General features: G+C 38.3%; 1 protein-coding gene across 2 annotated transcripts; it reads left to right on the forward strand.

Annotated features, from left to right (window-relative positions):
* Positions 1-30983: 30983 nt before the first annotated feature.
* Positions 30984-36131, forward strand: LOC141707793 (putative glycosyltransferase STELLO2). 2 transcript variants are annotated; one of them, XM_074511156.1, is made up of 3 exons: positions 30984-33017; positions 34922-35048; positions 35321-35601. In XM_074511156.1, exons 1-3 carry the CDS (start codon positions 31333-31335, stop codon positions 35456-35458), a joined length of 1950 nt encoding a protein of 649 aa, XP_074367257.1. In that variant the 5' UTR covers positions 30984-31332; the 3' UTR covers positions 35459-35601. The 2 variants fall into 2 exon arrangements, with proteins under 2 accessions (XP_074367257.1, XP_074367256.1); XM_074511155.1 differs by having other exon boundaries at positions 30997-33017; positions 35386-36131.
* The last annotated feature ends 35958 nt before the right edge of the window (positions 36132-72089 follow it).

Below are 72089 nucleotides of genomic sequence, written 5' to 3' on the forward strand. Positions count from 1 at the left end.
GGGTTTATGCAAATTAAATTATTAGATTAGAGGTGTGTGAGTCCTCATTTCCTAACCCCGAGATTGAGGGCGTCACAAGTTTGTATCAGAGCTACAGGATCTAGTCCCTGAGACAAGTTAGGATTTAAAAAGGGGTATTATGTATATCGCGAGAGAGTTCAACTCATATAGAGTTGAGTTAGACTATTAGGTATAGTCTAAGGAAAGTGTTTATTGGTGAAGTGGAAACTAGAGTTAGGGTGTGAGTTAGCTGGAAGCTTTATTTAACCCTGACATTATTTCTTGGTTGCTGTTTTGTGTTTTCTCTCAGGATCCTAGTAGTGGTAGTGACTCAGACTCAGAGATTAGTTTGTCTGGTACCCCTGTGGACCCCATTCCACCCTCTCCAGAGGAGCCTGTGTATGTTAGTTTAGACCTAGAGGATGACCCTTTTGAGAGTAGTGAGATCCCCATGCAGATTTCACCCTTGAGGCCGGATTCAGAGACCCCTGCCCCTGAGCCAGAGTCCGAGATGCCTAAGACTGTTCCTGTCAGTGTTGGTGGCAAGTTAGCCCAGGATCGAGACTTTGTGTACTCCCGCATTCCTGAGTTGGGAGCTTTGGTGGATAGGCTAGCCAGAGAGTCTAGGCGGAGTGCTTCTGTTATGGATGATGAGTGGCGAGTTCGGTTGAAGTTGGTGGAGTAGGTTGCTAGGAGGAGATTGGATGAGGGACCATCCACCAGTGATGCTGATGCTGAGGCCCGGAGGCTGCATAAGATCATTCGCTGGATGTTGGTCGTGTTGAGAGAGATTCTAGATGATTAGACGGGACTGTTGGTTGAGCCCGTAGATTGTTGTTTTCAGCGCCGGTAGGCTTTGGGTTACTTGGTCAGATGCCGGGATCCCTTTTCATTTATCTTGTTGTATTTCAGATCAGTGTTGTAGTAGTAGTAGTTGGAAGTTAGGGGTAGATAGGGGGATGTTTTCCAGTTTTTCCTCTGTTTAACCCTGCTATTTATTGTACCTTATTTCAGAATCTGTGATATCCTTATGAACCCTTTGTTTAAATAAATCCATTATCTTGCTTTCCATTGTGCACCTTGAATATCTTATAAACTGTTCTCGATACCATGTTTTGATATAACCATGTTTTCGTATAACCATGTTTAAGGATCATAAAACCCTATTCTGTGCCATGATAAAATAACACTGATATGAGAAATATGTAGTAATAGGATTGCATGTGCAAATTGGGTAAAACTTAAAACCCACAAAAGAGATTTCATAGAAACTGTTGTTATATATATATATGCCATGCCATCGTATTGCTAAATAATTGCTCAATCAGGTTTGTAAGAAATGGCCAACTCACCAGATCATCAAGAAGAAGAAATTCCCACCCAAGACCCAGAAATAAACCCAGAAACCACCATGATGAGCAGACTTGCTCATCTTTTGCAACAACCCGTGGCCCCTAAAGTATGAAACTTTAAGCACTTTCAATCTATTCATCCCCCAGAGTTCTTAGGTTTGCTAGACCCGATTAAAGCGCAGTCGTAGTTGAGAGAAATGGAAAAAGCTTTTGAGTTAGCAGAAGTTAAGGACGATAAGAAAGCTCAGTATGCAAGTTATAATCTGAAAGATGAAGCAAGTTTCTGGTGGGAGTCTTCTAAGGCATTGTTGGAAGGCAAAGACTTGACATGGGAGAAGTTCACCGAGATGTTTCTGGAGAAGTATTTGCCAAGCTATATGCAAGATCAGTTAGAGATGAAATTTCTGGATCTTAGACAGGAGGAAATGTCAGTAGCAGAATATGAAGTGAAGTTTTCGGAATTGTCTAGATTCGTACCTGAGTACGTGAATACAGAGGCGAAGAAGGCTAACAGGTTCCAGCAGGGAATTAAGTCGTGGATTAGGAGTCAAATAGCAATGTTGGAAATTAAGAATTATGCTGCTTTGGTTCAAAAAGCAATGATAGTGGAAGGTCAGCGGGAAGATGCCAGAAGAGAAAACGAAGGAAGAAAGAGGAAGTTTGAAAGCTCTGAGCAAGAACAAGGAAGCTCAAAGTTCAGAGGGAAGTTTGGGAAGAATGGTGGAGGTCAGAACCAAGAGTTCCAGAAGTTTAGACCCGGTAATGGAGCTTAGAAGAACCGTTTCCAGAAAGCTGGACAACCGGGGAAGGATAGCAGACCCCAGATTCAAGAATGCAGGAATTGTGGAAAGAGACACCCAGGGAGGTGTAATAAGCTGGATATAACGTGTTTTAAGTGCAACCAGAAGGGGCATTATTCTTCAGAATGCCCAAGTGGAGTAAGGAAGCCTGATTCGGCATGTTTCAAGTGTGGCAAAGTGGGCCATATGGCCAGGAATTGCAAGGAGCCTGTTCAGAAGGCTAATGTTCTCAGAATTGCTGGACCGCCGTCTCTTCCAGCACCATCAGCTCAACCCAGAGCTAGAACCTTTAGCATGACAATGAAAGACGCGGTGCAAGATGTGGACGTGGTAGCAGGTATGCTTGTTATAAACTCAGTAGAAGTAAAAGTTTTAATGGATTCTGGAGCAACTAGATCTTTCATCTCTGAAAGTATTCTTGATAAGTTAAATTGTGTTGCGTACCCTCTAGAGCCTAATTTGATTATAGAGGTAGCAAATCAAGAGAAAGTTGGTGTTAGTAAGATTTGTCCTGATTGTGATGTGTCTATAGAAGGTCGGCACTTTTCTGCTGACTTAATTCCTTTTAAGTTAGGAGAATTTGAGGTCATACTAGGAATGGATTGGTTGTCAAACTATGAAGTGCAAATAGAATGTAAAAGTAAAAAGGTGAAGTTAAGAACCAAGGATGGTGAAGAAGTGATATTTAAAGGAAAGAGGCAAGAGAAGAAATTTCTAACGGCTATTGAGGAAAAAAGATTAATACGTCAAGGATGCGAAGTTTATTTGGCTCATGTCGTGGACGTGGAGAAAGAATCTGTGAAGAACGAGGATATTCCGGTAGTAAGAGATTTCCCGGATGTGTTTCTTGATGAATTGCCTGGACTACCTCCAGACAGAGAGATCGAGTTTTCGATTGATTTGACTCCTGGTACGGAAACAGTGTCAAAAGCTCCCTATCGCATGGCACCGATCGAGATGAAAGAATTGGCAGCTCAGTTGCAAGAATTATTGGACAAAGAAGTAATCCGACCGAGTGCATCCCCGTGGGGCGCACCAGTGTTATTTGTAAAGAAAAAGGATGGAAGTATGAGGTTGTGCATAGATTACCGCGGACTGAATAAGTTGACGATCAAGAATAATTACCCTTTACCGCGGATCGATGACTTGTTTGACCAGTTAAAAGGAGCTTCGTGTTTCACAAAGATTGATTTAAGATCTGGTATCATCAATTAAAGATCAATGCGGAAGATATACCCAAGACAGCGTTCCGAACGAGATACGGACATTATGAGTTTTTGGTAATGGCATTTGGCTTGACGAATGCGCCAGCTGTATTTATGGATCTTATGATTAGAGTATTCAATCAGTATTTGGATAAGTTCATGATTGTGTTTATCGACGATATACTGATTTACTCCAAAACGAAAGAAGATCATAAGGAGCATTTGAGGATTTGCTTGGAAATTCTGCGAAAAGAGAAGCTATATGCTAAGTCTTCAAAGTGCGAATTTTGGCTAAAGGAAGTACAATTTCTTGGTCATGTAGTTAATAAAGAAGGAATTAAAGTGGACCCAGCCAAGATAGAAGCTGTAATGAATTGGGAAAGACCCAAGAATCCAACGGAAGTCAGAAGTTTTCTGGGATTAGCCGGATATTATAGAAGATTTGTGCAAGATTTCTCTAAGATTGCCGTTCCGTTGACAAAATTGACGAGAAAGAACGAGAAGTTTGATTGGACAGAAAAGTGCGAGGAAAGTTTTCAAGAGTTAAAGAAGAGATTGGTAACTGTAACACCCCCAGATCCGGGGTCGGGGATCCGGGTTGTCACGAGTTCCATTTCCCTTAATAACACCCAATCTTAATAAATAATCAACTACTCTGTACTGTGACCCCACAATAAACACACACACCACAAGTTATAGTCTCAGAGATGAATATCCAAAAATAATCACAAGTCGTTTTATTCCACAATTATATGTCAATACACCTTGAAAAGGTTTCTGAACAAATTTACATTTCTTTGCCATTATTACAATTCATAAATATACATAAATCTGGTACATCAAAAGTTGAAAGCCTAGCCTATTGGTAGTTCCTACCTCAGCTACCGCGACATCAACGCCTATAGGAAACTGCGGAATGTTTCCTATCCGCTCGCGAATTGGGAGCTTGGTCCTGTTTATCTTGTCTATCTGATGTTGTGTGATGAAAGAAGAAAGCAAGGGTGAGCAGCAAGCCCACCAAAATAATATATATAATGATTAACAATATATGAGCCTTCTCATAGTACTCATGAAAGTCTTGGTCAAAAGGAATGAACCAAGTTTATATCTTAATGCGATGAAGTCGCAAAATATTCAGTATATATACATATATACTTTTCAAAATCTTGGAAGTCCTCTTCCATGTATAATATACACAAAATTCCAGTTTATAACTGTATAAAAATATCGTTGCAAGGTGATCTCATATATCTAACCTTGTCTCAACGTTTTTCTGAAAATCTTTGTCATGCATAAGATAATCATTTACTAGATATAAGTTTAAAAGATGGAGTTACCAGATACTCCAATATACTTATATCTTTTCCAAATACTACTTGAACTACCTCCGTTCAAGTTATAATTAGTTTCAAAAGTTCATCACATAGATTAGACTACAAGACAAGATTTGAATAGATTAAATCTTTGAAATATTATTAAAGGAAATGAAGTTATGATATACTTCATTAAGTCCCGATATATATATATACACCTATATATATACATACGTTTCCTGAAAACCTCTGTCATGTAAAGTATGAACAGAATTGCAATATCCAATAAATTTGGAAAGGAAAGAATTTTGGCATAAACCTGATATCTTGCTAATCAGGCAAAGATACCAATAAGTAACCTTTTCTACTAGTAGATGGACGAATTCCCCACTGGTCATCACCCTGGTCGTAATAGGACCTTATGCTGGACTGCCACTCAGCCACTTATGCATTTGATGGACTCCCACTGAGCCACTTACACTATCATGGACGCCCACTGAGCCCATGTTGCTTATGCCGACTCGATAGATGGACTTACTTCCCGAGTGTTGGGTAAGTAATCAATTCATTTACCAAAACTGCAACCTTGTTGCGAATATAAAATACACCACAGAGCCGGATCCCTCTGGTTTTGAGCGAGTATTTAAATCCCCTTTAAAAAGGAAGATCATTAAATATAAAAATGAGTTTTGGGATCCGCTCTAACTTTTAAAAATCATTTTGAAGACTCGAAAACACTTTAAAGAGTGTTTGGAGTAATGCTGATTTAATGAAGTAAATTAGTCCCAATATATTTAGAAAATGCCTGAATATTATTATTTAAATAATATTCTCATAAAGATAATCTTTATAAAAATAATTGAAGTAGAAGTTGTAAGACTTATACTTGAAATGAGTATTAAATAACCGAAGATATACTTATGTGAAAATACTATCTTTATTTGAATAATCGAAAATAAGTTTGATTATTGACACCTTATTCTTTAATAAAATAAAGAACATATCTCAGCAAATAATCGGAGTCATAGATCCTCAAATGAATATTCAAATAATATTCATTAAATAATATAAACTGAGTCATAAGCCCTCGAATGAATATTCAAATAATATTCAATAAATAATATAAAAGAGTCATAAGCCCTCGAATGAATATTCAAATAATATTCAAATAATAAAATAAAAGGAGTCATAAGTCCTCGAATGAATATTCAAAATAATATTCATTTAATAAAATAAAGAAGTCATAAGCCCTTGAATGAATATTCAAATAATATTCAAATAATAAAATAAAAGGAGTCATAAGTCCTCGGATGAATATTCAAGTAATATTCAATTAAGTAAAATAAAGGTATCGAATAAACCTTATTCGATCAATAGTTTTGAAAACCATATCCATATATATATAAATATATATATATAATATACTCGGGAACATCGACTCCCGGTTTAGAAATATATTCACCTTTGGGTCCCCTATACTAAGGGTATACGCAACTACTGCTTATTTCTAGCATAGGTATTATGCAACTATAAGCATTGAAATCAACAGATAGATAACCAGATTACGAAACAGACATGCATATATACCATATCAGCATGCTCCAATATATCGCAAAATTCGCTAATAACAATCATGCACTATCACAAGATAATGCATATACATATATTTACATCACAACAACAGTATATCGGGTAGAAAACTTGCCTGAGCGACTTGGGGTGATAAAAGGCTCGGGACGAGTCTTGTAACCTATAAACAACAAGTAAGTTAGAATTAAACCAAAGTCACTTGTAAATCTATACTTTAACTAACTTAGACTCTAACGCTTGTTTTGCGCTTATTGATTCTCTTAAGTCACTCGGGTACCCTCGGCTCCACCATTTTTAATAATTTAACCTTAACGAGTTTTAAGGTGATTCCTTCGCGAGTGTCTTACCAACTGCCTAACACACTTACCATAAATGTTTCTTACCCCAATTAGTCATTTAAGGTCCTTAACCAAGGTTTCAAAGTAAGGCGAGGAGAAAAGTTTCGTTCGCGAAACGCCGTTACTTGAAACGGTCGTTTTTCCTAAACCGTGCATCGGAATCGAACGAACTTCATATCAAAACGAAGCTCGTAACACGAGATATCTAGACATGGCAATGGTCATAATATAGCAGGGGGTTCTCGGGTCCTAATGTTATGCACAAAAACAGTCTAAAGAAAATCGGACGTTACGACGGCTATGTTTACGCGATTTCCCAATTTTAAACCATTCAAAAATGAACCACAATTCAACCTCAAATCAAACACACAACCAACATCCATCCTTATCACATCATAACAGCCCCAATCAATTCAATTCCAAAATTTATACTTATGCCTAAGCTTAACTTTAACTATACTTAAGTTCTTTTAATCAAAACAACAAGATTTACCATTCCATTTCAATACCACTTCAACCCAAACTCTAAACCACAAACATTAAGCTACAATATCTCCATAATAATCAAAATCATCTTATTAAACATAGGAATCTAGGGTTTGGAGATGATATACCTTCCTTGAAGTGGTGGGAGGAGCTAGGAAGCCTTAAGAAGCTTTGAGAAGTCTTAGGAATGCTTGGATCTTAAAGGAAAACAAGAAAAATTTCAAGTTAAAAACTTGAAAACACTATTCATTGTCTTCTTCATTGATTTAATGAAGAAGATTGAGAAAGAATTGATGGCTTAAACTCATGATATAGCCCTAACTATGCATAAGGATGATTAGGGAATTAACTCACCAATTTAGGAAGCTTGGATCTTGAGTTTTGAATTTCTCCTCCCTTTGCAATAGTAAAAGCCGAGAGCAAGCTTTGCTTGAATGAGAGGAATGATTTTTGTGTTTTGATGAAAATGATTTGCTTGGCTTGGTTGATTTGATTTTGTTTTTGTTTTAGTAAATTACCTATTTGCCCTTGATTTTGTGTGGTTAAAAATCCACCACATCTCCTTCCTTCCCATGTCATGCCTATGTCATGTTGTGATGTCATCTTTCCCTCCTTGTCCTCTTCTCATTGGTTGGGTGACATCACTCTCTCTAATCCCTTTGATTAACTTCCTAATTATTTGCCTAATGACCGCTGATCTGTTATACGGTTCGCTTAACTTTCGTTTTTGTTTATCGTTTGAAGGATCATACCCGGGATCTTATTACTTAGGTTCCCTTAACCTTTCTCAATACATTATATTCCTTTTTATGATCCTCTATTATAATCCTTTAATTTAAATCCTTTTCATCCTGTTACTTTATACTCAATTCTCTCCGTATCTAGTGGATTTCCAGGAAAAAAACAAAGTGTTCAGAATTGGATTCTGACGATCTTTACATACACTTATATACCATATAGAGTACTAATAAAATCTCAGAATATCCATATCAGAACCCCTACATAGTGTGGCATGAAAAGTTTTCTCATTCAGCAAAAACACTATTTATAAGGGTTTCAAAAATTTCCAAAAATTGGGGTTATTACAGTCTCCCCTCCTTAAAAGGATTCCGTCCCGGAATCAGATAGAAAATGAATAGGGATACCCTCTTAGCATTGCACTTTGTAACTCTCGAGTAAATTTTCCCACATTGTGGTCCTACCACCAAACTCTGCCTAGTTTCATAACCCTTCTCCTAGCACTTGTTCCTTTTCACTCTATAACCCTTCCTGGTTGCTCCATATAGGTTACGTCGGGTTGCATGTCTATGCGCTCATATGCCCCTATTTATCTGGCATCAGAATTACACTTTCTTAACATTGATACGTGGAACACGTTATGAACTTGCTACGGGTTCGGGGGTAGGGCTAGCTCGTATGCTAACTTCCCAATATGTTTTAGTATAACCAAGGGTCCGCCAAATTGTGGACTTAGCTTTCCTTTCTTTCCGAATTTCATCAATCCTTTCCAAGGGAATACCTATAACAACACTAGGTCCCCTACTTCCCATTCCTTGTCCTTTCGTGTCAAATCAACATACTTCGTGTTCCCATCTTGGGCTACTACCAGCCGTCCTCTGATTAAAATCTATTATATCCTTGATCCTTTGGACTACTGCGGGTCTGAGCATCTTGCGCTCTACAACTTCATCCTAACATAAGGGAGATCGACATTGTCTTCCCTCAAGGATCTCATAAGGCGATACCTCAATATTGACATATGATCTATTATCGTAAGAAAACTCAACCCGTGTTAAGTGATCATTCCAATTTCTTTCAAGTCTATTGCACAGACTCTCATTATAGCTTTTAGCATTAGAGCTTTTGCTTCTCAATATCCATTCTTTTCCAGTTCGTAATCGCTATCACCTTCCGTTCCTAATATTATACTGGTTATACCTTTGCTCGTTAGCATTCTATAACCTTTTAATACACGCGTCAACCTTAGTATCACGAATGTGTTTCCATTCCGAATACCACCATAACTTTACTACTCCTTTTTCAGTTGTTTCTATTTTCCAAAGTTTGATCCATCATGTAAAAGTAAAAGAATTTATTGAGAGATCACTATGATCATGAACACTTGTTATATCGCATAGTTAGTACAGAAGGTGGCCAGCCTTTAGTACTTGACAAGCAATTAAACAATAGATGGTATCCTACTAGGCTTCTATCACACAGATAAATAGTCATTCGGCAATACCTCCCCTTCTGGAAGGGTTGTTCTTCTCAGTTTATATGAAATGAAAAGAAGAGAAAAGAACGAACTGAAGAGAATTGTATATATGAAAAAAATATACTGCCACAAAATATCTGGCTTGGAACCTACCTCTGAACTATAGAGATTTGTCATAGGAGAACAAAACATATAAGTATTATAGCATCGTATTTCACATGCCTAAATATTTTTGCTATTCCGTCCATCATTCTATGGACCCATGCTCTTCCTCGAGCTTATACACAATCACCTTTGAAACTTCCTCGATATCGAAAATCGAATCTGGGATCTCATTCGAGACATCATCGTCACTAGAATTCTATGCTTGCACCGCAACCTTCCTCGTATAATAATACGACTCTCTTTTCATAAGAGGGAAATAAATATTCAATAGGTAGATACTCTACTTAATTAGTCTATCAATGATAACTTATACACTACCACGACCCGATTAGTGGTACTCAATCTCAACATCCATTCCAATACAACTCTCACGGTTGTAATCAGCTCATTACTCGCAGAATCATTGCTGCATTACTATGGTCCACCACTGACCTACTGTCATCATTCACTTTCCATGAAATCTTAATATCTAACCATACGGAGTCCATACATCTCGTATCTAATTCTCCTAAGGAGGTAACATGATCACCGTTCATGATTCATGAAGAACACTCCTGAACTTGACGTACTTTCATGACATGAAGTAGATAAAATTACAGAAGAGTTTCAGTCAAAGCAACGATAGCAGGTTAATACCATTCTAAATCATATGCCTTAAATAGAAGACTTAACTCAAAGGTTCGTCTAGTCCTTTTTGAAACATGGTCCTGGCTTATCTCAAGATAGGACCTTCTAAGATAGATAGCCCGCTCCTGGCGATTACACGAATTAAACCTTTACCGAACTACTATTACGGTTGGGTATTGTACAGTCATCAGAAGGAATGTCAATCTTCCAAACCATAATACAACCTTCATAGCTTTAACCATCATCACTGTATTCCTTTGGCACAAGCGCCTATAATTATCCTCTTACCTTTAAAGTGTCGGCCACCTCTTTGGCCTTTCCTGATAGTAAAATTTCCTTACAGTCAATGTCATTTTAACCACTTCCAAATAAATTTTCTACCTTATTTCAATCACAGCTTATGTGAAGATGTTTTCCTTAAAATCTGATGAGTAAAAAAAAAATTACCATTTTTCCATAAGTTATTGCCTCAGTCTTTAGAGGTTAATCACTGTCATGACTGACTCTCAATCATAATTAGAACATCTTTTATCTTAAGTCCTAATTGTCCTGAACAATTTCGACCATTATTGGTTCGATCCATACCTTCTCGTGGTTTAACACGTGCCTCACTTGGCATCAATATAATTACGTCATATTTCCTTTATCAACATTTCTATTCTTGAAAATTTTGAATTTTACCTTTCTCCTTGTAAAACCTCTAAGGTTATCCTTGAATCGTTCCTCCTGTATTCCCTAAATATAGGGCATATCAAAATACCATTTACTAATACTAAAACCATTGTCTATATACTTCTGAAAAATTTCTCCACTGATTCTTAAAGGTTGTTGTTACTTTAACCCTTTCCAAATCATACTGTCAAAACTCATATTGTCCCTATTAAGGGTGGAATGCCAACCTTCATGCATTCACCTAGGATTCATTTTAAGTTACCGATGTTCTATCCTTAATTCCACCTTTAAAAGGTACCTGCATCCATCCATGGATAAATCAAGTCATATATCCTTGACAGATTATCTTATTCATCATTTCCACCTCGATAGTCTATACCTAATTTCATAATAGCATCCTTATTCAAATTGAGGTCAATCCATATGGCCTCCAAAAGATAACAATGGTCATCCGCTTTTCTTGCCTAATTTGGTAACGATAACAAGGATGACCTGGAAGATATTGGTCATATTCAACGTGAACTTCTTCTTAATAATTCCTTATTTACTTTTGCTGTTTATCTCAACAGTCATCTCAATGTTGGAATATCTTTCATACCTGGCGTCTCCCTTTCTGGGTAACAAGCCACCGGTCTTACACTTCACATTCTTGAAGGTCACTTCCTTCATTCAATTTTCCTAATTTCTTACTTCCTTGTCTCCTCAGTCTATCCGTGTCTCATTATTTATCCTTCGAACTATCTCTAGGTTTTCCTCGAATCCTCCCAACTTACAGGGGATAAAATATATGTATCTCTTATGCCCTCAACCATCAATTTTAACTCATAGTGAATCACCCTCATCCTGACGATTACATACTCTTCTATTTCTATTTCTACGAGTCTTTAGGGTTTCCTCATACCCAACTCCCTTATCATTCCTCAAACTCTATTGCCGTTATATTCCTTTCTCTTATCATTATTTCATGAACCAACACAACATAAGCATTGATTTCAAACATCCCGTCATTCTGGATTCGTGTCTTCAGAATGAATCTTGACAACTTTTACATCTTAGATTCATAATTCATCATACTCGTCTGCCTTTGTTCTGGCTCTAAAGCTTTTACACTATCTCCTTATCTTTGGGAATTACTTTCCCGAAAACAATTGACTGAACTTAAATCAGTTTATTATAATCTCTTGCTCCGTGCCTTCCTTGGCCTTTCACCAGCGGGTGGTCTCTCTCTTAGGAAGGTAAGTGACAAAAACAGTCTTTTGTGGTTCATCAATCATTTTGAATCTCAAATGATTCCTATATTTCCTTTAGCCAGGCTCTTGCCTCGGCTGGGTCAGCTTGTTCCTTGGAACTCTGAGAGCTTAGCGACTTAAAGGTCATGAAAGAATTTCCTACCGCATTGTTTCCTCAAGGTGGTGGTTGGGGATAATAGTCTAAGTTCTTTTTAGACAGGTCCATGAATTTCCATATAGGAGTACCGTCTCGGGTCTCCTTATCTTGCTCGACTTCTATTTTCTCAGTATGAAATGTTTCATCCTTCTCCCATACTTGGGGTTATCTTATACGTTAAAATCCTCATTTTCCACTTCATTATGTTATGGGTTCCTTCTATCTTGATGGCGTCCTCCCTGACTATCACATTCAGGGTTTGCCCTAAATCTTATTCCTTGAACTATGACTTTCATCTAGGATCTCATCTTTAAGCTCTTAAACATTTGGAACCCAAATTCTATAGGAATACCTCATTATTCCCTTATCATCTTTCTCGGTATTAATCTCATATCTATTTGTTGGCTCTCTGCCATCATTCATCACTTTTTCTGGCACAATATGTTCTTTTCCAATAATTCGGTCTGTCTTGCAATCTCAAACAGCTTTTCGGTACCGGCTCCGGTTACCTTCACTTCTATTTCCATTTTCTCAAAATCTCTTATAAACTCTCTCAAAGACATTATCATCTTGAGTCTCTCCTTTTTACTAAGGGCATCAGCCACCGCATTGGCTTTCCCCGAATGATAAAGAATCTCATAATCGTAATCCTTGATTAGCTCTAACCGCCTCCTCTGGCGTATGTTGAGCTCTCTCTACGGGAAAATGTACTAGAGCACTTATGGCTTAGGTAAATCTCGCACTTCTCTCCATACAAGTAGTGCCTCCAATATTTAGGGCAAAACTATTTCCACGAGCCCAAGCTCATGGGTGGGGATATCGAATTTCATATTACCTTAATTGTCTTGACGTGTACGCGATTACCTTACCGTGCTGCATAAGCACGCACCCTAAGCCCTTGTGCGAAGCATCACTACACTTCACAAAATCTCCTTTTCCATCCGGCAACGCCAGCATAGGGGCCGTCACCAACCTTTGCTTCAGTTCTTGAAAGCTGTTCTCGTATTTCTCTGTCCATTCGAACTTCTCAGTCTTACGAGTAAGCCACGTTAAAGGGGGCTACTATCTTTACAAACTTGAACGAACCTCCGGTAGTGATCGACCAATCCTACCTCTGGTAGTCGACCTAACCATGGTCATCAATTCATCAGTGGTCCTTTATTCATTCTTGTCAGGATCCTCCATGGGATCCTCCTCAACAACTATCCCTTCTAGGACAACATCCTCAACCGCTACATCCTCAATATCAACATCATCCGGTCCTGTATTAGGACACTCTATCGGATCCACAATCCGATCTCCAATTAGAAATAAAACATCATCGCTCTGTTGCTCCTCAACCTCAGGGTTCGGAGTCCCGCTACCATGTACGATAACGAACTACGCTACTATCACGATATTTATAGGGGTTCCCATAAGGGTTTTAACTATCAGTACTACGTTAGGTAGTCCGACTATGAACTTGGCAAGAGTTCTTATTATCTTAGTGAACTTATTATCTTAACGTCACATCATCTCTGAGGTTTATAACGCTTAGCTCTGATACCATTTCTGTAACACCCCCAGATCCGGGGTCGGGGATCCGGTTGTCACGAGTTCCATTTCCGTTAATAACACCCAATCTTAATAAATAATCAACTACTCTGTACTGTGACCCCACAATAAATACACACACCACAAGTTATATCTCAGAGATGAATATCCAAAAATAATCACAAGTCGTTTTATTCCACAATTATATGTCAATACACCTTGAAAAGGTTTCTGAATAAATTTACATTTCTTTTCCATTATTACAATTCATAAATATACATAAATCTGGTACATCAAAAGTTGAAAGCCTAGCCTATTGGTAGTTCCTACCTCAGCTACCGCGACATCAACGCCTATAGGAAACTGCGGAATGTTTCCTATCCGCTCGCGAATTGGGAGCTTGGTCCTGTTCATCTTGTCTATCTGATGTTGTGTGATGAAAACAGAAAGCAAGGGTGAGCAGCAAGCCTACCAATATAATATATATAATGATTAACAATATATGAGCCTTCTCATAGTACTCATGAAAGTCTTGGTCAAAAGGAATGAACCAAGTTTATATCTTAATGCGATGAAGTCGCAAAATATTCAGTATATATACATATATACTTTTCAAAATCTTGGAAGTCCTCTTCCATGTATAATATACACAAAGTTCCAGTTTATACCTGTATAAAAATATCGTTGTAAGGTGATCTCATATATCTAACCTTGTCTCAACGTTTTTCTGAAAATCTTTGTCATGCATAAGATAATCATTTACTAGATATAAGTTTAAAAGATGGAGTTACCAGATAATCCAATATACTTATATCTTTTCCAAATACTACTTGAACTACCTCCGTTCAAGTTATAATTAGTTTCAAAAGTTCATCACATAGATGAGACTACAAGACAAGATTTGAATAGATTAAATCTTTGAAATATTATTAAAGGAAATGAAGTTATGATATACTTCATTAAGTCCCGATATATATATATACACCTATATATATACATACATTTCCTGAAAACCTCTGTCATGTAAAGTATGAACATAATTGCAATATCCAATAAATTTGGAAAGGAAAGAATTTTGGCATAAACCTGATATCTTGCTGATTAGGCAAAGATACCAATAAGTAACCTTTTCTACTAGTAGATGGACGAATTCCCCATTGGTCATCACCCTGGTCGTAATAGGACCTTATGCTGGACTGCCACTCAGCCACTTATGCATTTGATGGACTCTCACTGAGCCACTTACACTATCATGGACGCCCACTGAGCCCATGTTGCTTATGCCGACTCGATAGATGGACTTACTTCCCGAGTGTTGGGTAAGTAATCAATTCATTTACCAAAACTGCAACCTTGTTGCGAATATAAAATACACCACAGAACCGGATCCCTCTGGTTTTGAGCGAGTATTTAAATCCCCTTTAAAAAGGAAGATCATTAAATATAAAAATGAGTTTTGGGATCCGCTCTAACTTTTAAAAATCATTTTGAAGACTCGAAAACACTTTAAAGAGTGTTTGGAGTAATGCTGATTTAATGAAGTAAATCAGTCCCAATATATTTAGAAAATGCCTGAATATTATTATTTAAATAATATTCTCATAAAGATAATCTTTATAAAAATAATTGAAGTAGAAGTTGTAAGACTTATACTTGAAATGAGTATTAAATAACCGAAGATATACTTATGTGAAAGTACTATCTTTATTTGAATAATCGAAAATAAGTTTGATTATTGACACCTTATTCTTTAATAAAATAAAGAACATATCTCAGCAAATAATCGGAGTCATAGATCCTCAAATGAATATTCAAATAATATTCATTAAATAATATAAACTGAGTCATAAGCCCTCGAATGAATATTCAAATAATATTCAATAAATAATATAAAAGAGTCATAAGCCCTCGAATGAATATTCAAATAATATTCAAATAATAAAATAAAAGGAGTCATAAGTCCTCGAATGAATATTCAAAATAATATTCATTTAATAAAATAAAGAAGTCATAAGCCCTTGAATGAATATTCAAATAATATTCAAATAATAAAATAAAAGGAGTCATAAGTCCTCGGATGAATATTCAAGTAATATTCAATTAAGTAAAATAAAGGTATCGAATAAACCTTATTCGATCAATAGTTTTGAAAACCATATCCATATATATATAAATATATATATATAATATACTCGGGAACATCGACTCCCGGTTTAGAAATATATTCACCTTTGGGTCCCCTATACTAAGGGTATACGCAACTACTGCTTATTTCTAGCATAGGTATTATGCAACTATAAGCATTGAAATCAACAGATAGATAACCAGATTATGAAACAGACATGCATATATACCATATCAGCATGCTCCAATATATCGCAAAATTCGCTAATAACAATCATGCACTATCACAAGATAATGCATATACATATATTTACATCACAACAACAGTATATCGGGTAGAAAACTTGCCTGAGCGACTTGGGGTGATAAAAGGCTCGGGACGAGTCTTGTAACCTATAAACAACAAGTAAGTTGGAATTAAACCAAAGTCACTTGTAAATCTATACTTTAATTAACTTAGACTCTAACGCTTGTTTTGCGCTTATTGATTCTCTTAAGTCACTCGGGTACCCTCGGCTCCACCATTTTTAATAATTTAACCTTTACGAGTTTTAAGGCGATTCCTTCACGAGTATCTTACCAACTGCCTAACACACTTACCATAAATGTTTCTTACCCTAATTAGTCATTTAAGGTCCTTAACCAAGGTTTCAAAGTAAGGCGAGGGGAAAAGTTTTGTTCGCGAAACGCCGTTACTTGAAACGGTCGTTTCTCCTAAACCGTGCATCGGAATCGAACGAACTACATATCAAAACGAAGCTCGTAACACGAGATATCTAGACATGGCAATGGTCATAATCTAGCAGGGGGTTCTCGGGTCCTAATGTTATCCACAAAAACAGTCTAAAGAAAATCGGACGTTACGACGGCTATGTTTACGCGATTTCCCAATTTTAAACCATTCAAAAACCAACCACAATTCAACCTCAAATCAAACACACAACCAACATCCATCCTTATCACATCATAACAGCCCCAATCAATTCAATTCCAACATTTATACTTATGCCTAAGCTTAACTTTAACTATACTTAAGTTCTTTTAATCAAAACAACAAGATTTACCATTCCATTTCAATACCACTTCAACCCAAACTCTAAACCACAAACATTAAGCTACAATATCACTATAATAATCAAAATCATCTTATTAAACATAGGAATCTAGGGTTTGGAGATGATATACCTTCCTTGAAGTGGTGGGAGGAGCTAGGAAGCCTTAAGAAGCTTTGAGAAGTCTTAGGAATGCTTGGATCTTAAAGGAAAACAAGAAAAATTTCAAGTTAAAAACTTGAAAACACTATTCATTGTCTTCTTCATTGATTTAATGAAGAAGATTGAGAAAGAATTGATGGCTTAAACTCATGATATAGCCCTAACTATGCATAAGGATGATTAGGGAATTAACTCACCAATTTAGGAAGCTTGGATCTTGAGTTTTGAATTTCTCCTCCCTTTACAATAGTAAAAGCCGAGAGCAAGCTTTGCTTGAATGAGAGGAATGATTTTTGTGTTTTGATGAAAATGATTTGCTTGGCTTGGTTAATTTGATTTTGTTTTTGTTTTAGTAAATTACCTATTTGCCCTTGATTTTGTGTGGTTAAAAATCCACCACATCTCCTTCCTTCCCATGTCATGCCTATGTCATGTTATGATGTCATCTTTCCCTCCTTGTCCTCTTCTCATTGGTTGGGTGACATCACTCTCTCTAATCCCTTTGATTAACTTCCTAATTGTTTGCCTAATGACCGCTGATCTGTTATACGGTTCGCTTAACTTTCATTTTCGTTTATCGTTTGAAGGATCATACCCGGGATCTTATTACTTAGGTTCCCTTAACCTTTCTCAATACATTATATTCCTTTTTATGATCCTCTATTATAATCCTTTAATTTAAATCCTTTTCATCCTGTTACCTTATACTCAATTCTCTCCGTATCTAGTGGATTTCCGGGAAAAAAACAAAGTGTTCAGAATTGGATTCTGACGATCTTTACATACACTTATATACCATATAGAGTACTAATAAAATCTCAGAATATCCATATCAGAACCCCTACATAGTGTGGCATGAAAAGTTTTCTCATTCAGCAAAAACACTATTCATAAGGGTTTCAAAAATTTACAAAAATTGGGGTTATTACACTAACTGCCCCAGTGTTGGCATTACCAGATGATAAAGGGGAATTTGTGATATTCAGTGATGCTTCATATAAAGGACTTGGATGCGTGTTAATGCAACACGGGAAGGTAATAGCATACGCGTCAAGGCAACTCAAGCCGCACGAGCAAAAGTATCCAACGCATGATTTGGAATTGGCAGCAATTGTGTTTGCCCTTAAGATTTGGAGGCATTATTTGTACGGAGAAAAGTGTGAGATTTATACGGATCATAAAAGTTTAAAGTATATCTTTACTCAGAAAGAATTAAATATGCGACAAAGAAGGTGGTTGGAATTGATCAAAGATTATGATTGTGCCATAAACTATCATCCTGGAAAGGCAAATGTGGTAGCTGATGCTTTAAGTCGAAAAGAAAGGTTGAATATGTTAACGTCATCGGAAGAATTAATCAAGGACTTTGAAAAGATGGAAATAGAGGTGCAGACTCCAGAATATGGAGGTGAAGCTATATATGCAATGTTGTTTCAACCCGAGATTTTGGAAAAGATTCGATGCTGTCAAGAGCAAGTGATGAATCGCGAAAAGGATAAGTTGACGGGAGAAGAAATTAAAGCTCAAAAGGATAGAAAAGGGATATACCGTGTTAACTCACATATTAGGATACCTAATGTCGTGGAACTAAAGCACGAGATTTTGCAAGAAGCGCATAACTCGAGATTTTCAATTCACCCTGGAAGTACGAAGATGTACCAGGATTTAAAAGAAAATTTTTGGTGGCCAAACATGAAAAAGGAAATTGCGGAATGGATAAGTAAATGTTACACGTGCCAAAGAGTCAAAGCGAAATATCAAAGGCCAAGCGGATTGCTTCAGCCACTAGACATACCCGAATGGAAATGGGAGCATATAGCGATGAATTTCGTGGTAGGATTACCTAAAACCAAGTCAAATCATGATGCGATTTGGGTGGTAATCGATCGGTTGACGAAGTCAGCACATTTCTTGCCAATAAATGAAAGGTTTTCGTTGGAAAAGTTGGTCAAATTATATCTGGATGAGATCGTGATGCGTCATGGAGTTCCTGTATCTATCGTGTCTGATAGAGATCCAAGGTTTAATTCGAGATTTTGGCGACAATTCCATGATCATTTGGGAACGAAATTGAAAATGAGTACGGCATATCATCCGCAGACAGACGGACAAAGTGAAAGGACAATTCAGACGATCGAAGATATGTTGCGAACCTGTGCAATAGATTTCAAAGGAAATTGGGACGATCATTTGCCCTTAATTGAGTTTTCCTACAACAACAGTTATCACGCGAGTATTGGCATGCCGCCTTATGAAGCGTTGTATGGAAGGAAATGTAGATCCCCTACTTATTGGGACGAAGTTGGTGAGCGCAAATTAATTGGCCCAGAGCTAGTTCAGCAAACGAAGGAAAAGGTTGAAACATTCAAAAGAGATTAATTGCACCTCAAGATCGACAGGCAAAGTACGCAAATCAAGAACAGAAAGATGTGCAATTCGAAACTGGAGACAAAGTCTTGTTAAAGATATCTCCTTGGAAAGGTTTAACCCGCTTCGGAAAGAAAGGGAAGCTGAGTCCTAGGTACATTGGACCATTTGAAGTATTGCGACGAGTTGAAAAAGTGGCGTATGAATTGGCGCTACCTCCGCAAATGCAACATCTGCACAATGTGTTTCATGTATCTCTTCTGAAGAAGTATAATGCTGATGCGAGCCACGTGATCGAGTTGGAACCAGTGGAAATCCAACCAGATTTGTCCTATGTGGAACAGCTAGTACGAATTTTGGATCGAAAAGAAAGGACGCTTAGAAATAAAGTTGTACCTCTAGTTAGAGTGTTTTGGAGAAATCCATTAGTCGAATAATCGACTTGGGAATTAAAAAGCGAAATGAAAGAAAAGTATCCCCATCTATTTGCTTAGATTAGATTCTGGGGACAGAATCCTTTTAAGGAGGGTAGATTGTGACGATTGAGGATTTTGCGACGTAATTAGGTCAATAAAGTATATGTTATGAGATGTGATTATAATTATGTGACTAAGTGCTGATTAATTGTCTTTTCTGTATATTAGAATATAGGAGCGTAGATAAAAACGTTCCAATTTAAAGAGTCAGCTTAGAAGTTAAGCTGTGGTGTCGGGCCGTCAGGTAGAGCGGAACCCGTCCTAATAAGGAGTTAAAGAGTATAAAATGTGAATTATGTGTGATTAAATGAAATGAATGTGTAAATAAAGTATTTCGTCCTAAGTGACGTGTTGATTGGTAAAGATAATGAGAAGCGTAATCGAAATGCTGAGCGTCGGACCGTCAGGCTGAACGTGACCCGGTACGCGTAAAAGAGGATAAAGATTAAAGAGGGATAAATTCTATGATCGGACTTGAGTTGTTATGTGATTATATATGTGAGATTGTTGTCTGTGTGCATGGCTATGTGTTCTGTGACAGGTTTTGTGAATTTTAAAGGAATTTCGTGATTTAAAGAAAGGTTTAATTAACCTTCGCGCATTTTTATAAAATCATTCGAGTAAGATAAAAACATGGGATTTGTTCTGATATTTTCGTAGTAGTCCCAGAGACTTTTTAAAAATGATGAGTGGATTTATTTGTTGGTCTTTGCATTTTTAAATTGATTTTATGTGGAAAATGATATTATTAAAGCAAGCTTGCGAAATTCATATAAAATCAATCGTCTGCTCAAAAATCTATTATGAGTAATGGTTAAAAAGCTAATTTCGAGGCCTACGTATTAAAATTGTCATTTTCAATAATTCTCGACTTCCCGAGAGAGATATACTTTATATTTGATTTTTGTTACAATTGAGTAAAAAGAAAAGGAACAAAAGAGCTAGAAAGGGAATTAGTAGATTACAAATTTGCCCTTATTTTTAAGTGGTATATAAACCCACTTCCCTTTCTTTTTCTTTCTCTTCCTCCCGTGCACTCACTTTCTCTTCTCTCTTTTCTCTCTTTCTCTCTCTCGAACACTCTCACTCTCTTTCTCTCTCGGCTTTCTTCTATCTCTCTCGGTATACCTCTCTTTTCCTTGTTTAATCTCACCAGTCATCCCTAAATCTTCTTGATAAACACCTATATGTAGGTAGAAGAGTGTGCATGTGTGTATATCTACTTGCATGTAGATGTGTGTGTGTTGTGTGTGCTCGATGTGTGTGTGTTCACCCGATAACCACTTAAAAGCTCCATATTGTTCCTTCAAAAACCTTTCCTTAACCCAAAAGCTGGAAATCTGTCACCTAGATCAAATAAAGTAGAATGCCCTGAGTTTGGTAAAGCATATTGTGAATTGATATCATAGAACTGCTATATAGTTACTTGCTGAGTTTTATACTCATTTGTTTTGTTTTAATCTAACCATGGCAGTTAAGCAAGAAGATGGCCAGGCTTAGGCGCACTGCTCGTAAGAGCGTACCTGGTGGTCCCTACCGTGTTGAGGGCTTCCGGTTGCCAGAGCATGTAGTGGTAATTAAGAGTGAGCTCACGCCTAGAAGGAAATGTTTAAAGATACAATGGGTTATCTGTCGGTTCCCAGCCGGAATCGATATTGTTTATTTAATGATATTTTGGGTTTGTAAGTTATATTTTATGATTGGTAGTTGTAATCTTGTCTCATACTTTATCCTGTTGATCCTGTTAGTAGTTAATCGGGGTTTATGCATATTTAATTATTAGATTAGAGGCGTGTGAGTCCTCATTTCCTAACCCCGAGATTGAGGGCGTCACATTCATCCCAAGAATATCAATGGCGGATCGCGATCTAGCTCGGCTGGGAAAGATGAATTCTTCTAAGAGAGGTACTGCAATTCAAATCCAATCTCCCTATACTTCTCTCATTGATATGATAAACTCTAGAGGCGATGCATATCCCTCTTTATCTGATTTAGATTCATACAATTATGGCAATACTTTTCACGAGTTAGATGGTAGGATAGAAGCCTTCAACACCATTTATAAACTCCCTCCTCAACTTAGGATTATTCCGGCCGCCCCTGGGGATAGGACATGTAATTGGGAGGGGGATACGCTTTTTGTTTATCGAGGAGCCCTAACCGCAGGTCTTAGGTTCCCGTTCCATAAATTCATTCCTCTTCTGCTCGCAGATGTAAAAATAAACCCATGTCACCTCCCTCCTAACGCATGGAGAAATATTATTTGTTTTATGGTTTTATGCCTTAGGAATAAATTTCCCCTTTCCGTTGTTGTATTTAGAAAAAAAATCTAGTTTTATAACAGTGCTCTAACTCAACCGGGATGGGTTTTGATACGTCAAAGGCCCAAAATTCCCCATATTTTTTATGGTAACTCCATAGTTGAAAATAACCCCAATTGGAGGGATGAGTTTGTTGGGCTGACTTGGGATGGAGGTAATTGGGCCACTCCCTTCCATAGGCCTTTTTATAAAGTATCAAATGGTAGCCCCTCTAGCATTAGGTTAACTGATGAAGAGGAGGTGGCATATCAAGCCCTCATTTCAGATGACGGCAAAACAAATACCTGGACCCTATTAGAGGAGTTCTCCTTGAAGAAAGTTGGTCTCTCTCTCGGGCTAGTGATAAGGGTAACTTAAACTGTGTAACTATTTCATTCTTTCTTTTATTGAAATTCTGTTATTTCCAGATTTCTAACACTTTTCTTCTTTTTGTTTCAGCTTTTGAGGCTATTAACAACATCAATAGGCCTGAGGAGGGGGAATCTGGCCGCCAGAAGAGGGTCAAGCTGAACAAAGACCCCAGGAGCAAGCCTGATGCTCCTTCCTTCCTTAGGCCCCACGTTTCGGTGGTGGAGTTGGGAGATGATGTGGATCCCCCCTTGAAGGCGCACTCTTTTAGGCCCAACTGGGGCTTCAGAAGAAGTGATACGGTGGTAAGATCCACCAAACATGCCAAGGACTAGTCATATCACTCTATCACTCCCCACGACTTTACTGACATTGTCACGGGGAGTGACATTGAGTCCATTGAGTTCATGGGTTCTCAAGCCCAAGCTGTGGTAACATCCTTTTTTCCCTTTTTAATTCCAACCTTTTTCTATCTTTTATAGAACTGTGTTAAGTTATACCTCTTTGTGCAGAGCAACACTTACTTCCAGGTGGCCCTTCACCAAGCTAGGTCCTGGAAGGGGAACTCGGACGAATTCGAGAGGGAGATGAAGAAGTGGAAGGAGAGGGCTAAGATTTTGGAGAAAAAGCTAGCGACCAAAGGGGAGGAGCTGTCTAAGGCTCATTCCGAGCTGGTTAAGCTTCGGGGTGATAAGGAAACCATCATTGATGATTACATGGATTCTGAGAAATTTAAGAATCTCATGGAAATTCATGATGAGGGTCTTTATTCTCTACAGTTTACCCAGGGATGTGATGCGGCTGTGAAGACGGTTTCGGAGAAGCATCCTGGCTTAGTAGATCCTAAGGACTTTATAAGTCCTGAACAACCAGAGACGGAGGACAGCTTGGATGCTCTCTTCAACTCTCCTCAGCCTGATGATCGTATCCTGGATCCCAGCACTACCTCTCCTCCTGCTTCTCCCGCGAAGGATGCTGAGCCTTCTACTGATGCTGAGAAGGGAGGTGTTAAGAATGAGCAGGGGAAGGAAGGCTCCCACATGGAGGAGTAGTGTTTTTAGTTCTTTATGTTTGTTGTTTTTTTAACTTATTGTATCTTGAACTCATTCCCTTCGAGGATTTATTTATGTCATTTTCTAACTATTTATTTGTCTTTTATTTTTTTTCAAGTACTTGCACTATTTATGAGAGTTTAGATAGTTTTCCTGCCTTTTCGTAGCTTTCCCTCTTGTTTTTCGTACTTGTACTGAAAATAGATAAGCAAACTCAATCACACATAAGATGAACCAAATAGTTTATGATACGTCCTAAATGGAAACTTTATAAATTATTAACTCTTTGGGATTCATCCCTTACATAATATTCTTCGCAGAACTGGATAGTATTATAAAACTAACATACAAAATCCTACGCAAGCAAAGCTTTAAGGTGCTTTTCAACCTTGTTTCCCCTAGGGTATGTATAAACTATATGTAGTAAACTTTCAGGTTTTGAGCATGCCAAGTGCGGGGAATTTCTTCTCCTCCCATGGTCTCCAACTTGTAAGTTTCTCTCCCTTAAACGCTCTTAACCTTATATGGCCCTTCCCAATTTGGGGCGAGCTTTCCTTTCTGCCCTACTCCAGAGGCTTCCACTTTTCTCAGGACCAAATCTCCTTGTCTGAAGAATCTTTCTTTAACCCTTAGGTTGTAGTAGAATGAAGCCCTCTTATGATATTCCACTATCTTCGCATGTGTCTCATCTCGCACTTCATCAATAAGATCCATGGCTAACTTTTGCCCCTCCTCATTTTCCTCAGCGTTAAAAGCTTGGATTCTGGGAGACGAATGTGATATTTCCATATGAACAACCGCTTTTGCCCCATATGTTAACATGAAGGGAGTTGCCCCGGTTGTGACTCTACAAGTGGTTCCATAGGCCCATAGTATTGGTAGTATTTCATCCACCGAATTATTCCTTGATTTCTCGATCCTCTTCTTCAGTCCATCCAGGATTATACGATTTGCCACTTTCGCTTTCCCATTGGCTTGCGGGTGAGCTACGGAGGTAAACCATAACTCAATCTCATTCTCCTCGCAATACTTCTTGAATTCCTCATTGTTGAACTGTATTCCATTATCGATAACCAGGATACGGGCAATTTCATATCGGCACATGATATTTTCCCATAGGAATTGTGCAACGTGCTTAGTTGTGATCTTGGCCAAAGGCTTGGCTTCAATCCACTTAGTAAAATAATCAATAGCTATAATCAGGAACTTCCTTTGTGCCGCGGCCATGGGGAATGGCCCAAGTATATCCATTCCCCACATGGCAAAGAGGATGGGAGAGTTGATGGAAGTTAACATCTCGGGGGGTTGTCGAACAACTGGTGCATGTTTCTGACAACGATCGCACTTCTTCACATATTCTTGGGCATCAGCCATCATCTCTTGCCAATAAAAGCCTAAACGGGTTATCTTTTGAGCCAGTGCTCTGCCCCCAGGTGTTGCCCACAGATACCTTCGTGTACCTCTTCAAGAGCCAATCGTGCCTCATCGGGCCTGAGACATCTTAAGTAAGGAACCACATAAGATCTTTTGTACGAAATCCCATCGATCAAAAAATATCTCAGCGCTCGAACAACCAATTTTTGTACTTCATTCACATCGTTTGGAAGCCAACCAGTTTGGATATGGGCCTTAATGGGATCTATCCACGATGTCCCGAGCCCTATGGGAGCTACAAGCTTAACATCAATGCTTCGTGTTTTCAAAATGCGGAAGTATACACTTCTTGAACTTTCCTTTATCTCTGATGAAGCAAACTTAGATAATGCATCTGCCTTAGCATTTTCCTCCCTCGGGATGTGCTCAATATGGCATTCATCAAACTAAGTCATCACAACCCTTACTAGGCGGACATACTTAGCCATTGTATCATCCCTTGCCTCAAACTCTCCCTTGACCTGGGATATGACCAACTTCGAGTCTCCACATACTTTTAAGTTCTTGACTCTCAGTGTCTCTGCTAGGCCGAGGCCAGCTATTAGAGCTTCATATTCTGCTTCATTGTTTATAGTTGGGAAGTCTAGCTTTATGGCATATTCAATCAAGAACCCATCGGGGCTTCGTAAAACTAGCCATGTTCCGCTTGAATTTGTTTTTGATGCTATATCAAAATAGAAAACCCAATATTCCTTCTCCTTAACGTCCTTTTCTTTGTCTCCTTTATCACCTTCTGTGTTTTGATGTATAATATCTTCCTGCCCCCGAATTTTTGGTTGGGTATGGTACATTCCACCACGAAGTCAGCCAATTCCTGGGCTTTTATTGCCATTTGTGGCTTGTACTTGATGTCAAATTCTCTCAATTCTATTGCCCACTTAATCAGCCTCCCACTAGCTTTGGGACTATGAATAATATTTCTCAAGGGCTGATTTGTTAGCACTTCAATTTTATGAGCCTGAAAGTAAGGACGCAACTTCCTTGAAGCCAATACCAAGGCTAAAGCAAACTTCTCAATAGTTGAATAATTCAACTCAGCCCCATGCAGAATTTTTCTAACATAGTATACGGGTTTCTGGACTTTAAGTTCCTCCTTAACCAATACAGCACTCAAGGCATTTTCTGAAATGGTCAAGTATAAGTACAAAGTTTCATTTAGAGTTGGCTTGGCCAACAACGGGGCTTGAGCCATATATTTCTTTAATCCTTCAAATGCCTCCTGGCTTTCCTCAGTCCATACAAAATCCTTAACCTTCTTCAGGGATTTAAAGAATGACAAGCACTTGTCTCCAGATTTGGAGATGAAACGTCCTAGAGCTGCAACTCTTCCAGTGAGTTTTGAAACATCTTTTATGGAATGTGGTGATTCCATATCTAGGATAGCCTTTATTTTATCAGGGTTGGCCTCGATTCCCCTCTTAGAGACCATCAAACCTAGAAACTTTCCAGATCCCACTCCGAAAGCACACTTTGCAGGATTTAGCATCATTTTGTGATATCTCAACACCTCAAAGGCTTCCTTAAATGGGTTATGTGATCAGCTCTTAATAAACTCTTGACTAACATGTCATCAACATAAACTTCCATAGTTTTTCCAATAAGGTCCTTGAAAATCTTATTTACCAACCTTTGATAGGTGGCTCCTGCATTCTTGAGACCAAACGCCATAACAAGATAACAAAAAACACCAAAGTCAGTAATAAATGATACCTTTGGGATGTCATCCTTGTGCATTTTGATCTGATTATATCCACTAAATCCATCCATGAAGCTCGGCATCTCATGACCAACAGTAGCATCTATCTACGTATCTATCCTTGGTAATGGAAAACAGTCCTTAGTGCATGCGTCATTCAGATCGGTAAAATCCACGCACATCCTTCATTTTCCATTAGCCTTCTTTACCATCACAGGGTTTGCTACCCATTCTGAAAACTGTATCTCCTCAATGAAACCAGCCTCTAAGAGCTTTTCTACTTCTTGCTTAATAGCCTCTTGTCTCTCTAGAGCAAATCTTCTTTTCTTTTGCTTCACAGTCTTTCAATTCGGATCCACATTCAGCTTGTGAGTGATTAGTTCTAGGTCTATGCCTGGCATATCAGCTACCGACCATGCAAATACATCATTATTTTCTTGTAAAAATTTCACCAACTTCCCTTTAAGGGGTTCCCCCAGTATTGCTCCAATAAAAGTCACTTTCTCAGGATCCTCGGGAGCCAAAGGAATCAGAACCAAGTATTCTGTTGGCTTCCCTCTTTTCTCATTATTCTCACGGATATCCAGGTCTTCAATAGGAAGAACCTGCCCCCAACCCAATCTGCCCTAAGAAAGGCCACATAACAACTCCTTGCCATCTTTTGATCTCCTCTCTCTTCTCCAATCCCATTCCGGGTGGGAAACTTCATCACTAAATGATAAGAAGAAGGGACTACCTTGAAGGCATGTAAACCTGTCCTTCCCATAATTACGTTGTAAGTTGAACTAGCCTTTACCACCACAAAGTCCAATATTTGTGTTGCTTGTCTTGGTTCCTGACTTATGGTCGTTGGCAACTTAATTATCCCTTCTACGGGGCACTCCACTCCTACAAATTCATATATTGGCATATCGGTCGGGGTTAATTGAGAATCATTGTAACCCATCCTTAGAAAGGTATCATGGATTAAGATGTCCACCGAGGCACCGTTATCTACAAGGACCCTCTTCACCGGGATGTTCCCTATTATTGGTGTTATGACCAGCGGGTCATCATGAGGAAATTTCACACCCTCCAAGTCAGAATCATCAAATGCCATTGTTACTCCTGTCCTAGCCCTCTTCGGGGCTTCCCCAACAATATGCATAACTTCTCTAGTATATACTTTCCTTGAGTTCTTGGATAAACCAGCAGTAGTTGGTCCTCCAAAGATTTTATTTATCACAGGCCCTCGGGGCCGCGGTCCTCCAAAGATTGCATTTATCACCGGTCCCCTAGGCTGGGGATTTCACCCCTGATCGTCTTGGTCCCTCCTACGATCATCAAAGTTCTTTCTCCCATTGTTATTCCTATCTCCTCCAACTCCAGTGTACTTGCTCAACCTTCCTTTTCAAATGAGGAACTCTATTTCATCTTTCAATTGTCTACACTCATCGGTGTCATGTCCATCATCCTTGTGGAATCTGCAATATTTACTCTTATCTAGCTTGGTAGGATCAACCTTCAGGGGTTCAGGCCAACGAATATCTCTATCTTTCTCTATTTCCATCAAGATCTGGCTTCTAGGAGCATTCAACTTAGCATATTCAGTAAACTTTTACCCAGGTCCTCCCTTCTTCAGGATCGAATCAGTGTTTTGCTCAGTTCTAGGATACTTGTCCTTAGCAATATATTTCAAATCAGTCTTTCGCTTCTTGCCACCAGCGGGCTCGTTATTCACTACTGTCTTTCTCATGCTCTCCTCCACTTTGATGTATTTCCCGACCCTATCTTGGAGCTGTAACATACTTTCAGGGGGCGCTTGGCCAATGACATCTTGAAGAACTCATCCCTAGTTCCCTGTTACAGTGCTATCATAGCTACCTTGTCATCAAGGTCAGGGACTTTTAAAACTTCCTTGGTGAAATGATTCAGATAGTCCCTCAAGGACTCTTTTGCTCCCTGCACAATGCTCATGAGGGATGCTAAACTTTTCTCATGCACTCTCCCACTGATGAATTGCTTAATAAAAGCCTGACTTAGTTCTCTGAAGGACCCAATAGAATTCGGAGGCAAACGGCTATACCATCTTTGAGCCATTCCCGACAGGGTTTGAGGAAAAGCCCGACACTTAATAGCGTTGTTCACAGGTTGCAACAACAGTGCATTAGAGAACGTCCTAACATGATTAGCGGGATCTCCAGTGTCGTCATAAGCTTTGATGGTGGGTATCTTAAACTTTCTTGAGATATGAGCGTTCATTATCTCTTCAGTGAATGGTGGAGTAGGATCTCCCAGGGGAAGAAGATTACTTGGATCAGCCCTTGGGACAACAACCCTTCTCTGTAGCGGACCATCCAGGTCTATGATTGGAGGATGATTTCTCCCCCTTGGAGGTAGCAGGGGTCTGGAGGTCTGGTGTGCCTCCAAGTCACGTTTCAGCCTTTGAATCTCAGCCTCATGAGCCCTGATTCTCTCCTGCACTTCTTGGGGATTCGTCCCTCGGGTGCTCCTAGGACGCTGATTACCATCATGCATCGGCTCTTTACCAGCACGCCTCCTTCTTGGGGCCACATCATCATCCGAAGATTCAGAGTCTCTCTCAGTGTAAGGACCATAGAATTCTTGATCCTCTGAGATAGGAGCCAAATCACGTATATATTGGGGCATCTGCCCTTGTGCTTCACTCCGATTAGCATGTCCACTCCCTCCGACCTCGGGGTAAAGGGGCATCCCATAAGGGGGTTAGTGGTCACAACAGTTGAATATTCATACTCAACATGTCGAGAATTCACAAGTGTATGTAACTGTTGAAGTTGGGAATTCGTCCCTTGAGGAGTCGGGGAAATCGTCCCTTGTGGCTGAGGTTCAATTGCCCCTTCCTGGGCTCCTCCTTGGGGGGCGGCATAGGTCGAATGCGGAGGTATCTCCACTGTTGACGAAATCGTTTGGGTCGTTCCAGTTGGTGTACTTCCAGGGGCGCTGTTTCCACTCCGTGTTCTCGCCATGGTTGTTGTTAAGATCCCCACAGCCGGCGCCAAATATTATGGATTGAAAACTAGGGTGTATTAATTACTTTATTTATTACTAAGGTTCGGGAGCTCAAGGCCTTTAATGGGTGCTCTCGTGTTTCGTAGCTTAACTCTGTCTTTACGAGATGCCTACGTATCTCTGTGAGTTAGAGAATCAAGCCAAAAAACGTAGTTCTGATTGGTGGGGGTGAGACCCCTTATATAGGTGTTGGGAGTCCTTGAATTGGACAAGATCTAGGAGACTTGGTGGGCAAGTCTCAGAATTAGAATGGACTTTGGAGTCCTATGAAGTAGAAAACTGATTCCTTATCCTATGAGATTTCTTGGAGGCCAATCTCCAAGGAATTGTATCCTTAATTGGACTTTATTTATTAGCTGATTTACCCCTTATTAATTAATTACGAAATTAATTAATATTCAGGGTTTTGGGCCCTTTTCAATGGGCTTAGCCTTCAGCCCAATTCTGATATAATTAATGTGATATTAATTACGCAATCAGGGTTTATTTTATTCCCTATCAGTAGGCATCTTGTGAGGGCAATTTTAAGCCACAAAACACAAGGGCAACTATTAAAGGCATTGAGCTCACGAACCCTAGCATTAAATATGTGTAATAAATATAACCTAGTTTTTATCCATAACAATTATCAAATAAAAAAGATCTTATTTTTTAGTGACAGTAAAAGAATAATATTTTTAAAAAACCTTAAATATAAACTATATGACACAAATGTTCACAATAATAATTTATCAATTTAAGAATTCATCTAATAAAAAGTTAAACTACACAATGTGTAAGTTTGTGAAATCTGAAAATAATCAACTTGCGATTTAAAATGAATAAGCGAATTAGAATTATAAGTGATAACTACAATAATACTTATAAATTAAATAAGTGTTTGGATAATTTTACTTATAAGTCAGATTTTTTTTAAAAATGAACTAAAATAATAATTATTAAATATAATTACCTAAATTCTTGAATTTTAAGTTGGTTTAACATTTAAAAACATATACTTTAAAACTGAGGTTAATAAATAAGCGACAAATCAAAATAAGTTGAGAAAAAATACGCCGTTACTAATTTTTAACTTATCAGTTTATAAATTATAAATTCAACTTATAAACATTCGTATATAAGGTGTTACGTGTTTATAACCCACGAGGGGCTTATAAGGTGGGTGCCAATATAATATTATTGCTTTTTTCCTAACTAACAGCTCCACCACAAACTTATGCACAAATTCAAAAAACATAAGAAAAACTTACCAAAACACACAAGTGACAAGACCATAATCATCTGGCTCATAAACTGAAAAAACTAGTGAAAAAAGGAGCAGCAGTTAGATTGAAGCATAAGAAAACACAAGTACACCATACCAAACCTGTCGGCAGCTCACTTTTACTTGCTTCAACCATACTTATAAACCTTTACTTACAATCACTACCTATACTTACAAACACATCTCATGTACACTACACACTTACCAACTTGACAACTATCTTAACTCTGTCTGTAAAACAACTAACCTTGTAGGATCAGAATCACAAGAACTAAAGTGTTTGATATATTTTTTTAAATTTTTTTTAACAAAAGACTAGATTCAATGTTGGTCCAAAATCGTCCAAGCCCAAAACAAGAATCACCAAAATTACCAACCCATCATTCAAATCGCTTCTCCCCATCTAAATCTCTTGATTTCTCAACATGGATTTCTGATAATCTTTACAAAATCTTTGCTATTGCTTTGTTAATTGCTTCTGTTGCTGCCCTTTTTTTTCTTAGGAATGTTGGTGATTCTGCTGCACTTTTGTGCTTTCAATCTCAGTCCAAGGCTCTTGAAACTATACATTTTCCTCATGTTGATTGGAGTAATATACACACATTGACTGATACAACTACCCCTTTTGCTACTTTTAGATCAGAGAAGTGGATTGTTGTGTCTGTTGTGAATTACCCTTCTGATTCGCTTCGAAAGATGTCGAAAATTAAGGGTTGGCAAGTTTTGGCAATTGGGAGCTCGAAAACTCCGGATGATTGGTTCTTGAAAGGTACTATCTTTCTTTCTGTTGAGCAACAGGTTAAATTAGGATTTAGAATTGTTGATTATTTGCCTTATGATTCTTATGTTAGAAAGTCTGTTGGGTATTTGTTTGCGATTCAACATGGTGCGAAAAAGATTTTTGATGCGGATGATCGCGGGGATGTTATTGGTAATGACATTGGGAAGCATTTTGATGTGGAGTTAGTAGGTGAAAGTGCTAGACAAGAGGTTATTTTGCAGTATAGTCATGAAAATATGAATAGGAGTGTTGTGAATCCGTATATTCATTTCGGGCAAAGGTCAGTTTGGCCTAGGGGAATGCCGTTGGAGAATGTAGGTGAGATTGGTCATGAAGAGTATTATACTGAAGTGTTTGGTGGGAAGCAGTTTATTCAACAAGGAATATCTAATGGACTTCCGGATGTTGATTCGGTTTTCTATTTTACAAGGAAGCCGGCATTTGAAGTTTTTGATATTAGGTTTGATGATCGTGCTCCGAAAGTGGCATTGCCGCAAGGTGTTATGGTGCCCGTCAATTCGTTTAATACTATTTACCATTCATCGGCATTTTGGGGTTTGATGCTTCCTGTTTCTGTGAGTTCAATGGCTTCTGATGTTTTGAGGGGTTATTGGGGGCAGAGGCTTTTGTGGGAAATTGGTGGGTATGTTGCTGTTTATCCTCCTACTGTTCATCGGTATGACAGAATTGAAGCATACCCGTTTTCTGAAGAGAAAGATCTTCATGTAAATGTTGGTCGTCTAATTAAGTTTTTGATCTCTTGGAGATCAAACAAGCATCGATTATTTGAAAAAATATTGGAGTTGAGTTTTGCCATGGCTGAGGAAGGGTTTTGGACTGAGAAAGACGTAAAATTTACTGCTGCTTGGCTTCAAGACTTGATTGCTGTTGGGTACCAGCAGCCAAGGCTCATGTCACTTGAATTAGATAGACCACGGGCAAATATCGGCCATGGAGATAGGAAGGACTTTGTTCCTCAAAAGTTACCGTCTGTTCATCTTGGGGTTGAAGAAATTGGAACAGTGAATTATGAAATTGGAAATTTAATCAGGTGGAGAAAGAATTTTGGGAATGTGGTGCTTATAATGTTTTGCACTGGGCCTGTTCAACGTACTGCCTTAGAATGGAGGCTGCTTTATGGAAGGATTTTTAGAGCAGTTGTTATTTTGTCAGAGCAGAAAAATGTGGAACTTGTTGTTGAAGAAGGCAAGCTAGACTATGTATACAAGTAAGTTGTTACCCCCCCCCCCCCCCGGTTACTAGCAGCACTAGAATCACACGAACATTCTTTGATTGCAGAAGCTATCTATAGGTTTCTCATTCTTTTTGGTAATATGATGCATTTTGTTGAGATTCCTGACTCCTGCAGATTTTTAGGAAGTAATTTAGACTCGGGTTGTAGCCATTGAGAGTCAGAACATGGGTAAAAATGTCGCAAGGTCTAACTATAGAACTGAGAACTATACACAAAATAGGAAATATGATGTAATAACAGTGTCATACACTTGGAGCAAGTTCAACAGGTGCCCTATATGATCTCCTAAGTTAAAATATAGGGCATTTGACAAAAAAAAAGTTGATCTAACAATGTCCTAGTGATGCCTTATATCACAGGAACAACCTTTTCAAGCCCTATTTTTAAGTCACATCTCTCCTTGTCCTAGATTATTTTTATAATAATATAAACACTCTCTTTCTCTCTACTATATATTGTACTTTAATGATGAAAGGAACCTTTAGTAAGTGAGGATAAGGCATATTGTTGAGATGAAGTTAGTTAATAATGTCTAATGTTTTTAAATTATATTTAAGGTGAAGTTAGTTAATAATGTCTAATGTTTTTATATTATATTTAAGGTTTGAACTAGGACATTGTTGGACTTGCTCATTTTGTAGATAATGTGTACATGAAAACTGAGGGAGGACGAACTCCAAGTATGTGAGGATGCAATTGTTTAAGGTCCATGGCAGATAAAATATGCTTCTTATTTTTTTTCTAAAGATGATATTTCTCTGGGAGCTTATTTTGACCTCAAGCTATGTTCGCAACTGATTCAGAGAAATGCATATAGGCTTATGTTTAATCAATAGTTTTGGTGGCCTACTGGCCTATCAATTTTTTTTTATAATACTAACACTAATGGGATGTGGGAAGTCCTTGGAAGATGTCTTTTTTGCTTTTCAAATTATGCAAGTTTAAATTCTAAAGTTATCATATTCTCTGTTTTATATTAGTTAGATCTCCTCTCGTTTGTTTTTCAACCTTTCTGTTTTAGGTGTTCTCAAGTGTTACAATTTGGTTAGGATTAGTGTCAGATCAAGAGGTTGCTTGTTAAAATCATGATGTATTTGGAAGCAACCCACATTTGTTGCGATGCTAATACCTTTGATTACAAATAATGGGCCTGGTGGTATGTTGAATTATGTGACTACAAACCTGACTTGCAGTGCATAATGATGACAGTTGTAATCAATGATAATTTGAAATATTTATGGCTAACTAATGTCTTAACATATCCTTGGTATCCTATCTTTTGTCTGATATCATATCAAATTTGTCTATAAGGATCTCCGTAACATGTTACCAGATCTATTATATATTTGTTCTATTCGTTTAAATCTTCATCTATTTTTTTTATGCCCTTTACTTCATGGGTTTTTGGAAGTGCTACAATTATGTTAGGATATGTGTCAAATCAGGAGGTTGCTTGTTAAATACAGTATGTTTTTGTAACAAGCAAGCTTTGGTCATGGTTGTTATAATGTTAATACCATTGTTATTAATGTGCGGGTGTTGAGTGATGTGACAACAAACCAGTAGTTGTTTTTAAATGATAATAGATGTATTTAATAATGTTTTATACAGTTAAACCTCTTTAAAGAGTAATAGGGTTGGGACCGAGAAAAAATATTACTTTAGCAAGTTTATTACTTTATCAGGAGTAAAAATACACTGTGTCCATTATGTTGGGACCGGAAAAAAATATTATTTTAACGAGGTTATTACTTTAACAATTATTACTTAATCGAGGTTCAACCGTAGTGTTTGTGGCTAAGTTGTTGGTTAATAGATTATATATCACATGTTATTATCATCTATATTATCTGATGCCATATCAAATCTGTCAACAGGCAACTCCCAAACATATTGAATAGATATACGAGTGCAGAAGGATTCTTGTTCCTCCAAGATGATACTATTCTTAACTACTGGAGCTTAGTACAAGCAGATAAGAATAAGCTCTGGATTACAAACAAGGTAAATAGATCGTAAGAATATCATTGCCTTGTATTTCTGGTTCTGCTTGTTTCATTAACTTCAAATTTACATCTGCAAAATATTTCGATTGACCCAGTCTTTGTATCCTCTCTGTGCTCCCTAATAGAAACTAGCTTATACAGTAGTTAAGATACACATTACATTTTAATTTTGTTGGTAATTGTAAGTTTTAACTGCATAGCATCTTAAAAAGTGATGTCAAGCTCTAGTAGTTTGTAAAAGTTTATGTATTGCTTTGTCTTTCTTCGCAGCTTTCTAGATTTTTATTACCCTTTCCCTCATCAATCACCATCATTTCTTCAAACAATATAAATAGGTGCCTGAGTCCTGGAGTTCCGTTCAACTTCCTGGCAACTCAGATTGGTACACAAAACAAGCGGAAATGGTGAAGAAAATTGTTACCAGTATGCCAGTTCACTTCCAAGTCAGTTACAAGGAATCAATAAAGAGCGACACGAGCCTTGCACTATGTAGCTCCGAGGTATTTTACATACCTCGTAGATCTGTAGCTGATTATATCGATCTTGTGAATTTGGTTGGCAATCTAGATGTTCATCAGAAGGTTGCAATTCCCATGATCTTTTCAGCAATGGACTCACCTGACCACTTTGACTCTGTCTTTGATAAAATGGTGTATAAGCAAAAACAGCCATCTAATTCTTCAACATTTTATTCCCCGGAAGTACCTGCAGTCCACCCTTGGAAAGTCTCTAGTGAGCAAGACTTCATAAAGCTTATTAGAATAATGGCAGCAGGCGATCCTCTTCTAATGGAGTTGGTTTAAGTAGCAGATGCAACACAGAATTTTTAAACTCATTGCAAAGTCACATGTATCAGTGTAACACCCTTACTAGAGTTTGCATTTTTTTTTGTACAATTTTTTGAAAAGGAAAGTATTACTTTGTAGAAAGGTCCTCCTGTACTATTTGTCTAGCTTTCAGAGATTTACTCCTCAGGGAAACAAAAGGATAAAGATGTATATTGAATTTTCCATACAATCATAAGCTGTACATTGTGCATACAATTGAGAATTTGAGCCTCTAGCCATTGTTTATTTGTGAACCAGTTTAATGTAATAGTTTCGCTGACAAACGTATCTGAATTGTGTACACCATACTTTCATGGGTGGAAACGTCTGAAAGATTTATCATTTGATGCGATTTTATAAGACGAACATTGGTGATGATGCAACACGACTTGCAAATTTGTATCTGAATGCATTTGTAATTTCTGGAAATTCTTCGAATTTCGTACAATAATATAAGTTATAACCTGTATACTTTTCATACTACTGAAAACCTGAGCTTCTAGCCTTGGCCAGTCAATGGATCCGATTTGGATCGGATCGGCCTAAATCCATATCCATATCTATTTATTTTTTCAGATTCGGATTCGGATTGACTCCGCATTTTTTTATAGGTCAATCCATATCCATATCCGCTCGGATCACGGATTTCGGATCGGATATCCGCTCTATATTTATTTTTTAACTTATTAAAAAATCTATTTAAAATTGACAATTCCAAAAAATATTAAAATACAAGTAGAATAAAACGAAGTTCAAAAATAAATTACTAACTAAAATTTGCTTTTTGAAATAAATATACCATTGGGTTGTAAAGTATTTTAAATCTAACAATGAATTTTCATTGATGTTGCGAAATGAAATTGTTATATGAATTGAGATTTGGGTTACGCGGCTCTAAAATATACTCCCTCCGTCTCAACCATTTGTTTACATTTGGTTTGGGCACGGAGGTTAAGAAAAATGATAAAGTAGTGGTGGAAAGTTTAAAAAGTGAGTAAAGTGGTGGGACCGATTAATATTTTATATATAAAGTGGGTATAGTGGAGGTAAGTAGTGGATGAGTTTACTTTTTATATTATAAAAACTTTACTACTTTTGGAAAATTTTGAAATGTAAAGAATTGGAAAGGGACATCCCAAAAAGGAAAGTGTAAAGAAATGGTTGGGACGGAGGGAGTAAAAGAACTAGGGTTATAAAAATAGGATTATAGAAATGAACTTGACTCTAGGGACCGAACTGAACGAAATATAGATAATGTGACTTGACTCGAGGATAATATGTTTAAAATTAGAATCAATTAAAAATTATTTTTATTATTATTATATAGATATATATATATTATAATATAAACCGGATTGGGTTATTAACGGATCGGATCGGCCTAAATCCATATCCGCTCCATTTATAATCGGGTTTTTCTTATCGGATCGGATTTTTAATAGGTTGATCCATATTCGCTAAAATGACCTCAGATCGGATCGGGTCCAATCAGATTTTCGCTCAATTGACAGGCCTATTATGGCCATAGTTTATTTGTTGAACCAGTTTAATGGAATAGTTTTTCTGACAAAAACATATCTGTATTGTGCACACCTTACTTCTCTGGGGTATTATTCTACACTACGCGCAATAATGGGACAGTTGTATAATCAAGTATAGCAAGAACAGAAAATTAAACCAAATAACGAAACGAAACAAAACACGAAGACAAAATAACAAGATAAATTAGTAACTGAATTGACAAAGATCGAATAGAACACTTAACTCTCACAGAAACTTTATCAAGTCTGAAAGAATTATGAATAGCTGAGGCGCTTAACCTTCGAGAAGTCTAGACTGTTCTTGAAGAGATTATTGCCCCACTTACATTGTGTTAGGTTGTAGAAATATCACTTCCAAGATACAACAGTTCAGAATACTTCGTCCACAGATACGTAGCACTCAACAACGACATGTACATCAGTTCGCCCATAAAACCTATGCTATATTCTGTATATTATGGAGGAGAGAAATAGAGATATGTAGCAGTTAAGGTTTTATGATTCTGTGTTTTTCAGTATCAGTCTCTCTATTTCATATGTTTTGTTTAGTATATATATGAATATATAACCCAAAACAAAACTGAATATATTACATTAATTAAAATAAATAGTCAGACTTAAATTGCATTTAATGAATATTTCCAAAAAACGTAACAGCTAGCCCATCAGGATTTGCACTCAGCAAATCTTGATCCAGGCACATCAAAATCTGTCCACGGATAATGCACATGATCAATCCATCAACGGATAATCCACACTGAACTTCAACGGATAAATCCATCAACGGATAATCCACACTGAACTTCAACAGATAAATCAACATTGTACTTCAACGGATATCCATCAACAGATACTGAATACTGTGCATCAACGGATGTTGCTTAACAAATTTTTACTGTTATACAGATTCAATATTCATCATAAAATAATATAATAAGTTTGTAAATATTTTAATTAAACATTAAGTAAAATTCATCTTTACTTAATCAATGTGGGACATAACCCACAAACCCATTTCAAACTACTAACTTCACCTCAATTTCTATATGGATTACATTAAGAAAATAACTTAGATTCAAATATGAAAGTTTAAGTGTTCATTACAAGGAACAACCTCCAACAATTAATTTTTAGAAATTACATCAAGAATATGTCTAAAACATGACTCAAACTTTTCATTTTCTAACAACTTCTAGGGGTGGCAATGTTTGAAATGTAAAGGCCCGCATCCATAAAAATAAGAGTAATTGAGATATTTAGAAGATACAAGTCAACAATTCATATGTATCAAATTGCTAATTTTTTAGACTAACATGTGATGAGTTGCTATGTGATGGGTTGTTGTGTCTGGTATACATTTGGTTGCTGGTTAGGATGTTATAAATGGTGAGTTAAATTCCATGGAGATCACTTTTTTTTAGGACCTTGGAGACCACTAATGTTCTGCAAGTAAAATATTGCATAAAAATATTGCAAAACATATTATTTTATAAATCATGCTCTCCAAATATTCCTATTTATTCAAAATTTTGAATATCATATATGTACTTCATGTAAAACATTACAAAAATATTTTATTCTGCAAAATATGTTAAGTTTGCAGAACATTCATTCAGCTTGCAGAACATAGACATTCTACTTATTAAACTTAAATGATTTTCAACAATTTTAATGAATTAGTGATACTTGTAAAACATACTTCACAACATAATATATTTTATAGTATTTTGATTGGAGAACATTTGTGGTTTCCAAGGTCTCCGATGAAAAAGTGGTCTTCATAGAATTTTCCTTTATAAATGGTATCAAAGTACTGCCCGGCCGCAAAATACAGAAGTACTATCAGGTTCCGTATATGTATTTGTGAGATCGACGTGTTGAGAGATTGACGAGTACGTGGATGTTAGTTAGTCCGTGATAGGGATAAATAAATTATGATAGCATGATTTATTTACTGCATTAATTGTACAAGGTGTGGACTGCTAGGCCCAATAAAAAGATATATGACATTCAGACCAGAAAGGTTAAGCCTGATGGACCAGATCAGTCCTGATGGAATAAAGAAGGCCCAAAAGCCCTGATTATTAATTAATTTAATAATTAATTAATAAGGAAAAAATCAGCTGTTGAGAAGAGTCCCGATAAGGATATAAATCCTTATAGATTAGCCTCAAGGGGACCTAAAAGGATAAGGAATCAGTTTCCTACTATCTAGGACTCCAAAGTCCATTCTAATTATGAGACTTGCCCACCAAGTCTCCTATACCAAGTCCAATTCAAGGACTCCCAACATCTATATAAGGGGCCTCACCCCATAAATCAGAACTATATTTTTTTGACTTGATCCTTGGCAATCAGCAAGGTACGTAGGCATCTTGTAAGGCAGATCGAGTCACGAAACACAAGAGCAGTCAAATCGAGCCTTGAAGCTCACGTTCCTTATTATTAAACACAGCAATCATATATATTAGTTAAAAATCCATAACATTTGGCGCCGTCTGTGGAAAAGCACAACAACAACCATGCCGAGAACACGGAGAACAATTAGAGCTCTAGAGGAAGGAACACCATCAGAGACAACCCAGGTGATTTCGTCAACCGTGGAGGTTCCTCCCCATTCAACTTATGCATCTACTCAGGGTGAAGCCCATATAGGGGCAACTCAACCTCAGCCACAAGGGACAACTCCCCCGACTATTCAAGGTACGAATCCTCAAGTTTAACAAGTACATATGCCTGTGAATTCTCGACCCGTCGGGTATGAATATTCAACTATAGTTACTACTAACCCCCCTTATGGGATGCCCCTTCACCCTGAGGTTGGAAGAAGCGGATATGCTGGGCGAAGCGAAGCACGAGGGCAGTCGCCCCCTATATACGAGGTTTGGGTCCTATTCCTGAGGATCGGGAATTTTCTGGTCCTTACATTGAGAGAGACTCCGAATCTTCGGATGATGAAGTGGCCCCGAGAAGGAGGTGTCCTGGAAAAGAGCCAGTGGCCGATGGAAGGCAACGCCCCCAAAGCACCCCAAGGGCGAATCCCCAAGAAGTGCAGGAAAGGATCAGGGCTCATGAGGCTGAAATCCAAAGGCTGAGGCGTGATTTGGAGGCTCACCAGGCCACCAGACCCCAGATACCTCCTAGGGAAAGAAATCCTCCTCCTGTCATAGACCTGGATGGCCCGGTACGAAGAAGGGCTGCTGTCCCAAGAACTGATCCAAGCAATCTCCTTCCCCTTGGAGATCCTGATGATCCAACTCCACCCTTCACAGAAGAGATAATGAATGCCCATATCTCAAGGAAATTCAAGATGCCCACTATCAAAGCCTATGATGGCACGGGAGACCACGCTAATCATGTTAGGACATTCTCTAATGCACTGCTGCTGCAACCCGTGAATGATGCTATAAAGTGTCGGGCCTTCCCTCAAACCCTGTCGGGTATGGCTCAAAGATGGTACAGTCGCCTGCCCCCAAACTCTATTGGATCGTTCAGAGAATTAAGTCAGGCTTTTATTAAGCAATTCATCAGTGGAAGAGTTCATGAGAAAAGTTCAGCATCTCTTATGAGTCTTGTACAGGGAGCTAAGGAATCCTTAAGAGATTACCTGAATCGTTTCACAAAGGAGGCTTTAAAAGTCCCGGACCTTGATGATAAGGTAGCCATGATAGCACTGCAACAAGGAACTAGGGACGAGTTTTTTAAGATGTCCTTGGCCAAACGTCCCCCTGAAAGCATGTTGCAGCTCCAAGAGAGGGCAGGGAAGTATATCAAGGTTGAAGAAAGTATGAGGAAGACCGTAGTAAGTAATGAGCCCACTGGAGGCAAGAAGCGGAAAACTGATTTAGAATATAATGCAAAGGACAAATATCCTAGAACCGAACAAAACCCTGATTCAACCCCCAAGAAGGGAGGACCTGGGCAAAAGTTCACTGAATACGCTAAGCTGAATGCTCCTAGAAGTCAGATTTTGATGGAGATTGAGAAAGATAGAGATATTCGCTAGCCTAAGCCCTTGAAGGCTGATCCCGCCAAGCTAGATAAGAGCAAGTATTGCAGGTTTCACAAAGATGTTGGCCATGACACCGATGAGTGTAGGCAATTGAAAGATGAAATTGAGTTTTTGATTCGAAAAGGAAGATTGAACAAGTATACTAGAGATGGAGGGGACAGAAATAATAATGGAAGGAAGAACTTTGAAGATCATAGGAGGGACCAAGATGATCAGGGGAGAAATCCCCAACCCAGAGGGCCGGTTATAAATGCGATTTTTGGAGGACCGCGACGCCCTCGAGGACCTGTGATAAACACGATCTTTGGAGGTCCAACTGCTGCTGGATTGTCCAAAAATTCCAGAAAGGCATATACTAGGGAGGTTATGCATATTGTTGGAGAAGCCCCGAAGAGGGCCAGGACAGAAGTAACATTGGCTTTTGATGATTCCGACCTAGAGGGTGTGAAGTTTCCCCATGACGACCCGCTGGTCATAACACCGATAATAGGAAATAGCCCGGTTAAGAGGGTCCTTGTGGATAATGGTGCTTCTGTGGATATCTTGATCCACGACACCTTTCTAAGGATGGGGTATAACGACTCTCAGTTGACACCAACCGACATGCCGATATATGGATTTGCTGGAGTAGAATGTCCTGTGGAAGGGATAATCAAATTGCCGACCACCATAGGTACGGAACCAAGGCAAGCAACGCAGATGCTGGATTTCGTGGTGGTAAAGGCTAGTTCAACTTATAATGCTATCATGGGGAGAACAGGGATACATGCCTTAAAATTTTTGCAAGGAAATAGTGATGTGTTTGCATGGTCAGCAGCTGATATGCCAGGCATAGACCCAGAGTTAATTACTCACAAGCTAAACGTAGATCCAAGCCGGAAGACAGTGAAACAAAAGAAAAGAAATTTTGCCCCGGAAAGGCAAAAGGCTATAAAACAGGAAGTAGAAAAGCTCTTAGAGGCTGGTTTCATTGAGGAGATTCAATTTCCGGAGTGGTTAGCAAACCCTGTAATGGTGAAGAAGGCTAATGGAAAGTGGAGGATGTGTATAGACTTCACTGATCTGAATGATGCATGCCCCAAAGACTGTTTTCCGCTGCCTAGAATTGATACTTTGATTGATGCCACTGCTGGACATGAGATGCTGAGTTTCATGGATGGATTTAGCGGATACAACCAGATCAAAATGCCTAAGGATGACATTCCAAAGGTATCATTTATCACTGACTTTGGTGTTTATTGTTATCTTGTTATGGTGTTTGGTCTCAAGAATGCAGGAGCCACCTATCAAAGGTTGGTAAATAAAATTTTTAAGGATCTTATTGGTAAGACTATGGAAGTCTATATTGATGACATGTTAGTCAAGAGTCTAGTAAAGACTGATCATATAGCCCATTTAAGGGAAGCTTTTGAGGTCCTGAGGTACCACAAGATGATGTTGAATCCTACGAAGTGTGCTTTCGGAGTAGGATCTGGAAAATTCTTGGGACTGATGGTCTCAAAGAGGGGAATTGAGGCTAACCCGGATAAAATAAAGGCAATCCTGGACATGGAACCACCAAAAACTGTTAAGGATGTTTAGAAGCTTACAGGAAGGGTTGCTGCGCTAGGACGATTCATCTCCAAGTCGGGGGACAAGTGTTTGTCATTCTTCAAGTCGCTAAAGAGCATCAAAGACTTTGTATGGAGTGAGGAAAACCAGAAGGCATTTGAAGAGTTAAAGAAGTATATGGCCCAGGCCCCGTTGTTGGCCAAGCCAGTTCTGAGTGAAGTTTTATTCTTGTACTTGGCTGTTTCAGAGAGCGCCTTGAGCGCGGTGTTGGTTAAGGAGGAGCTAAAAGTCCAGAAACCCGTGTATTATGTCAGCAAAATTCTGCATGGTGCTGAGTTGAATTATTTAACTATTGAGAAATTTGCTCTAGCCTTGGTAATGGCTTCAAGAAAACTGCGTCCTTACTTTCAGGCTCATCAGATTGAGGTGCTAACGAATCAACCACTGAGAAATATCATTCACAGTCCCAAGGCAAGTGGGAGATTGATTAAGTGGGCACTAGAGTTGGGAGAGTTCGATCTCAAGTATAAGCCACGTACGGCCATAAAAGCCCAGGCACTAGCGGACTTCGTGGTGGAATGTACCATACCCAACCAAGAAGTCGGGGGCAGGAAGATACCATACCTCAAGACAAGGGAGTCGATAAGGGGGACAGAGAGAAGGATGATAAGGAGAAAGAATATTGGGTGCTCTATTTTGATGGAGCATCAAAAACAAATTCCAGTGGAGTAGGGTTGGTTTTGCAAAGTCCTGATGGGTTCTTAATTGAGTATGCTATGAAGCTAGACTTCCCCAACCACAAACAATGAGGCAGAGTATGAAGCCCTAATAGCTGGCCTTGGTCTAGCTGGGACACTTAGAGTCAAAAACTTAAAGGTCCGTGGAGACTCAAAGCTGATCATATCCCAGGTAAAGGGAGAATTTGAGGCAAGGGATGATACGATGGCTAAGTATGTCCTCCTAGTAAGGGCTGTGATGACCCAATTTAATGAATGCCATGTTGAACACATTCCAAGGGAAGAAAATGCTAAAGCAGATGCGCTATCAAAGTTTGCTTCATCTGAGATAGAAGAAAGTTCAGGAAGTGTGTACTTCCGTGTTTTGAAAACACGAAGCATAGATGTTAAGGTTGTGGCTCCTATAGGCCTGGGGACATCCTGTATTGATCCCATTAAGGCTCATATTCAAACCGGTTGGTTGCCAAGCGATGTAACTGAAGCACGGAAGTTAATTGTTTGGGCACTAAGGTACTCTTTGATAGATGGGATTCTTTACAAAAGATCTTTCGTGGTTCCCTACTTGAGGTGTCTCAGGCCCGATGAGGCACGTTTGGCTCTTGAAGAAGTGCATGAAGGTATTTGTGGACAACACTTGGGGGGCAGGGCCTTGGCTCATAAGATAACTCGTTTAGGTTTTTATTGGTCAGAAATGATGGCTGATGCCAAAGAATACGTGAAGAAATGTGACCGCTGTCAGAAGCATGCACCTGTTGTTAGACAACCCCCCGAGATGCTGACCTCTATCAACTCGCCCATTCCTTTTGCTATGTGGGGAATGGATATTTTGGGGCCTTTTCCCATGGCCACAGCATAAAGGAAGTTTTTGATTGTAGCCATTGATTATTTCACCAAGTGGATCGAAGCCAAACCCTTGGCCAAGATCACAACTAAGCAGGTTGCACAATTCCTGTGGGAAAACATTATGTGCCGGTATGGAATTCCCCGTATCCTCGTCACTGACAATGGAATACAATTCAACAATGAGGAATTCAAGAAGTATTGTGAAGAAAATAAAATTGAGTTACGGTTCACCTCTGTGGCTCACCCGCAAGCTAATGGGCAAGCGGAGGTAGCAAATCGGATAATCCTGGATGGACTAAAGAAAAGGATCGAGAAGTCAAGAAATAATTGGGTGGATGAGATACTTCCCATATTATGGGCCTATAGGACTACCTATAGAGTCACGACAGAAGCAACTCCTTTCATGTTGGCATATGGGGCAGAAGGAGTAGTTCCCGTGGAGATATCACATTCCTCTCCAAGGATTCAGGCTTTCAATGCTGAAGAAAATGAGGAAGGGCAGAGGTTAGCCCTGGATCTAATTGATGAAGTGCGAGATGAGGCACATGCAAAGATAGTGGAATACCAAAAAAGAGCTTCATTTTATTACAACCTAAGGGTTAAAGAGAGATTCTTCAAGCAAGGAGATTTGGTATTAAGGAAAGTGGAAGCTTCTGGTGTAGGACAGAAAGGAAAACTAGCCCCAAATTGGGAAGGGCCGTACAGAGTCAAGAGCGTTCAGGGTAGAGGAACCTACAAGCTGGAGAGTATGGAGGGTTTTGAAGTCCCGAGAACCTGGCACACACAAAACCTGAAGGTTTACTACGTGTAAGATAGGCGAAGTACGATTCTCACTTGTTATTGTGATAAGTAGGTTTAAAAGCACCTTGAAGCTTTGCTTGCGTAGGATTTTATATTCCAGTAGAATTTACATTGTCTAGTTATTGTTGATTAGGGTCGAACCCATGCTGTGTAAGGTTTTGGAGAACCAGACTTCATATTAAAGAGTTTGAAATTATTTCAATCTAAGGATGTTTAAAGTTCAAATGTATATTAAGATTGTAAAGTTAAAATAGAAAGAGGCAAGAAAAGCAACATATAAAATATAACCCCGAAGGGTAACAAGTTCAAAAAAGCAACATATGAAATATAACCCCGAAGGGTAACAAGTTCTGATATGAATAAAGTTCAAAAAAAAGATATACAAAAAAAAACTTAGGCCTTGGAAGGCTGAGATTCCTCGGAACCACTATCCGAAGTCTCCTCGGATGTTTCAGTCGTTCCTTCGGACGTCTCGGTCGTCCCCTCCGAAGTCCTTGTAGAGGTTCCCTCTGCGGGAGATGCTGGCTGTTGAGGCACTGCTCTTGGAGGCTCTTCCACCCTGGCCTTCTTAGTGACAGGCTCAAACTCCTCTTCGGAAGAATGTTCCTCCTCTCCGTCCTTGATCATATCAACAAGCTTCTCAGTAATACTCCCGAGCTCTGGAACTCGCACAGGGCAAGGAAAGGAGGACTGCTCGAGGACTTCTGGAAATTTATCTTGTATGGCCTCCACAGCAGCATCCCAGCCTTCTTTATAGCTAACTGGGTGCAGGAGGGCATCGTGCTCCACCATCAAGTCCTTGAACTCCTGGGTGTCCATCCATCCGTCAAAGGCTTTATCCTTCTGTGCCTTCAAGATAACATTTTCAGCCCGGGCCGTTTCTAGGTCAGAAGTGGAAGAGGCCAGTTGAGCTTCAAGGGCCTCTATTCTCTGGTTGGCCTCCTCCAACTTCTTGTTAGTGTCCTCCAGGCCAACCTTCTAAGCCTTAGCTTGGTGAATCGCCCCTTGAAAATGGGCGTTAGCCTACAAAAGAAGCAGCAAAAGTATGAGAAAGGAAACGTGAAAAGGCAAGTATAAAAGGCAATAGGAAAAGGACATACCGTCGCTAAAGCCTGGGCTCCGAAAAGCTCATTCCCCTCTAAGTCCTGTTGAAGGACAAAATCTTGATAGTCCACCGGGGAGATGGAGTGCTTAGACCATTCCTTGGACAGGGCCGTGCTGCCCAATATTAAATCCTTGCCCCGGATCCCCCAAGCAGGTTGAAAATAGGCCCCTGGCCTCTGCTTGGTGCGCAAAACCTGGCTGGGGCCTTCCTCGCCCGGTTCCATTGCTTGAAGGAGGAACTCAGGGAATCGGTCACCAAGGCGTGGGTCTTTAAAGACCTTTCCAGCCCTCTTCATCCTGGTTGTCTCCAGGTCTTTAGGCTTGGTAGCCTCCTCAATCTTCTCAGCCACTGCAACAAGCAAAGTTGAAAACTCAGCAGAATAGAAAATGAAATAAAGAAAAGAGAGCGAGATATAAGGGAGGAAACTTACTTTTCTTAGGGACGGGAGAGAGGTCGCGTTCTACAAGAACGGACTCCCGGATAAGATCCCAAGAATGGGAAGTCCCATTATCTTGTGTAAGGAGGTTGAAAGCTCTAGCCTCCTCCTCAGACAAAGTTATGTCATTTGGGCTCCCATCGATGGCAAGCCCGAAGCACGATCGAAACAGGGTGCCCCAATCTCCACCCTCCCAAACAATGAACAAAAAATCTTTCTTCCACCCCAAGTTGTTGTCAGGGATGGACTTCCCATTCACTATATGGGGAATAGTGGGGCGCTGGTTTAGAGAAACCCAACCCGGACTTTTATCAAGGCTATTTTTGAACTGGAAAATTTTCCTGAAAACAACAACAGAAGTAGGGACCTTGTGCTTGGCACATTGTGACAGGTAGCACAGAATAAGCCTCCAGGAGTTGGGGGGGAGTTGGCAAGGGCTGACGCCCACATCAGCCAGTAACAAGGGAATGAACGGATGAAAAGGGAGTCTGATACCTGCCCTTAGAGTATCCCTATAGATGCATAGTGCGTCCTTTTTCCACTGGCAGGCCCTGTCGGCCAGACCCGCAAGAACCAGCTTAAAAGGCTCCTTGATTTTGAAGCAGCTGCTCAACTTCTCCAGCTCCTTGGGATCCCGTAAAGCACTAATATGATCGTGCGCGTCCAGATGCGCATCAGACGGGTACTCGTCCCCTCGAGTGTTGATCATGTCGATTAAGGAAGTATACCTCGAACGAATAGGAAATTCGTTGGACTTTCTAGCCACGTTCATCTTGGCCAGGCGAGTCATTTTTTTGTCATCCATCTAAAAAAAGAAAGGGGCACGTAAACAGGCTATCTTAAAACGGCACACAATGGAAAAATAGATACGAAAAGCAAAGGGAGGAATTTTACCTGAAGAAGCACTCCTGAAAAAGGCTTTGAGCTCCGACTTGCTGTTATTGCTCTGAGAATCTTAGCAGGAGGAGAAAGAAGAAAACTTAGAAATGAGAAGGTGAGGAGTAGTAGCCTTTCCTCATTCCTTTATATAAGAGGAAAAGGAAGTTGAAGGGACGAAAGCCCATTAAGGACAAAGGCCCATAGGAAAAAGCCCAGAAAAAGGAATATTCCAGAATATTCCTAGGAATTTTAGAGCATTCTAAACAGGGTGTATTAAGCCCAGATCAATATTAAGCCCAATAAAGAGGCCCAGTAATATTTGGTAAAGCCCAATAAGAGGGGCCCAGTAATATTTGGTAAAGCCCAATAAGAGGGGCCCAGTAATATTTGGTAAAGCCCAATAAGAGGGGCCCAGTACTATTTGAAAAAGCCCAATAGAGAAAACCAGGCCCAAATCCAATTAGGATTTGGAAAATTCAATTTTAGCCCTAAAAGATGTAAGGCCCAATGGAGAAGGCTAGAAAAAGACCAGAATCCAGGTTGAGATCCAGGTCGTGAATCCTGCCCGAAATCTTTCGAGCAGACACCTGAAAATAACGTGTAATAAAGACCAGAATCCAGGTCGAAATCCAGGTCGTGAATCCTGCCCAAAATCTTTCGAGCAGACACCCGAAAATAGCTGGAATAACGGGACTGAATTAAGGTCGAAACTTCGACCAGGAATGAGGTCGAATAAACCAAGCATCTTTTCAAAAATGGGGATTAAAAACCCAGGTCGAAGTTCGACTAGGATCCTGGTCGAATTCTAGGTTGTGGATCCTAGTTGAAATCCTTCGACCAGGAAGCAAGAGAATCAAAGAATTTTCGAACAGGATTCAGGTCGAAATTTCGACTAGAATCCTGGTCGAAATTTCGACTAGAATCCTGGTCGAAATCCTAGTCGAGGCTCAAGACCAGGAGCTGAAAAGTGGGGGAGTTTTCGACCTAGATCCAGGTCGAAAGTTCGACTAGGATCCTGGTCGAATTCCAGGTCGTGGATCCTAGTCGAATTCTTTCGACCAGGATGGCAAGGCTGACCCCTATTTCGACTAGGATCCAGGTCGAAATTTCGACTAGGATCCTGGTCGAAAAAGGGCTGGAAATCTGAAAAATCCCAGAAAATTGGGAAAAATCCCAGAAAAATTGGGAAAAATCCCAGAAAATTAGGGAAAATCCAGAAAATTAGAGAAAAATCCCGGAAATAAGGGAAAAATTCCTGGAAATTAAGATAATTTCTGAATAAAAGGAAAATTCATTGTAAATGTGTAGGTCGCTCCACACTTTACGGAAAAACGAAACCCTGTAAGGGAACGAATAGACATAACTTCTGCGAAACCTAGTCAATGTTTCCCAAAAGTTGGGGGGCAAATGATAGGGATAAATAAATTATGATAGCATGATTTATTTACTGCATTAATTGTACAAGGTGTGGACTGCTAGGCCCAATAAAAAGATATATGACATTCAGACCAGAAAGGTTAAGCCTGATGGACCAGATCAGTCCTGATGGAATAAAGAAGGCCCAAAAGCCCTGATTATTAATTAATTTCGTAATTAATTAATAAGGGAAAAATCAGCTGTTGAGAAGAGTCCCGATAAGGATATAAATCCTTATAGATTAGCCTCAAGGGGACCTAAAAGGATAAGGAATCAGTTTCCTACTATCTAGGACTCCAAAGTCCATTCTAATTATGAGACTTGCCCACCAAGTCTCCTATACCAAGTCCAATTCAAGGACTCCCAACATCTATATAAGGGGCCTCACCCCACAAATCAGAACTACGTTTTTTTGACTTGATCCTTGGCAATCAGCAAGGTACGTAGGCATCTTGTAAGGCAGATCGAGTCACGAAACACAAGAGCAGTCAAATCGAGCCTTGAAACTCACGTTCCTTATTATTAAACACAACAATCATATTTATTAGTTAAAAATCCATAACAGTCCGAAAAAATTAGAAATTTAGTACACATTAGTTATTAGTTATTAACTTATATTTATAAAAGGTCTAACTTGTATCTATAAAAATCCCCACGCGACTCAAGAGATACAATCGATTGCGGGACTTGGTGTTATAAAGATCCCCGTTACTTTTATTCTTATAATTTTATCCATTACTTTTATTCTTATAATTTTATCAATGGGGGATGTTACATGAAATATCTCCGTAAATTTACAAGATGAACCTTGGAATTGATACAACGTGACTCAGAAGATGTAAACAACATTCGACATGCAACTCTGAATGCATTTGAAATTTCTGGAAATACTTCGAAATGCACATGGCAGGTATAAATGACAATGAGATGGATGTTTTACTGGTGCATTGGTTATGGCGGTATCCGCAATGTCCAGTTTTCTAGAATTTGTTGATTAATCGGGATCAATTGTTGTTTTGTAATAAATTGAATTGATTAGGTAAAAATTGGGTTAAAAATCATTTTTATGAAAATTGGCAAAAATCGGATTAATCGATAAAAAAAATTGGCCTTATTGGTAAAAATTTGAAAAATACTGAGAAAAATCAGAAAATTAAAAAAATTATAAATTTGTAAAAAAATTAAGAAATATAATAATCTCGTATAAATGTTTATTATTTTAAATGATTAAATAATAAACTTTCCTAATTTTTCATCTCGAATTATCTCAATTCATAATTTAGATTTTAAGAATTATATTTACTTTAATAATATTTCATATTTATAATTTATTTGTATAAATTATAAAAATTATATGTAAAATCAAAATAGTAAAATGGTTACATGTATTTTGAATAACAAATAAAAATAATATTAAAATTAACTCCGATAACCCGATTAATCATTCCGATTAATTCTTATTTTCTCCGATTAATACCTGGATGGTGCCTTAATCGAATAAATCCGATTCCGGCTTGCTTGAACATTACATCACCCCTATTCAAGTTGAAGGGATTTGTGTTGTATATAAAAAGCAGAAAATCATAAAGAAGCATCTACACCATCATGTGAACATTACATTACACCTATTCAAGTAATCAAGTTCGCGTTTTGCGCTTTGATCCTCATATAATTTTGTTTCAACTTTCAGGTGACATATTGTATAGAATTGGAATTGTATCCCTCCTGTATGGACTTCATTAATGGGATTATAACTTATAAATCGTTATTCGCGTTGTGATTACTTATGGTTATTACATCATTGGGGCGAATGATTGAAATTAGCCGAACATCAAAAAATCAAACAAATTACTTCTTAAAGATCGAGAGTTTCACCTTCAGGCCGTAGGAGGAATTACGCCAGTGAATTCAAAGTTCCAAGATATATTAGTGCCTAACAGCAACAAGTACAAAAAAGAAAATTACAGTTAAGCTACCATACAAACTAACAATTATATTAACATCGATCTAAATAAGTAAATCATAAATTAAAGTCATCCTCATCATCAAAAGATCCCTCATTGAACCATCCTAAACTAAATTCATCCCAAGAAGATCGCTCACTGAATCATCAAATTATAAAGCCTTCATGCACAGAGAGTGCTGGACAAACTTAGTATTTTAGACTAAGTTGTAAATCATTTTGAAACTCTATATGAGTGACACACATTATGTGTTAGTGGTGTGTATTTATTGGAACGTATTCTCCTCTTCGAGGGGATTCCAACGCATATTTACACGCTCAAAATGAGTAAAAGGTGAATGAGAACTGATGTTCCAAAGTTTTACCTTTTAATTTGAAAAATGGTTTTGTACCACATCGAGAGTAGCACAAACCTATTCCTTAGTTTTTCTGATAAACACCATGTACCACATTGAAAAGAAAAACAAGTCCTTTCAAGTCTCTCTTTATAAATAGAGTCTTAGGGTATCAATTTTATTAAGTCAAGGGAATAAGAGTCATCTCTTTCATTCTCGATCTCTTTAGTCTTAAATTTTTTCCAATATTCCGGTGATAGTTTTCGGGCTTAGTTCAAGTTCACTGAGAGTATATTCGATCTATCGATTATACTGGTATCTCGTTTTATCCTGGGAGGCTATCGACTCGCACATGCGGTGAGAGGCGAAATAGCTTTAAGGAGACAGTTTCAACTGATACATCTGTATCTGCTTGTTTTGTTGAGTAACAGATCGATGGAGAACCAAACTGTGAACGATCTGATGAACATGACGGCTAATCCCAACGCACAGATCACTGGATCTGATGGGGTTCACCAGCAGCCGATTAACCATAACACACAGATCGTATGATCTGATGGGGGTCAAACGCCTGTTGGACATGTGCCTTTAGGACATGTGCCTGTGGGACACACTGTCATTGGACAGTTTAGTGTTCCTCTTGGACATATATCGGCAGGATTCACTCCTCCGATCATACCTGCGGTGCCTACTGGTGTACATACACCTGTAGTTCAGACGCACGTACCATCTGTTCCACCTGTGGTTCCTGCTGCACCTGTTATGCCAACTGTGCCTGCTGCACATGCTGAAAAACCTGAGAAGTTCAACGGAACGAACCTCAAACGTTGGCAACAAAAGATGCACTTTTATCTGACCATGTTGCATATGGATCGCTTCCTTAAGGAAGAACCACCGTTGCTCACTGCTGAGAGTAACATGCAGACTGTGTATGCTGCTGATGCTTGGAAGCACTCCGACTACATCTGTCGGAACTATGTGTTAAATTGTTTGTCTGACTCGTTGTATAACGTATACAACGCGAAGCCAACATCTAAGGTCTTATGGGAGTCACTTGACCATAAGTATAAAACCGAGGACGCTGGGGGCAAAGAAGTGGATTGTTGGCTGCTTTCTTGATTATAAGATGGCAGACTCTAAGACTGTGGTCAGTCAGGTGTAGGAACTGCAGGTGATCATTCATGACATTCATGCTGAGGGAATGGTCATAAGTGAGTCTTTCCAAGTTGCTGTTGTTATTGAAAAGCTTCCACCTGGATGGAAAGATTTCAAGAACTACCTTTAGCACAAGCGAAAGGAGATGTCTATGGAGGATCTTATTGTTAGACTTCGTATTGAAGAAGACAACAGAGGGTCCGAGAAGAAAGTTAATGTTGTCACTGAGAAGGCAAACATGGTGGAGCATGCTCAAAGCTCCAAGCCCAAGAAGACTAATTCTAGTAAAGGGGCAAAGCTGGAACCCAAAGGAGGGATTTCGAAATCGAAATTTCAGGGGAAGTGCTACAACTGTGATAAAGTTGGTCATAGGTCTTCTGACTGCAAGAAGCCCAAGAAGCCCAACAAGAAGAAAGAAGCAAACATGGTAGAGAATATCTCCAAGGAGATGGGTGATATAGACCTCTGTGCTACGGTCTCTGAAGTGAACCTGGTCGGTTCTAATCCACGTGAATGGTGGATTGATACTGGTGCTACTAGGCATGTTTGCTCAGACAAGGCGATTTTCTCTAGCCTCAAAGCTTCCGATGCTGGTGAGAAGCTCTACATGGAAAATTCAGCAACTTCTACCATTGAGGGTGAAGGCACGGTGATCCTGAAGATGACCTCTGGGAAGAATCTGACTTTGAAGAATGTACTTTATGTGCCTGATATTCGCAAGAACCTTGTGTCTGGTTCTCTGTTGAGTAAGCATGGCTTTCGCATTGTAATAGAGTCAGATAAAGTTATTTTGTCTAAGAATGATATGTTTGTAGGCAAGGGTTATTTAACCGATGGGCTTTTTAAGCTCAATGTAATGTCCGTTAAGGACAATAATGAAATGAAGAATTCTTCTGCTTACTTGCTTGAGTTTCCTAATTTATGGCATGCTAGATTAGGACATGTAAATTATGACACTTTATGACGTTTAAGTGCAAAAGAATACATACCTGAACTTACTATCGATTCAAAACATAAGTGTGAGACTTGTATTGAGGCAAAATTAACGAGATCATCATTTAAACATGTGGAAAGGAACACCAAAGTGCTAGACCTAATACATAGCGACATATGTGATTTAAAATTCGCTCCAACAAGAGGAGGAAACAAGTATTTTATTACATTCATTGATGATTGTACAAAATACTGCTATGTATATTTGTTGTAAAGCAAAGACGAAGCTATAGATAAATTTAAAATCTATAAGGAAGAAGTTGAGACACAACAGACTGAGAAAATCAAAATGATACGAAGTGATCGTGGAGGTGAATATGTTGAACCATTTGGGGTCACAACATGGTATAATCCATGAGGTCATCGCACCATACTCCCCTCAGTCAAATGGTGTGGCTGAAAGGAAGAATCGCACTCTGAAAGAGATGATGAATGCGATGTTGATAAGCTCTGGGCTTCCACAATCGATGTGGGGAGAAGCCATCTTAAGCGCAAATAATATTTTAAATATTATGATGCACAAGAATAAGGATGTAAGTCCTTATGAAATGTGGAAGAAAAAGAAACTAAGTTACCAACACTTAAAGTGTGGGGGTGCCTTGCAAAGAAGTTGAAGATAGGTCCTAAGACTGTGGATTGTATCTTCATCGGATATACTCCACACAGTACTGCATATCGGTTTCTTGTTCATTAATCCAAGATTCCTGATATTCAAAAGAATACCATTATGGAATCAAGGAATGCCTCATTCTTTGAGACGTTGTTTCCCTGTAATCCAGGAAACCAACAACCTACGACGTCTAAACGATCTCATGAGTCTGTAGATGATGATATTGAGAGTGACGAAAGTAAAGACGAAAATGTGGGGGTAGTGAGAAGGAGCAAAAAACAACGAACGGAGAAATCCTATGGGTCTGATTTTATGACCTATTTGCTCGAAGAAGGTGACCCAAAAACCTATAAGGAGGCGGTTACCTCACCTGATGGGCCTATGTGGAAAGAGGCCATCAAGAATGAAGTTGATTCAATTATGCATAATCATACTTGGGAATTATTGGACTTGCCAACTGGTTGCAAACCTTTAGGTAGCAAGTGGGTTTTCAAGAAGAAGTTGAAAACTGATGGCACTATTGATAAGTATAAGGCCAGACTTGTGATTAAAGGATACAAGCAACAAAAAGGCCTTGATTACTTTGATACATACTCTCCTGTAACGAGAATAACATCCATAAGGATGATGTTTGCTATTACTGCAATGCGTAATCTAACTGTACATCAAATGGATGTGAAAACAACTTTCCTAAATGGAGACATAGATGAGGAAATCTATATGGAACAACCTGAAGGGTTTGTTGTCCCAGGACAAGAAAGAAAAGTCTGTAGATTGGTGAAATCATTGTATAATTTGAAGCAAGCGCCTATGAAATGGCATGAAAAATTTGATGAGGTTGTGCTAGCAAATGGCTTCAAAATTAATGATTGTGATAGCTGTGCCTATTACAAGGATAACGAGAGCGGCTATGTCATGATGACACTATATGTAGATGATCTACTTATTGCCGGAAGCAATGATAAAGTGATCAAATCTACCAAGGATATGTTGAAATCAAGATTCGACATGAAAGATATGGGACTAGCAAATGTAATTCTAGGAATTCAAATTTCTAGAACATCAGAGGGTCTCGCATTAAGTCAACCACATTATGTTGACAAGATCCTTGAGAAGTTTCTTAAGGATGACTTTGAGAAAGCTAGGACACCTGTGGATATGACTTTGCACCTATCTAAGAAAAAAAGTGTAGCTGTTTCCCAATTGGAATACTCGAGGATAATTGGTAGTCTGATGTACCTCATGAGTTGTACAAGACCAGACATTGCATACTCAATTAGCAAGTTGAGTAGTTTTACGAGTAATCCGGGAGCTGATCACTGGAAAGCGATCATAAGGGTACTAAGGTACTTGAGGGGAACTCGAGACTATGGACTGCACTATGGAAGATATCCAGCAGTATTAGAAGGATATACTGACGCAAACTGGATATATAGCAAGAAAGCACTTAAGTCTACGAGTGGCTATATGTTTACATTAGCTGGAGCGGCAATATCATGGAAATCCTCAAAACAAACGGTGATAACTCATTCCACGATGGAAGCTGAGTTTGTGGCACTAGATAAATGCGCCGAAGAGGCTGAATATCTACGTCAGTTTCTGGAGGATATTCCAAGATGACCAAAGCCTGTAACTGCAATAGGGATTCACTGTGATAGTGAATCCGCTATTGGCAGAGCACAGAGCACGATGTATAATGAAAAGTCTCGTCATATACGATGACGACACAGTTCCATTAGATAATTGATCTCAACCGGAATTATCACTATTGACTATATACCGTCAAAAGATAATATTACGGATCCACTAACTAAAGGGTTATCAAGAGAAGTGGTTGAGATATCATCGAGAGGGATGGGCCTTAAGCCTATTGCTTAACGGCATCATGGTGGACACCCAACCATTGCTGACTGGAGATCCCAGGAACTTGGTTCAATGGAACAACTAAATCATGATGACCAAATCACTGTGGGGGTAACCCCTGGCCTGTTCCTATGATGAGGAAACAGTGAGCCCCGTAAGGTACGAGGTTAAACTTTGAGCTTTTAATGATCTTTGACGAATACATGGAGTTCAGGAGTGAACACATGGAATTCAGTTGAGTAAACACGGGTTACTCTATAAGATACAGATCACCTATGTGGGAGAGAAGTGGGGCCGCTTCAAAGGAGAATTGCGAGGCACAATTCTTTAGAAACTCCTGCAGAACCAGGACGATGTTCCATGGCCAAAATGGACATAATCATGAGGACTGAATGAGTCAGGAAAGATATAGTGATGAGTATGTCATCGTTTACACAAACGGTCGAACAGTTCAAGGACATCGCGTCATACTGTCTACTAGTAAAGTCGATATACTTATTCGAGCGAAGGTTCAAGGAGCATTCTCTACCTGTCATATGCTATATCTGACCGCCAGAACTATCACCAAGTCAAGCTCCGCGTCTGTCTGCCTATGTGGTGTGTGCTACTGGACCATCAATCTCATTTGTGGGGGATTGTTGGACAAACTTAGTATTTTAGACTAAGTTGTGAATCATTTTGATATGAGTGAGACACATTTTGTGTTAGTGGTGTGTATTTATTGGAACGTATTCTCCTCTTCGAGGGGATTCCAACGCATATTTACACGCTTCAAATCCATATCAGCCATCAGTGTTATTTATTTATTTTTCACTTATACTAATAACAGGAACGGATGATAAAGTTCAGCTATGAAAGATAACTTTAACGAAGTGCATATACAGGTATCCAAATGTACTTGTATTAAACTAAATCAAATTAAAAGAAAAAATTAAGGAAAATAAACATTAAATTAACTCCTAATATCGGACTAAAAGAGACCACGTAATATCACCATCAAAATATAAAGTGATACAGCAATAATATACTTTTATATTGGAATATGCAATAACCTACCTGAAGATGGTGTCCGATAATTGCTTAGACACCACAGTTGCTACCTCAGCAGGCCTCCCTGGTCTAACAATTGGAGAACAAACTGGAGGCATGTGAAAAGCAATGGCTGGAACAGAACATAACTTAGTTAAATATCCTATAGTAAAATAAGAAACAACAACGAATCAAATATAGTAAGAAATTGAATACTTATACAGCCTTCTTCGGGTGATTCAGTTGTTGGTGTCATCACTTCCAATTTAATTGCAGCAATCATTGTCTGCCCAAGAACACAGGTAAATGAGGAAATTTGTCACCACGAGAATGCATTATAAGGTTTAAGAGTTACACCAGTGCATAATGTGTTCAAAAGATATCATTTGGACTCCATGATTAACTAATCATAATAGAGAATGTGATAGAAGTAATAACACTTACAGTGAAGCCTATCTTTGCAAGCGCTGATCCATCACAGATGCCACAACTCCTGATTCAAATATACAGTATCTTTACCTCAATTCAACTTTTCATCAAACACCAGTGAACATATTAAAACACGAGTATAACTAACCTAGTTCTAAGAACGTCTTTCTAGCTTGTCCAAGTGACCTGGCATCAGATCTTATAGATTCATAGATGTGGCGCTCATGAAACCGCAAAGGGAATAGCTGTCTAAAAGCATCTACTTCCATCTCCGAAGACAAGTCACTAAAATCATTCACAGCACTCATTCTATTAAACTTTTACGGCCAGAAATCCAGAAATTAACAATAGATCATCAATATGAAAGAGTTATTGTGCTTAAAACTTAAAAGTGAATGTGGGGGATAAATTACAGCACACGAAATATAGACCATGATTCAAATTAAAAAGTGTGATTGCACTCTTTGGTGTTACTTAACAGTTGATGTGTTAGCATGTAACAAACTAACAGTAAGAGAACATTCTGTGGAGTTCATATAAATTGCAGCATAAATATGTAAGTTTCCAATTTCCAATTCTGTACGATTCAGTCCCCTCCTTCCAAAAACACCAAATAATCCATTTTTACAAAATCGATGCTTTTTTACTCCGACTACCACCTAGGAACCGATTAATCGTTTAAAACACTTGTGGTGAGTTATGTTGAAAAATATGGGTATAAGTCCCATATTGGTAAGTTATATTTTTGAGCATTATGACTAAAAGATGTGTGAGATATGATGATATTCTCTTAATAATGGAAATTATTATTTTCCATTAGAATTTGGCTCAAATATTATGGCATAAATTAATTTGATTTTGTTTCATATTAATTGATATGGTGTATGTCTTGATATATTTAATCTGATTCTGTTTCAGATTATTTACGGAATAGAGTAGCTTACAAGTATTACATCGATTCCATAATTAATGATATTTAATTATGGAAAAGAGTAGCGCACAAGTCTATCTATACCTATATAAACACCTCTAAGGCGTTAGGGTTAGACACACCAAAAACATATTCGCCTTTAAACACAAAACTCTCTCTCTCTCGGTGATAGTTTCGTACCCGTTCAAGCTCGCTGAAGGTGCTCGTTATCCGTAACGCCGCCGCTACCTCGTTTTATCCTGGGAGGCTATCGACTCGCACATACGGTGAGAGGCGAAATAGCTTTAAGGAGACAGTTTCAACTGGACTCGAGGATCTTTCTTCTATTTATATCTTTTCTTCCTCCGTTTGATTTCGTTTACTCACACACACATTTGTTTGATTATATGTATTAATCGCAGATTGTATTCACAATCTTAAAGCTATTTCTTTTATATACATATGTGACTGATACATCTGTATCTGCTTGTTTTGTTGAGTAACAGATCGATGGAGAATCAAACTATGAACGATTCGATGAACATGATGGATGATCCCAACGCACAGATCACTGGATCAGATGGGGTTCACCAGCAGCCAATTAACCCTAACACACGGATCGTACGATCTGATGGGGGTCAAACGCCTGTTGGACATGTGCCTTCGGGACATGTGCCTGTGGGACACACTATCATTGGACAGTTTAGTGTTCCTCTTGGACATATATCGACAGGATTCACTCCTCCGATCATACCTGCGGTGCCTACTGGTGTGCATACACCTGTAGTACAGACGCACGTACCATCTGTTCCACCTGTGGTGCCTGCTGCACCTGTTATACCAACTTTGCCTGCTGCACATGCTAAAAAACCTGAGAAGTTCAACGGAACGAACTTCAAACGTTGGCAACAAAAGATGCACTTTTATCTGACCACGTTGCATATGGATTGCTTCCTTAAGGAAGAACCACCGTTGCTCACTGCTGAGAGTAAAATGCAGACTGTGTATGCTGCTGATGCTTGGAAGCACTCCGACTACATCTGTCGGAACTATGTGTTAAATTGTTTGTCTGACCCGTTGTATAACGTATACAACGTGAAGCCAACAGCTAAGATCTTATGGGAGTCACTTGACCATAAGTATAAAACCGAGGACGCTGGGGCAAAGAAGTGGATTGTTGGCTGCTTTCTTGATTATAAGATGGCAGACTCTAAGACTGTGGTCAGTCAGGTACAGGAACTGCAGGTGATCATTCATGACATTCATGCTGGGGGAATGGTCATAAGTGAGTCTTTCCAAGTTGCTGCTGTTATTGAAAAGCTTCCACCTGGATGGAAAGATTTCAAGAACTACCTTAAGCACAAGCGAAAGGAGATGTCTATGGAGGATCTTATCGTTAGACTTCGTATTGAAGAAGACAACAGAGGGTCCGAGAAGAAAGTTAATGTTGCCACTGAGAAGGCAAACATGGTGGAGCATGCTCAAAGCTCCAAGCCCAAGAAGACTAATTCTAGTAAAGGGGCAAAGCTGGCACCCAAAGGAGGGATTTCGAAGTAAAAATTTCAGGGGAAGTGCTACAACTGTGATAAAGTTGGTCATAGGTCTTCTGACTGCAAGAAGCTCAACAAGAAGAAAGAAGCAAACATGGTAGAGAATATCTCCAAGGATATGGGTGATATAGACCTCTGTGCTACGGTCTCTGAAGTGAATCTGGTCGGTTCTAATCCACGTGAATGGTGGATTGATACTGGTGCTACTAGGCATGTTTGCTCAGACAAGGCGATTTTCTCTAGCCTCAAAGCTTCTAATGCTGGTGAGAAGCTCTACATGGGGAATTCAGCAACTTCTACCATTGAGGGTGAAGGCATGGTGATCCTGAAGATGACCTCTGGGAAGAATCTGACTTTGAAGAATGTACTTTATGTGCCTGATATTCGAAAGAACCTTATGTCTGGTTCTCTGTTGAGTAAGCATGGCTTTCGCATTGTAATAGAGTCAGATAAAGTAATTTTGTCTAAGAGTGGTATGTTTGTAGGCAAGGGTTATTTAACCGATGGGCTTTTTAAGCTCAATGTAATGTCCGTTAAGCACGACAATGAAATGAAGAATTCTTCTGCTTACTTGCTTGAGTCTCCTAATTTATGGCATGCTAGATTAGGACATGTAAATTATGACACTTTACGACGTTTAAGTGCAAAAGAATACATACCTAAACTTACTATCGATTCAAAACATAAGTGTGAGACTTGTGTTGAGGCAAAATTAACGCGATCATTATTTAAACGTGTGGAAAGGAACACCAAAGTGCTAGACCTAATACATAGCGACATATGTGATTTAAAATTCGCTCCAACAAGAGGAGGAAACAAGTATTTTATTACATTCATTGATGATTGTACAAAATACTGCTATGTATATTTGTTGAAAAGGAAAGACGAAGCTATAGATAAATTTAAAATCTATAAGGAAGAAGTTGAGACACAACAGACTGAGAAAATTAAAGCGATACGAAGTGATCGTGGAGGTGAATATGTTGAACCATTTGGAGAATTCTATTCACAATATGGTATAATCCATGAGGTCACTGCACCATACTCCCCTCAGTCAAATGGTGAGGCTGAAAGGAAGAATTGCACTCTGAAAGAAATGATGAATGCGATGTTGTTAAGCTCTGGGCTTCCACAATCGATGTGGGGAGAAGCCATCTTAAGCGCAAATAATATTTTAAATATTACGATGCGCAAGAATAAGGATGTAAGTCCTTATGAAATGTGGAAGAAAAAGAAACCAAGTTACCAACACCTGAAAGTGTGGGGGTGCCTTACAAAGGTACTGATCCCCACACCGAAGAAGGTGAAGATAGGTCCTAAGACTGTGGATTGTATTTTCATCGGATATCCTCCACATAGTACTGCATATCGGTTTCTTGTTCATGAATCCAAGATTCCTGATATTCAAAAGAATACCATTATGGAATCAATGAATGCCTCATTCTTTGAGACGATATTTCCCTGTAATCGAGGAAACCAACAACCTACGACGTCTAAACGATCTCATGAGTCTGTAGATGACGATAATGAGAGTGACGAAATTGAAGACGAAAATGTGGGGTAGTGAGAAGGTGCAAAAGACAACGAACGGACAAATCCTATGGGTCTGATTTTATGACCTATTTGCTCGAAGAAGGTGACCCAAAAACTTATAAGGAGGCGGTTACCTCACCTGATGGGCCTATGTGGAAAGAGGCCATCAAGAATGAAGTTGATTCAATTATGCAAAATCATACTTGGGAATTAGTGGACTTGCCAACTGGTTGCAAACCATTAGGTAGCAAGTGGGTTTTCAAGAAGAAGTTGAAAACTGATGGCACTATTGATAAGTATAAGGCCAGACTTGTGATTAAAGGATACAAGCAACAAAAAGGCCTTGATTATTTTGATACATATTCTACTGTAACAAGAATAACGTCCATAAGGATGATGTTTGCTATTGCTGCAATGCGTAATCTAACTATACATCAAATGGATGTGAAAACAGCCTTCCTAAATGGGGACATAGATGAGGAAATCTATATGGAACAACCCGAAGGGTTTGTTGTCCCAGGACAAGAAAGTAAAGTTTGTAGATTGGTGAAATCATTGTATGGTTTGAAACAAGCGCCTATGAAATGGCATGAAAAATTTGATGAGGTCGTGGTGGCCAATGGCTTCAAAATCAATGAATGTGATAGCTGTGCCTATTACAAGGATAACGAGAACAGCTATGTCATGGAGAATGACAATGGCTATGTCATGATGACGCTATATGTAGATGATCTACTTATTGCCGGAAGCAATGATAAAGTGATCAAATCTACCAAGGACATGTTAAAATCAAGATTCGACATGAAAGACATGGGACTAGCAAATGTAATTCTGGGAATTCAAATTTCTAGAACATTATAGGGTCTCGCATTAAGTCAACCACATTATGTTGACAAGATCCTTGAGAAGTTTCTTAAGGATGATTTTGAGAAAGCTTAGACACCTGTGGATATGACTTTGTACCTATCCAAGAACAAAGGTGTAGCTGTTTCCCAATTGGAATACTCGAGGATAATTGGTAGTCTGATGTACCTCATGAGTTGTACAAGACCAGACATTGCATACTTAATTAGCAAGTTGAGTAGGTTTACGAGTAATCTGGGAGCTGATCACTGGAAAGCGATCATAAGGGTACTAAGGTACTTGAGGGGAACTCGAGACTATGGACTGCACTATGGCAGATACCCAGCAATATTAGAAGGATATACTGATGCAAATTGGATATCTAGCAAGAAAGCACTTAAGTGTACGAGTGGCTATGTGTTTACATTAGCTGGAGCGGCAATATCATGGAAATCCTCAAAACAAATGGTGATAACTCATTCCACGATGGAAGCTGAGTTTGTGGCACTAGATAAATGCGCCGAAGAGGCTGAATATCTACGTCAGTTTCTGGAGGATATGACAAGATGGCCAAAGCCCGTAACTGCAATAGGGATTCACTATGATAGTCAATCCGCTATTGGCAGAGTATAGAGCACGATGTATAATGGAAAGTCTCGTCATATACGACGATGACACAGTTCCATTAGACAATTGATCTCAACCGGAATTATCACTGTTGACTATATACCGTCAAAAGATAATATCGCGGATCCACTAACCAAAGGGTTATCAAGAGAAGTGGTTGAGAAATCATCGAGAGGGATGGGCCTTAAGCCTATTGCTTAATGGCATCATGGTGGACACCCAACCATTGCTGACTGGAGATCCTAAGAACTTGGTTCAATGGGACAACTAAATCATGATGACCAAATCACTGTGGGGGTAACCCCTGGCCTGTTCCTATGATGAGGAAACAGTGAGACCCGTAAGGTACGAGGTTAAGCTTTGAGCTTTTAATGATCTTTGATGAATACATGGAGGTCAGGAGTGAACGCATGGAATTCAGTTGAGTAAATGCGGGTTACTCTCTAAGATAAAGATCACCTATGTGGGAGACAAGTGGGGCCCTTCAAAGGAGAATTGCGAGGCACAATTCTTTAGAAACTTCTGCAGAACCAAGACGATGTTCCATGGCCAAAATGGACATACTCATGAGAGCTGAACGAGTCAGAAATGATATAGTGATAAGTATATCATCGTTTACACAAACGGTCGAACAGTTCAAGGACAAGCACGTCTACTGTCTACCAGTAAAGTCGGTATGCTTACTCGAGCAAAGGTTCAAGGAGCATTCTCTACCTATCGTATGCTATATCTGATCGAAGAAACTATCACCAAGTCAAACTCCGTGTCTGTCTGTCTGTCTGGTGTGTGCTACTAAGATCACCAATCTCACCCATGTGGGGGATTGTTGGAAAATATGGGTATAAGTCCCATATTGGTAAGTCATATTTTTGAGCATTATGACTAAAAGATGTGTGAGATATGATGATATTCTCTTAATAATGGAAATTATTATTTTCCATTAGAATTTGGCTCAAATATTATGGCATAAATTAATTTGATTTTGTTTCAGATTATTTGATATGGTGTATGTCTTGATATATTTAATCTGATTCTGTTTCAGATTATTTATGGAATAGAGTAGCTTGCAAGTATTACACCAATTCCATAATTAATGATATTTAATTATGGAAAAGAGTAGCGCACAAGTCTATCTACACCTATATAAACACCTCTAAGGCGTTAGTGTTAGACACACCAAAAACATATTCGCCTTTAAACACAAAACTCTCTCTCTCTCTCTCTCTCTCTCTCGGTGATAGTTTCGTACCCGTTCAAGCTCGCTGAAGGTGCTCGTTATCCGTAACGCCGCCGCTACCTCGTTTTATCCTGGGAGGCTATCGACTCGCACATACGGTGAGAGGCGAAATAGCTTTAAGGAGACAGTTTCAACTGGACTCGGGGATCTCTCTTCTGTTTATATCTTTTCTTCCTCCGTTTGATTTCATTTACTCATGCACACATTTGTTTGATTATATATATTAATCGCAGATTGTATTCACAAGTTAAAACTAAAAAGCAAGAAATGCACTCGTCATGTTGTCATGCATTGGTGCACTCATAAAATCTGGCAATATTAGCAAATTTTTCTCTGTACATCTCAAACACACTCTACAAATTTCCGGAAAAAACATTCGATTCTTGCTGCTCCATTAGTCCATGTCTTTAGGTAAAAGGCCAAAACCCAAGAAACGTAAAAGCAGAAGTAATCAATACAACCATGATTGCTTTTTGAAAACATAGACAAGTATACACACACACCTTAAAAGAAACATACACAAAGCATCAGTTAAGCATAAATATAAAAATGTTTAGCAAATGGGTACCTGAGGATCAATGAGAAAAAATTGTTCGTAATTTTGCTCCTGCTAATTTACGAACATACAAACACACAAAAATAATAATGACAACTAAAAACAGCTGAAACGAACAAGAGAGGAAAATGGGCTTTTACTACACATCTGGCCCACTTTAAGTTGGGGTCCACAAAGCAGGCCCGGATGATTTTAGGTACCTATTTTTTGAAATAATAAATATATAATTAATTTAGCTTTTTAATTTTCTAGACGGTATATAAATTTGAAATAGTAATTATTACACCCTACATCTATTCATATGTTAATACATAAATAAAATTTTTATACACATATATTAATGTGAAGAGGGAAAATATATCACTTCAGTTAACAAAAAAAATTAAAATATCAAGTTTTAGAAATACGTATCATAAATGATAATACAATATATTATGACTTAGAAAAGATGTGCATGATTAGTTATAATGTTTGACTAAACTTAAAAAATTGCTTAGAAAGAAAGGTTCAAAGTTAAAAACTTTTGTTTGGAATATTTTATTATCTTATACAACTTATAAGTCATTGAAAATATAAATATAAAAAATAATTTATATAAATTGTACGTACAAATGATAATATTAACTTTTATCAAATAAATTATAATAAAAATAATTTAGTTGAAAAATAATCTTTCTACAACTTCTAATTTTAAGCCATTTTAAATATAAATCACTTTTAAATTATTAAACAAACATATAGTATTTAACTTTAAGACAACAATTTATTTATAGAAGAGAAACAAAATCAAAACCTAAAATGACAGGAAATGAACATAAGATTTTAGCCTGTTTTTCTACATGCGAATACCCGAGCAATGCCCAGAGCTTTATGATATCATTTACGTTAAACTCAACATCCACACCTCTTGTGGTCCACTTAGCCACCATGGAAATGTTTGATTGTAATGGACGTTGGTGTGACTTACTGCAGTGTTCCAGAAATCATTAAAAACATTCAAGTACAACACTGTGTTGGAAGTTAGGACTCCTGATAGATATGAATCATCGATGAACTTCACAAAACATTTGAAGTTGTCTGGTGCCCAGATTGGGTCAACAAAGACTAGAAAGTTGGTTCCATCGTTGGGGATGGTTGCTCTGACAGTGTTTGTGTTGGATGCCATTAGAAAAGTTTTGAATTTGAGTGGGTAAGTGTTTTTGAGAGAGAGAGAGGGCTTGAAAATTTTGAGAATGGTGAAAAAGCACAAAAATAATAGGTCAATTGAGATCTTGAATGCGTAAAGAGGGGTTATATTGAGATGTCTGGGTATTTATAGGGCAGAGATGTGACTTATCGACAAGAGAAGAATGAATAGATGAAAATTATTTGTAGAGAAGTCACATGACTTATAGAGATCTCATGTCGAGATGTCACTTTCCTGACTCTTATTGAGAACTAGATAGTGACTTATCGAGATGTTATACAAATACCCAGTTTGTCCTTTGAACTAAATGATTCTAACTTATATTGAAGAATTCAATATAGAATTAGAATTGATTTTACATCAAAGTATTTTACTGAAATATATTGAATTAAATTGTTTTAGTTCTGAGTTGTCGAGAAGTCTAAAATTTAAATTGTAGAGAACTCCACATCGATAAGTATATCGAGATCTCTACAATACTTATTGTTAGTCGCTAAACACGCGCTAAAATTCACGGAAGTATACGTGTTCGCAAGTAGTATAAGATATAAATCAGATTCGTTCCCACAGAGACTAGCTTTGGTTAACTAATTAATTTATGCACTTATGCACCGATGATACGGTTATTATCCGATGCTAAGACGAATAACAAATTGGGATTGTTTTATAACTAATAATTAAACTAACAATTATAACTAAGAAAGTAAGAATGTTGAATTAATATATATGATACAAATATGAGATTCTAACTTTATTAAATACTTCATTCAATAGCCTTTTCGTTCTTAACCTAATCAGAATAGAGTAGTGAAGCAGCATGAAGTTAGACTAGATATGTTTTGTTTTATTATCTTGTCTTATTGTCATGTAAACTTGGTGATATATAATCCAAGTGTAGCTAGTAGAACATTCAACTAAGCAAACACATTTAAAAGAGAGATAGAAAAAGTTGTACTTGTCAAGAATTTCTCTGTAGTTTGTTTGTTCTACTTGTAAGCAGCTGTGAGCTATTCAAGATTCACAGAGTTATCATTCGATATATATATATATATATATATATATATATATTTATATATATATATATATCTGGTGGATACTTTTAAATCGACCATAAAGTTTTAAAAGCTTGTGTTTTTATTACTTTGTGTTTTGATTTATATAACTATTTCATTCCGCAATCTGCAAATCAAACACTTATATATTTGTCGAGTTAGAACTATTTTAAAATCTTGTAAAAGTTGTCAGAATTATATTCAACCCCCCTTATGTAATTCTTGTTGTATTGTTAGGGAATAACAATTACTATCAGAGCCAGGTTCTTGAAGTACTAAGAGTGTAAATATCACAACAAATAGCAAGATGAAGAAGAAGGATGTTGGAGTCAAAATTCCATTTCTGGACAAAGACAATTATCACCACTAGAAGGTGAAGATGCACCTCCATCTTCTTTCTCAAGATGAGGCCTATGTGGATTGCATAGAGAGAGGTCCTCATGTACCAATGAGAGCTACAACTGGCAATGAACCATCTGTTCCCAAACCTAGGCATGAGTGGTCAGATCCTGATATTGAGCAAGTCAGGAAAGATAAGAAGGCCATGAATATTTGTTCAATGGAGTTGATGGTGATATGTTTGATAACATCATTAACTGTAAAACAACCAAAGAGGTTTGGGACACAATCCAAATTATTTGTGATGGTACTGAGCAAGTAAGGGAGAACAAGATGCAACTACTGATTCAACAATATGAGCATTTCTACTATGAAGAAAGTGAGTCTCTCACTGATATTTTTAGTAGATTTCAAAATCTACTAAATGCTCTAAAGTTGCATGGAAGAGTCTATTAAACAAAAGACTGTAACCTCAAATTCCTTAGATCTCTTTCAAAAGAGTGGAAACCAATGAAAGTCTCATTGAGAAATTCTCAGGATTACAAGGAGTTCACCTTGGAGAGACTATATGGCATCCTAAAAATTTATAAGCTTAAAATAGAGCAAGATGAGAGGATGGAGAAAGGAAGGAAGAAAGGAGGGTCCATAACACTGGTTGCTGAGTTAGAGAAGGAGAAAGAGATGAAGGTAGAAGCTGTTGAGTCTACATCAAGGTCTGTGAAAGCAAGGGTAAAGGGATGGTAGCTGAAAATAAAGATCACTTGAGCCAAGATGACATGGATGATATTCATGAACATCTAGTATTCCTATCCAGAAGATTTTCCAAGCTCAAATTCAAAAAGAATTTTGGAGCAGCCAAGCCAAGTAGAAACATGGTGGATAAATCCAAATTCAAATGTTTCAAATGTGGCTTGGTAGGGCATTTTGTAAGTGAATGTAGAAGTCTAATTCTAGAAAGAAGAAGTTTGAGTCTGTTGATTATAAACAGAAATACTTTGAGTTGCTCAAACAAAAGGAAAGGGCTTTCATCACACAGGAGAATGACTGGGCTATAGATGGTCTGGATGAAGATGAAGAAACAAACTATGTCAATCTAGCCCTTATGGCCAAGTCTGATGAAACAGAAATAAGTTCTTCAAGTAATCAGGTAATCAGCACTAACCTAGCATATTTATCTAAAGCTGAGTGTAATGATGCCATAAATAACATGTTTATAGAATTATATCACTTGCGTATTACACTTAAGTCCCTCACTAAGGAAAATGCTAAAATTAAAGAAAATAATTTGTTTTTAAGTGAGAGGAATAATGTGCTAGAGTCTCAGTTTATTGAATTTGAAAAATTGAGAATTGAGTGTAAGATTGCTAAGGATGAATTAACTGAGTCCTTGAAGAAAGAAGAGATTTTAAAGAAGTAGCTTGAAAGAGAACATGAAGTGATTAAAGCATGGAAATCATCCAGAGACGTCCATGCTCAAATCACTAAAGTTCAAGGTATTTAGTCCTTTTGTGATGCAGCCTGGAAGAAGAGTAAAGAGAAGCTTGAGTCCAATTTGGTTGAAGGATTGTTGACAGATGTGGACTCGACGAATGATGAAAATTATCCGTCGGATAATCAGAAGGATTATTCGTCGAGTGAGAAAGAGCCACATCCGTCGGCTGTGAGTAAAACTATGAGCAAAGGTAAGCTTGCCAAGCTGAATGAGAAATATGGATCAGTTTCCAAAAACTTTTTTCCAGGAGAATCAAGTCAAGTGAAGAAAGAGAAGAAAGTTAATGTTGGTCATCTGTCCATCAAGCAATTAAATGACAGATTAGAAAAGATTGAGGTTAAAGCAGAAGCTAAAAAGAAAAAAAATAGAAATGGGAAAGTAGGAATTAATAAGAATAACAACTACACACCTGATTAATATGCACCAAGAAAAATCCGTGTTAAGTGTGGTAGTGTTAATCACCTGTCTGTTAATTACAAACTTGCCATGCCTACTCCTATGTCTACACCTCCCTCTTTTCCCAACATGGCTGCTATGCCTACCATGCCTATGAATGCTATGTCTGCTTAGAATATGAATGTACAATTTGCTAATATGCCATTTGCACCTAATCCTTATTATACTGCATTTAGTATGCCTCAAATGCCATTTAGCATGCCTTACTGGAATAACATGTTTGCAAATATCATGTCTTTTCCTGTTAATCAAAATGTGCATGATAATTTTGTTTTAATGACTGGTTTCAAAGGTCAAACTCAAATGACTGAGGATGAATCAGAAATTCCCAAGTCAAATGATATCAAACCTAAGAAACCAAAGAAGAAAGCTAACAAGGCAGGACCCAAGGATACTTGGGTACCAAATTCAACTTGATTTGATTTTGATGTGTGCAGGGAAACAGAAAGAATCTTTGGTATCTGGATAGTGGTTGCTCAAGGCACATGACTGGAGATTCTACCCTGCTCATTAAGTTCAAGGAAAGAGCTGGCCCAAGTATTACTTTTGGAGATGACAACAAAGATTATACTATGGGATATGGCTTGATTTCAAAAGACAATGTCATCATTGAAGAAGTTGCCCTAGTGGATGGACTCAAGCACAATTTGTTGAGTATCAGCCAGTTTTGTGATAAGGGCAATTCAGTAACCTTCAATTCAGAAGCCTGTGTTGTGACAAACAAAAGGAGCAACAAAGTGGTTCTCACTGGAGTGAGAAAATAAAATGTATATTTAGTTGATTTCAACTCATCTAATGCAGAATCTGTCGCTTGTCTTCTCAGTAAAGCAAGTCAAGATGAAAGTTGGCTATGACACAAGAAGCTGTCCCATCTAAACTTCAAGACCATGAATGAGCTTGTCAAGAAATAACTAGTTAGAGGTATTCCTCAAGTGGAGTTTTCTAAGGATGGATTGTGTGATGCCTGCCAGAAATGAAAGCAGATCAAAGCATCATTCAGAAAGAAGATTGATTCAATAATTAAAGAACCTCTGCAATTGCTACACATGGATTTATTTGGACCAGTCAATGTGTTGTCCATCTCTAGAAAATGATTTTTCCTAGTAATTGTGGATGATTTCTCAAAGTTCTCTTGGACATATTTCCTAAAGTCTAAAGATGAAGCTAGTGAAATCATCATCAATCACATAAGGCAAGTCAACAATCATCCTGCTTTTAAAGTAAGAAGAATCAGGAGTGACAATGAAACTGAGTTCAAGAATTCTGTGATGAGATCATTTTGTGAAGAGAATGGGATTATGCATGAGTTTTCTGCAGCAAGAACTCCACAAAAAAATGGAGTAGTGGAAAGAAAAAACAGATCTCTTATTGAAGCTGCAAGGACAATGCTTGAAGAATCAAAGTTACCAACATATTTTTGGGCTGAAGCTGTGAATACTACCTGCTACACTCAGAATATTTCTTTGGTTAATCAAGCAAAGTGTATGACACCCTACCAATGTCTTTGGCTGCAAATATTATATCTTGAGGAATCAAACTGATCAACATGGGAAGTTTGATGCTAAAGTAGATGCATGAATTTTTGTTGGATATGCTGTGGGAAAGGCATATAGGGTTTACAATCCAAGAACCAACATTGTTATGGAATCAATACATGTTGTGTTTGATGACAAAAAGATTGAAGGACTACAAGATGGAGATTTCCATGAAAGCCTTAAGTTTGATAATGTGGAGATGGTTAGTGATGACAGTGATGATGAAAGTGATCAAGAAACAGTGAATAAGGATAATGCAGAAAAATCTACAACTAATGAAACACATAATTCAACATTTGTCGAGTTGCAAAATGCTTCATCCGTCGGGAGACAATCTGACTTATCCGCCGGGAGACAGTCAGCTTCATCCGTCGGGACACAAAGTGCATCATCCGTCGGAACATTAAGAGAAGCTGAAAGTCAGAATAGATCTTCTACAGAAAGTTCCCCTTTCTTGAATCAAAGATTCACAAACTCAGGGGGAGTTTCTTATAATCAAAACTCAGTCACACATCAAGACAACAATGAGGCCTCTTCATCTAGAGCTAATCTACCTCAACAAAGAAAATGGACTAAAGATCACCCTTTTGAGCTCATCATTGGTGATGCATCTTATAGAGTTCAAACAAGGAGAGCAACTCAAGAAGAATGTCTATATAGCAGCTTTCTATCTAAGGAAGAACCAAAGAAGGTAGAAGAAGCTTTGTTGGATCCTGATTGGATTTTAGCTATGCGGGAGGAGCTAAATCAATTTGAAAGGAATAGGGTATGAAAGCTGGTACCTAAACCTAAAGGAAAGAATCCAATAGATACCAAGTGGGTGTTTAGAAATAAGATGGATGAAAATGGCATAGTGGTCAAGAACAAAGCTAGATTGGTTGCTAAGGGCTACTGTCAACAAGAAGGAATAAATTTTGATGAAACCTTTGCTCCTATTACAAGACTTGAAGCCATCAGAATCTTCTTAGCCTATGCAGCCCATGCCAATTTCAAGTTCTATCAAATGGATGTCAAAAGTGCTTTTCTGAATGGAGATTTGGAGGAGGAAGTCTATGTTAGTCAGCATCCTGGTTTTGAAGACCCAAATTTTCCAGAATATGTCTACTATCTTTTGAAGGCACTTTATAGACTGAAGCAAGTACCTAGAGCCTGATATGACACTTTATCAAAGTTTCTTTTGGAAAATCACTTCACAAGA

Source organism: Apium graveolens, chromosome 2, assembly GCF_009905375.1.
Source record: "Apium graveolens cultivar Ventura chromosome 2, ASM990537v1, whole genome shotgun sequence".
Lineage (NCBI taxonomy): Eukaryota > Viridiplantae > Streptophyta > Magnoliopsida > Apiales > Apiaceae > Apium > Apium graveolens.

Bases quoted from the DNA above. Each gene is read 5' to 3' on its own strand.
- LOC141707793 (XM_074511155.1), top strand. From the start codon at position 31,333: ATGTTGGTCCAAAATCGTCCAAGCCCAAAACAAGAATCACCAAAATTA. The intron at 33,018-34,921 runs GTAAGTTGTTAC...ATCTGTCAACAG, and splicing joins AAGCTAGACTATGTATACAA to GCAACTCCCAAACATATTGA. The intron at 35,049-35,385 runs GTAAATAGATCG...CAATATAAATAG, and splicing joins AGCTCTGGATTACAAACAAG to GTGCCTGAGTCCTGGAGTTC.